At 38.0% G+C, this 72,089-nt stretch overlaps 2 long non-coding RNA genes across 2 annotated transcripts in view; both read left to right on the top strand.

The window, feature by feature from the left end:
• Positions 1–7,562: 7,562 nt before the first annotated feature.
• LOC140639345 (uncharacterized) lies at positions 7,563–25,704 on the top strand. Its single transcript, XR_012036082.1, has 3 exons — positions 7,563–7,672; positions 23,680–23,973; positions 25,515–25,704. It is a non-coding gene; the product is annotated as an uncharacterized lncRNA (long non-coding RNA).
• Positions 25,705–64,778: 39,074 nt separating this feature from the next.
• The window catches only part of LOC140639346 (uncharacterized), an 18,511-nt gene continuing 11,200 nt past the window's right edge, over positions 64,779–72,089 (top strand). Inside the window, exon 1 of the long non-coding RNA XR_012036083.1 lies at positions 64,779–64,908. This is a non-coding gene — a long non-coding RNA (uncharacterized lncRNA). The remainder of the gene's footprint in view (positions 64,909–72,089) is intronic.

The following is a 72,089-nucleotide window of genomic DNA, read 5'->3' on the forward strand; positions in this document are numbered from 1 at the left end:
CATAATACCTGAAGCCATCTACAGATTCAATGCAATTCCTAGAAAAATATCACTAACATTTTCCACAGAACTATAAAATATAATCCCAAATTTAGGCAGAATCACAAAAGATCATGAATAGCCAAAGCAATCTTGAGAAATAATAAAGGTGTAGGTATCACAATTCCAGATTTCAAGATATATACTATATGCTATATTAATCAAACAGTATGGCTCTGGTACAACAACAGACACACAGGTTATGAAACAAGATAGAGAGCCCAGAAGTAAATCCTCACCTATATTGTCAATTAATCTATGACACAAGAAACAAGAATACATAATAAGGAAATGACAGTTTTTCAATGAATGATGTTGGGAAAATGAGACTACTTTCTTATAGCAATTACAAAAATAAACTAAAAACTGATTAAAGACCTAAATGAAAGCATAAAATTCCTAAAAGAAAACATAATGGTAATCTCTTGGACAATGTTCAAGTAACATATTTATGGTTATGCCTTCTCAGGGAAGGGAAACAAAAGCAAATATAAACTATTAGGACTACATTAAAATAAAAAGCTTTTGAACAGCAAAGGAAACCATCAACAAAACAAAAAATCAACCTACTGAATGAAAGTAGATATTTGCAAATGATATATCCAATAAGTGGTTAATATCCAAAATAATTGAAGAACTTACCTATGTCAATGGCAAAAAAAGTAAATCCAAAATAATCTGATTAAAATGGGCTTAGGGGACACCTGGGTGGCTCAGCAGTTGAGTGTCTGTCTTTGGCTCAGGGTATGATCCTGGGGTCCAGGATCGAGTCCTGCACCCACTTCTCCCTCTGCCTATGTCTCTGCCTCTCCTCTCTCTCTGTGTGTGTCTCTCATGGATAAGTAAATAAAATCTTTAAAAAAAATGGGCTTAGGAATTTAATAGACATTTTTCCAAAGAAGACCTACAGATGGCCAACAGATACATAAAAAGATCTTCAATACCACAATCATCAGGGAGAAATAAATCAAAATCACAATGATATATCACCTAATACTAAATAGGATGTTTAGAATAAAAAAGACAAGAAATAACAAATGTTGACAAGGGTGTGGAGGAAAAGGAACCCTCAATGAGCTGTTGAGGGTGATAAATAGGTACAACTACTGTGGAAAACAGTATGGGGATTTCTCAAAAAATTATAAGTAGAAATGCCATGTGATCCAACAATTCCATTATTGGGTATTTACCCAAAGGAAATGAAAACACTAATTTTAAATGCGTCCTTATGCTTATTGCAACATGTACAATGGCAAAGATATGGAAACAATCCAAGGGCTCATTAATAAAGAAATCAATAAAGAAGATACATACATACACCCACAGTAGAATATTACTCAGCCATAAAAAAATAATGAAATCTTGCCATTTGTGACAACAGGATGGACCTAGAGAGTGTTATGCTAAGTGAAATAAGTAAGAAAAAGACAAATACCATATGATTTAACTTGAAACAGATTCTAAATTAGAACAAACTGGTGACTGTCAAATGGGAGGTGGTAGGGGAATGGGCAAAATAGATAAAGGAGATTAAGAGGCATAAACTTCCAGTTGTTTTTTTTTTTTAAGATTTTATTTATTTATTCATGAGAGACAGAAAGAGAGAGAGGCAGAGACAGAGACACAGGCAGAGGGAGAAGCAGGCTCCATGCAGGGAGCCCGACATGGGACTTGATCCCGGGTGGGTCTCCAGGATCAGGCCCTGGGCTGAAGGTGGTGCTAAACTGCTGAGCCACCCGGGCTGCCCAATAAACTTCCAGTTTTAAAATAAAGCAGTCACAAAAATAAAAAGTATAGCATAAGGAATATAGTCAGTAATAAGATTGTATGGTGGCAGATGGTAACTATACTTAACTCTGGTGAACATTGAATAATGTATAGAATTGTTAAATCAATATACATGTGAAACTAATATAACATTGTATGCCAATTATGTTCAATTAAAAAAAAGGTACAATTCAAAAATAAATAAATAAACCAGCAACTAGAGTGTAAGTGAAAGAAATCAATTTTCTAACTCTAGAGCATCCACCAAACTGGTAGGAAATTGCTGCAAATTTTCTTGAATCACCAGTGCTGGCAAGCTCAATAGTTTTTTACATTCCTACTCTGCATTGATTACAAGGATTAGAATATGGTTCAGGAGGTCTAGCTGATATACTAGAACCTCGCCAGTGAGCCCCAGGACCATATCCCACACCAACCCCAGCTGTTGCCCCCAAGACAGCTCTTAAAACGTGCTCTGGGTTCTAGACCCATAACTGCTCTAGCAACATCCATCCCACCAGAATGGCCCCAGCATTGAATGCCCTGGGACGCTGATCTGTGTAGCAGGGACACTCTCCCTACCCCAGTCACACCTGCTCTAGCTTCATCTATCCCATCAAGGTTGCCCTGTAACTGAGCTCTCTGGATTACCCAGCCTGCAGCCACTCCTGTGGCAGTCATCCCAGCAAATCTGTCAGGGACATGCAATCTACAGAGGGGATGTTTCTACAGAAGACCAACCTTCAAGGCTAGGAGAAGTAGGTATTCCGCCTAATTCATAGAAACAAACACAAAGTCAAACAAAATGAGGAGACAGAGGAATATGTTCCAAGCAAAAGACAAGGTAAAACTTCAGAAAAAAATAGAATCCTAATGACATAGAGATAAGTAATTTACTTGATAAAAAGTTTAAAGTCATGGATAAAAAGATGTCTACTGAACTCAGGAGAAAAATGGAGAAAGATAGAACTTCAATAAACAGTTAAAATATATATGAGAGAACAAATTACAGCTGAAAAATACAATAACTGAAGTGAAAAAAATATGCTAAAGGGAATCAAGGGAAGATTATATGATACAGAAGAATGGATCAGTGATCTAGAATACACAATAGTGGAAAGCACCCAATTAGAAGAGCACAAAGAAAAAGGAATTAAAAAAAAAATGATACTTTAAGTAATTTCCAAGACAACATCAAACATACTAACATTTGCATTATAATGCTTCTAAAAGGAAGAGAGAGAGAGAGAAAGGATAGAAAACTTATTTGAAGATGTGGTGGCTGAAAACTCTCTTCACCTAGGGAAGAAAACAGACATCCAGGTCCAGGAAGCACAGTGTCTCAAACATGACAAACCCAAAGATATATTCACTGGGACATATTACAATTAACATGGCAAAAGGTAAAGATATAGAGAGAATCTTAAAGGTAGCAAGAGAAAACAAATAATTACACACAAGGGAACCCCCATAAGACTATGAGCTGATTTTTCATCAGAAACTTTGCAAGCTAGAAGAAAGTGGCAGGATAGATTTCAAGTGCTGAAAGAGAAAAACTTACAACCACGAATAATCTGCCCAGCAATGTTATTATTCAGAATTAAAGGAAAAATAGAGTTTCCAGACAAGCAAAACCTAAAAGAATTCATTACCACTAAACTGGTCTTTCAAGAAGTGCTAAAGGACCTTCTTTCAGTGGAAAAGAAAAGGCCAGGGCAGCCCGGGTGGCTCAGCGATTTAGTGCTGCCTTCAGCCCAGGGCATAGTCCTGGAGACTGGGGATCGAGTCCCACATCAGATTCCCTGCCTGGAGCCTGCTTCTCCCACTGTCTCTGCCTGCCTCTCTCTCTCTCTCTCTCTCTTAAATAAATAAAACAATTTTAAAAAAGGGCCATAACTACAAATTAGAAAATACATGAAAGAAAGAAATATCACTGGTAAAGACAAATATATATGGTAAACTCAGTGGGTCAGCCACTTAAAAATCTAGTATGAATGTTAAAAGGCAAAAACTGTAAAATCAGCTATCATTGCAGTCAGTGGTTAAGGGAGTCACAAAGTTTAAAAATGTAAAATAAGACATAAAACATAAAAAATGTGTGGGAATAACAGTGTACATGTTTTTGAACCTGTCATTATCAGCTTCAAATGGATTGTCCTCCCAGGGCACCTTCTGCATGGAGAGCAGTAAGACTATGCCAGCCTGTGCCCACTTTAGCTACAGCTACATTACCAGGTTCCCCCTATCCAGAGCAATCCAAGACTTGCTGGCCTATACTCCACCTCATTTTCAACCATCCCACCAGGGTGCTCTCTGCATTCAGAGTCCCAGAACCCCCTGGCTTGTGCCCACTTTGACTTCAGCTGTCCTGCCAGAGTACCCTCTGCACAGGGAGACCTGGGGCTGTCCCAGCCCACACCCACTTCAGCTCTGGTCATTCCTTTAGGAAAGCCCCAGCACAGAGTGTGACAAGATCCCCAGTCCATGCCAGACACAGCTCCAGCCAGCCAGCCAGCCGAAGTCACCAGATAGAGAGCCTACACAGGGAATGACCATATCCAAGCACTCCTTCAAGTTTAGCTGTCCTACCTAATTCATAGAAACAAACACAGTAACTCAAGCAAAATGAAGAGACAGAATAATATGATACAAATAAAAAAAAATATGAAAACCCAGGAAAAGAAATAAATGAAACAGAGATAAGTAATATGCCTAATAAAGGATTTAAAGTAATGGTCATAAAGATGCTCACCATACTTGAGGGGAAAGTAGAAGAATTAAGTGAAAACTTTAATAAAGAGATAGAAAATATAAAAAAAAAACAACCAATCAGAGTGGGAAAATATAATCAGAAATGAAAAGTACACTAGAAGGAATCAATAGCAGATTAGCAGATGTAGAAAAATAGATCAGTGATCTGGAAGACAAGGTAATGGAAAGAACCCAAGCTGACAGCAAAAGGAAAAAAAGAATTTAAAAACATGAAGAAAGGCTAAGGAATCTTGTGGACAACATCAAGCCAATAAATATTTGAGTTTCCAGTAGGAAAAGCGAAAGGGGTAGAAAATCTATTTGAAGAAATAATAGATTAAAATTTCCCTAACCTGGGGACAGAAACAGACATTCAGATTCAGGAAGTGCAGAGAGTTTTAAACAAGCTGAACCCAAGGAAGCCTACAACAAGACACATGATAATTAAAATGTCAAAGGTTAAAGATGAAGAGAGAATTTTAAAAACATCAAGAAAGAAGCAAAAATTTACATAAGGGGAAAACCCCATAAGTCTATCAGCTCATTTATTAGAAGAGAGTAGCAAGAAATATTCAAAGATCTGAAAAGAAAAGAAAAATCCCAAAACTAGGAATACTCGACCCAGCAAGGTTATCATTCAGAATACGGGAGGTAAAGAATTCCTTTAACTTTTGGAAGTTTAGTTTATCGCTAAATTACCCTTAGAAGAAATGTTAAATGTTAAAGGGATTTCTTTAAGTGGAAAAGAAAAAAGCCATAATTAGGAGAAAGTTAACAGGCTATGAAATAGCTAATTGGTGAATGAAGAAGTCAAAGGAGAAGTAAAAAAAAAAAAAAATACAAGTAGTCAAATGAAACTGAAAATACAATGGTCCAAAATCTTTGGGATGCAGCGAAAGCAGTTCAAAAAGGGAAATTTACACAGCAATATAGCCCTACCTCAAGAAATAAGAACAACCTCAAATAAATAATCTAAACTTGCACCTTAAGTAAATAGAAAAAGAATAAACAAAGTCCAGGGATAATAGAAGAAAGGAAATAATCAAAGAGCAGAAATAAACACAGACAGAAACCAAACCAAACCAAACCAAAAACAATAGAAAAGATCAATGAAACCAAGAGCTGGTTCTTTGAAAATGTAAGCAAAATTGATAACCTTCAGCCAGACTCATAGAGAAAAAAAGAGACAGGACACAAATCAGAAATGAAAGAGAAGTAACAAACAATCCCACAGATATACAAGGAATTAGAGTACTATGAAAAATGCCAAAACATTGGACAACCTAGAACAAAAGGAACATACAGTCTTTCAAAACATCAAAAAGAAATAGAAAATTTGATCAGGCCAATTACTGGTAACAAAATAGAATTTGTAATTAAAAAAACCTCACAACAAACAAAAATCTAAGACCAGATGGATTCAGAGGTAAATTCTACCAAAATTTAAAGAAGAGTTAATATATTTTTTTCAAACTATTCAAAAAAATAAAAGAGGAAGTAGAACTTCCAAATGAATTCTATGAGGCCAGCATTACCTTGATACCAAAACCACACAAAAAAGAAACTACAGGGGGCAGCCCTGGTGGTTGAGTGGTTTAGCGCCGCCTTTGGCCCAGGATGTGATCCTGGAGATCTTGGGATTGAGTCCCATGTTGGGCTCCTTGCATGGAGCCTGCTTCTCCCTCTGCCTGTGTCCCTGCCTCTCTCTCTGTCTCTCTTTCATGAATAAATAAATTAAAAAATCTTAAAAAAAAGAAACTACATACATAGATGCAAAACTCGAACAAAATTTTAGCAAAGCACATTCAGCAATACATTAAAAAGATCATTCATGAAAGTGGGGTTATTTTGGGGATTCAAGGATGGGTCAATATTTGCAAATCAATCAAGGTGATATATTAACAAAGTAAAGGATAAAATCATATAGTCATCTCAGTAGGTGCAGAAAAAAGCATTTGACAAAATTCAACAACCGTTCATAAGAACTCTCAAAAAACTGGAGTTAGACGGAACATACTTCAATATAATAAAGGTGAAAGGGCGAAAGATTTATACGATCTGAAGAGAAACCAGAGTATATGCTGAGTGAAGTAAGTCAGTCGGAGAAGGACAAACATTATATGTTCTCATTCATTTGGGGAATATAAATAATAGTGAAAGGGAATATAAGGGAAGGGAGAAGAAATGTGTGGGAAATATCAGAAAGGGAGACAGAACGTAAAGACTGCTAACTCTGGGAAACGAACTAGGGGTGGTAGAAGGGGAGGAGGGCGGGGGGTGGGAGTGAATGGGTGACGGGCACTGGGGGTTATTCTGTATGTTAGTAAATTGAACACCAATAAAAAATAAATTAAAAAATAAATAAAAAAAAATATATAATAAAGGTGATATACTGAAAAACTCACATCTACTATCATAACCAATGGTGAAAAACTAAGAGCTTTTCCCTCTAAGACCAAGAAGAAAACAAGGATTTTCACTCTTAGCACTTCTATTCAACATAGTACTAGAAATCCCAGCAACAGCAATCAAGAAATAAAAGGCATCCAAATTGATATATTTGCAGATAACATACTATCTATAGGAAACCTTAAAGACTCTACTAAGTTTATTTATTCTAAAAGTTTTTGGTGAAGTTCAGGATAGAAAATAGAAATGGTTGTGTTTCCATATGCTAATTACAAAGTATCAGGAAGTTGATTCAGAAAACAATTCCATTTTCAGTTGTACCCAGAATAAGGTAAGTATAAAATACCCATGAATAATCATAACCAAGGAGGTGAAAGACCTGTACTCTGAAAACTTTAAAATAATGGTGAAAGAAATTGAAGACAAAATAAGTGGAAATATATTCTATGCTCATGGATTGGGAGAATTAATATTGTTAAACTGTCCACATTACTGAAAGTATTCTGTAGATTGACTGTAATCCCTATCAAAACACCAATAGCATTTTTCACAGAACTGGAACAAATAATTCCAAAGTTTCTATGGAAACACACACACACAAAAGAAACCCTGATAGATAAAACACTGTTGAGAAAGAAGAACAAAGCTGGAGGTATTACAATCCCAGATTTCAAGATATACAAGAAAGTTACAGTAATCAAAACAGGTACTGTTATAAAAATAGACACATAGATCAATGGAACTGGATAGAGAGCTCAGAAAGAAACTCACACTTACATGGTCAATCTACAACATGTAGACAAGAATATACAATGGGGAAAAGACTTCCTGTTCAATAAATGGTGCTAGGAAAGTGTGACAGCTGTGTGCAAAAGAATGGAACTGGACTACTTTCTCACACTGTACATGAAAATAAATTCAAAGTGGTTTATAGACTTAAATTGAGACATGAAACCATAAAGTTTCTAGAAGAAAACATAGCCAGTAATTTGTTTGGCATAGGCTATAGCAATGTTTCTCTAGATGTATCTCCTCAGACAAGGGGAACAGAAGCAAAAATAAACTATTGGAACTACACCAAAATGAAAAGTTTTGTGTAGCAGAGAAACTATCAACAAAGCAAAAAGGCAACAAAAGACTGGGAGAAGTTATTCGCAAAAGATATATCCCATAAGGAGTTAATACCCGAAGTATGTAAAGAATTTATGCAACTTGATACCTAAATCAAATAATCCAATTAAAAACTGGGCAGAGGATAGACACTTTTCCGAAGAAGACACACAGATGGCCAACAAACATATGAAAAGATGCTCAACACCACTAATCATCAAGGAAATGCAAATCAAAACCATGAGGCATTATATAACACCAATCAGAATGTCTAGAGTCAAAAAGACAAGAAATAGCCAGTGTTACAAGGATGCAGAGAAAAAGGAACCTTTGTGTACTGTTGATGACATGTAAATCAGTATAGACACTGTGGAAAACAGTATGGAGCTCCTCCAAAAATTAAAAATATAAATACCATACAATTCAGTAATTTCCTACCGAGTATTTACCCAAAGAAAATGAAAGCATTAATTTGAACAGATAAAGGCACCCCTATGTTTATTACAGTGTTATTTACAATAACTCAGATATGAAAGCAACTGAAGTATCCATCAATAGATGAATAAAGAAGTGGAATACACACACACACACACACACATACACACGAATATCACAACTATAAAAAAGGTTAAGATCTTGCCCTTTGAACAGCAAAGGTATTATGCCAAGCAAAGTAAGTCAGAAAAAGACAAATACCGTATGATTTCACTTATATGTGGAATCTAAGAAGCAAACAAAACAGCAATAGACTTTTAGACAAAGAGAACAAACTGGCAGTTGCCAGAGGGGACAGAAGTAGGGAGATGGGCAAAATGGGTGAAGGAGAGTAGAAGATACAGGCTCTAGTTATGAAATGAGTAAATCATGGGGTAAAAGGTACAGCATAGGGAATATAGTCAATTGTAATAGCATTGTGTGGTGACTGATGGTAGCTTCAGTGTGGTGAGCATTAACAGTTGCCAAGTAACTATGCTATACACCTGAAACTAATGTAACAATTGTGTGTCAATTATACTTCAGTTTAAAAAATCATTAAAGGATCAGAGAAGGGACCAAGAAAGGAAAGGAACAGAGAAGTATAAAAAGACAACCAGAAAACCACAAAATGGCAATAAGTATACATCCATCAATAATTATTTTAAATGTAAATAGTATAAACACTCTAACTAAAAGATATAAGTTGAGAGTATGGATAAAAATCATACCTGTCTGTATGATTTCTACAAGAGACTCACTTCAGACCTAAAGACATGCAGAGTAAAAGTGAACGAATGGGAAAAATGTTAAAGTGGAAATGAAAAGAAAGCTGGAGCAGCAATACTCCTTTCAGAAAAAACAGACTTTACAACAAAGACAGTAACAAAAAGTAGGGCATTATATAATGATAAAGGGATCCATCCAGAAGGAGAATATAACATTTGTAGATATTTATGCACCCAAAATAGGAGCACCTACATATATAACATAAATATTAATTGATGTAAGGGGAGAAATTGACAATAATACAATAATAGCAGAGGATTATAATGCCCCACCTACATCAATGGATAGATCATCTGGATAGAAAACCAATAAGAAAATATTGGACCACACATTAGACCAGATTGACTTAATAGATACAGATGATTTCATCCAAAAACTGCAGAATACACATTCTTTTCAAGTACACATGCAACATTTTCCAGGATTTACCACAAGTTAGGCAACAACAGAGTTCATATATATGTAACATAAGTCAGTAAATTTAAGAAGATTGAAATCATATCAAGCATGTCTTTTCTGACCACAATGATATGAAACTAGAAATCAGTTAGAAGAATTGAATAAAACACAGGTATATGGAGACTAAACAATGTGCTACTAAACTACCAATGGTTCGAGAAATCAAAGAGGAAATAGAAAATACCTGAAACAAATGAAAAGGAAAACTCACTTTCAAAAATGTATGGAATGCAGCAAAAGCAGGTCTAGGAGGGAATTTCATAGTGATATTGGCTAACCTCAAGAAACAAGAAAAATTCCAGATAAACAATTGAACTTTATACTTTAAGGAACTAGAAAAAAAAATTAGTAAAAGAAGGAAATAATATGGATGCGAATGGAAATAAATAAAATAGAGACTAAAAGAACAATGGAAAAGATCAATGAAGCTAAAATCTTGTTCTTTGAAAAGATAAAATCAATAAACATCTAGTCGGATACATCAAGAAAAAAAAGAGGGCCCAAATAAAATAAATTAAAAAGAAATTGCAACTGACAATAAGGAATACAAAGCTTCTTAAGAGACTATAGTGCACAATTCTACATCAACAAATTGGAAAAGCTAGACAAAAATGAATAAATTCCTAGTAACACACAACCTTCCAGGACTGTCTCTCAATAGATGGATTACAAGTAATGGAATTGAATCTGTAATTAAATAACTCCCAAAAAACAATAGTACAGAATAAGACAGTTTCATAGGTGAATTCTACCAAACATTTAAAGAAGAGTTAGCATCTATCCCTTTAAAGTTATTCCAAAAGATTGAAGAGGAAGAAACACTTCCAAACTCGTTTTGCAAAGTCAGCATTATCCTGATGCCAAAACCAGACAAAAATATGACAGAGAAGAAAAATTATGGACCAATATGTTTGATGAACATATATACAAAATTCCTTAGCAAATATTAGTAAACTGAATTCAACAATACATTAGAGGTATCATATACCACAATCAAGTGGGATTTATTTGAGGGATGCAAGAATGGTTCAACAAATCAACAATAATTTGCAAATCATTCAACCTGATGCACCATGTGACAGAATAAAAATCATATGATCGTATCAATAGATGTAGAAAAAGCATATGACAGTATTCAGCATGTATTTATGATAAAAACATTCCATAAAGTAGGTATAGAAAAAAATGTACCTCAATATAAGAAAGGCCATTTATGACAAACTTACAGCTAACATCATATTCAACAATGAAAGGCTTAAAGCTTTTTCTCTCATAACAGGAATAAGACAAGGCTGTCCCTCCTTTCTACTTTTATTCAGCATAGTACTAGAAGTCCCATCCATAGCAGTTAGGAAAGAAAAAGAAATAAAAGGCCATTCAAACTGGAAAGAAAAAATAAAATTGTCATTATTTGCAGATGATATGATACTATATATAGAAAATTCTGAAGACTCTACCAAGAAATCTGTTAGAACTAATAAGTCAGTGAAGTTGCAGGATACAAAATATACAGAAATTACTCGTGTTTCTTTACAGTAATAAGTATATACCAGAGAAACTAAGAAAACATTCATTAAAAGAATGAAAAAGAATGGAATACCCAGGAATAAGTTCAAAGACCTATGCCCTATAAAACAATGATGAAAGAAGTTGAAGACAATACACATAAATGGAAGGATATTCTGTGCTCCCGGATTAGAAAAATTAATATTGTTGAAATGTCCATACTACTCAAACCAATCTAGAGATTTGATATAATCTCCATCAAGACACCAACAGCTTTTCTTTTCACAGAACTAGAACAAATAACTCTAAAATTTGCATGAAACCACAAAAGAATAGCCAAATCAATCTTAAGAAGAAAACTGAAGATATTATGATTCCTGATTCTAAACTATACTTATAAAGCTACTATAATCAAAACAGAATGGTACTGACACAAAAAGAATGAAATAGAATAGAGAGCCCAAAAGTAAACCCACACTTACATGGTCAATTATTCTATGGCAAAGAAGACAAGAATATATAATTGGGGAAAGACCTTCAATAAATGGTGCTGGGAAAACTGGACAGCTATATACTAAACAGCAACAAAAATCACAAACCAAAAAACAGGACCACTATCTTATGCCACATACAAAAAAAAAATTCAAAATGGATTAAATAATTGAGTTTAGGATGTGAAACCAAAAAACTCCTAGAAGAAAATATAGGCAGTAATCTCTTTGACATCCATCGTAGCATTATTATTTTTTTTTTTGACCAGTCTCCCCAGACAAGGGCAACAGAAGCTTAAAATAAACAAATGGAATTTCATCAAACTAAAAAGCTTTTAGAATTTATAGCATACAGTTTTAACTCATTACAGATTACCTTCCAGTGGTGTTACACAACATTACATAGGGTAAGATTCTTACGTAGTGTATTTTTCCCCTTAAGCCTCTATGCTGTCATCATGTTTTATTTTATGTTATTCATATCACATTGCATTATATGTCTAGTCGATTATCTTTTAACGATATTTAAATAGAAGGAAATCTTATATATTTGCCCCTGTCCTATTATTTCCAGTCTCTTCATTATTTGTGTAGGTCCGTATCTCCCTCTGGTATCATTTTACTTCTGCTCAAAGACTTTTTTTTTTTTTTAAATTGAGGTAGTTGACATACAATGATACAGCGTTATATTAGTTTCAGGGCTTTAAGATTTTTTTTTGTACTCCAAGTCTGCTGGTGATAAATTGTCTCAGTTTTAATATTTCCGAAAAACGATTTCACTTTCAGTTTGAAAGATATTTGTGCTGAGTATAGGATTATCAATTATTATTTCTTAATTTTAGTTCTTTAGAGATATTGCTCTATTTTCTCTTTACTTGTATTGTTTTCAGTTAGAAATTTGCTGTTAGCTATTTCTAGATTTCTTTTCATATAATGTGTCTTTCCCCCCCTGCTGGATTTAAAGTTTGCTATTAAGTGCTGGTTTTGGCCTATTTGACTGTGATGTGTCTTGGTGTAGTTTGTGTTTCTTGTGCTTGAGAGTCATTGAGCTTCTTGGATTGGTGGGTTTACAGTTTCCCTTAAAATCAGGGAAAAAATCAGCTATGATTTTTTCTAATATTTCTCTGTCTCTATTTGGAAATTTTAATCACATGTATATTAGGGCCTTGAACTTCTCCCATAGTTTATTGTTCATTTTGAACTTGTTATCTGTATTTCATTGAATCATTTCTGTTGCTATGTGTTCTAGGTCATTAATCTTTCAATCTTCACTTTTTCAATATCTAATCTTCCATAATCCCAGTGTAATTTTTATCTCTAATAGTATAGTTTTCATCTATAGAAGTTTTGTTTATTTTTCATAGGTTTTATATTTCTATTTAACTTTTGAACATATGAAATAGTTATAATAACCATTTTAATGTCCTCTTAATTCTCACATACATATTACTTCTGTGTCCATTTCTTTTGACCGAGTAATCTCTTCATTATAATGATTGTTTTTTGTTTCTGTTTTGCTACTTTTAATTCTTTGCAAAAGTGCCCTGCATTGTTTCTTCTAATACTTTTGGGTGGTCCTTTGCCTAGCTCGGTAGCTAACTCCTATATATGTACCAACCAGAACTCTACTAAATAGCTAAGCATAGTAGTTTAGGTCAATTTTAAACTTCCTTGGTCTTCTACAGGGAAATCAGAAGACTTTTAAACTAGTCTCTGATAGGCAGTGATTATAGATGTTTTGGATGGTCAGGATAAAGGGCTCAAATGCCACTCCCCATCCCCAACATCACTTACATTCACTAATTTATATTGGGATGGGAGATCTCATGGGATAAAATAAATGACTCAGACCTTGACACCAATGAAATTCCAGGATGTACTCACATATCAAATAGACTATTTTAACTGTAATGGAGGCCTTTTCAGGAAAGGAAATAGGGCCCCTGAGAGAAATTTAATGATAAAAGAAGACTGAAATAGTGAGCCTACAAAGTAGGCCAAAGGGAGAAATGAAGTATTGATTTTAGTTTAGCTGGGTGGCTGATACTAGAACTCATCTCAACAGAACCACAGATAGGATAGGGTGGGGGCCAGGCAGAGAAAATGTGGGAGAATGTAGCTATGTGCATATACAAAATACAAGAACTGAATGGAGCTTGGACAACTATGCTGGGACACATTCTAAGAGAATATAAAAGAATTATAAGATTTCTCACCATACTGTCTTTGCCCATGTGAATGAGTGAAGAGCTACATTGCAATGGTATAGTAGTCAGCTTGGTCAAGTAGCACTTTTTAAAAAATTTAAATTCAATTTGCCAACATATAGTACCTCATTAGTTTCAGATGTAGTTTTCAATAATTCATCAGTCGTAATGCCCACTGCTCATCATATCATGTGCCCTCCTTAATGCCCATCACCAAATTATCCCTTCCCTCTCTCATGGTTTGTCTCCCTCTAATTTTTTTCCCATTCAGTTTCCCCTTCTTCCTTTACAGTTCTCTGCACTATTTCTTATATTCCACATATGAATGAAACCATATGATAATTGTCTTTCTCCAACTGACTTATTTCACTCAGCATAATACACTCTAGTTCCAACCATGTTGATGTAAATAGTAAATATTCATCCTTTCTGATGGCGGAGTAATATTTCATCGTATAGATATACCACATCTTCTTTACCTCTTCATCTGTTGATTAAATTCGACATCCAAAAAACAAATAATCCAGTCAAGTAGCACTCTTTAATGTCAATGGACCCAGAGACTAGACGTTCCAGCAAGGCTGGTAACAACGCTGGTGGTGTCATTGGCTTGCCAGCTCCAATCACTATTGTGGTGGCAATAGTGGGCAACAGCACTGGAGGGAGCAGTGGAGACAGCAGCAACGGTACTAAGGTGTAAGTCAATCAGGCATCTAAATGCAGCAGCAAGACCAGGTGGCTAGATGTGAGTGACGTATCTATGGCATTAGCAAAGCCTGAAATGAAGTCATGGTTTACTAGCTGTGATAGTGAAAGTTATTGACAGCTCCTATAAAATTTTATAGTTCTGATGAAAAGGCTCACTCCCACCCCGACCCCGACACCTCTACTCTCATCAGTCAAGCATAATGCAGAAAAAGGTTTTTCTTTCTCATTTCAAAAAAATAATATTGTGGACTTCCGATCTCCAGTTACAATAGTGGCAGGATAGAGTTAGGAGGGGAATTCAAGCCTTTAATACCTCCTGAGTAGACTGTGGTGTCTGGGCTGCATGATCCTTACTGGGATGCAGTTGTATTCAGTGATCATCAAAAATCATGGACACATATTGGCACTGTTTGAGATTCTCAGAAATGCTGGTGTGTAATGGAACTCTGTAAGAGATCCATACCTCTCTTCAACTTGTAGGGGCTTGGGGCATTGATATCTGAATGAAGACCTTAATGGTGATATATCTATATTCACCATCTAGGGAAAGCTCAGTACTTGAGCTATATAATTTAATGTATACAGTTGACCCTCAGGGTTAGGGACACTGACCTACCACAAAGTCAAAAATCTGTGTATAACTTTTGACTCCCCCCAAACTTAACCACTAATAGCCTACTATTGACCAACAGCCTGAGTGATGGGCAACCCTGGGTGGCTCAGCGGTTTAGTGCTGCCTTCAGCCCAGGGCCTGATCCTGGAGACCCGAGATTGAATCCTGCATTGGGCTCCCTGCATGGAGCCTGCTTCTTCCTCTGCCTGTGTCTCTGCCCACCACTCCCTCTGTGTGTCTCTCATGAATAAATACATTTTAAAAATCTTAAAAAAAAAAAAAGAAAAAGCCTGAGTGATAACATAAACAGTTGATTGACACATATTTATACATCATATGTATTGTACACTGTATTTTTATAATAAAGTAAGCTAGAGAAAATAAAATGCTAAGAAATTATAAAGAGAAAATACATATATAGTGCTTTACTATGTTTATCAATACTATAAGTTTACATCATCTGTTTATAAGAGGAATAATTTGTCAGTTCCTTCATCAATATTATATGACATAAAACACTGTAAATATTATATGTGTTACTAATGTTAGACATCAAAAAAATGAAAAGATAATGTGAAAGAAATTCTTAGTTACAAATATAATGATTCATGCATTAATAATGAAGTAGCAACATGATTGCTTTATGGTAGTCTAGTGTAATTGATATGATTGCTTCACAGTAGCCTAGGTTATACTAATGAGTGAATCATTATAAAATTTTATGCCATACAGTATTATAGTCATATTCATAATACAGTATTAAAAACATTGTTATACTTTTTAAGGCCCATTTACCTGTGATGATAGGCTGATATCTAGTTTCTTCAGTTACAAGGAAGGGATATACTATACGGTAACATAATTATTTGAAAACAAAGTTATAAGACATAAGAAAAACACATTATTAATTTTATATTAAATATTATACCTATGTAAGGGTAGGATACCCACTTCCATACAAATATTGCAGGTGTTGTATATAATGACTGTGTAGGCAATGATTATGATTACCTGAAACTGTCTCACAGTTCTTACTGTACAGTTATTAGATATTCACATGAAGGCACGCACACACAACAAATGTTTATTAACTGTACAGCATGATGATTATTTCCTATTCATTCAGTGGAAGTGGATCATCAGAAAAGTCTTCATCCTTGTCTTCACAGTGAATAGACCGAGGGCAAGGAGGAGATAGAGGAGGGCTTGGTCTTGGTGTCTCAGGGATCTTGCTGTCTCAGGGGACACAGGAGAGGCAAGAACTTTCAGTGTAACTACAGAAATACATCATCATTGTTGACTGTTTTGCTTTTTTATTTCTCCAAAAATGTTCCTGTATGGTATCAATCTTTTTTTCCACTGTCTGCTTTAGTTTCAGTCCTTGTATCATAGAAGGATCCACATCATAAAAGAAGTCAAAAACAGTCTTGGATAATCAGAACCTCTCTGCCAGATGGCCTAAAATGTTTATTTGTTTTCTGTCACTGCTTCTTCTATGTCTTCATCCTCATCATCTGGCACTGGTTGAGAAGCACTCATCTCCATCCAGTTGTCAGTTAATTCCTCTGGTGTGATGTCTCTTAGTTCATCAATTTCTCCAACATCTGAAACTTTGAGGCCCTTCGCCTCCCACATTTTTACCATATCCACAACCTCTTTTGTGATTTCCATGACTAGCTCTGTTTTAAGTCCTGCAAAATCATATACAACATCTGGGCACAGTTTTCTCCAGCAAGAATTTTTTATTCCAGGCTTGACGGTCTTCACAGATTTTCCTATAATAATAATGGCATCTTCAATGATGTAATCCTTCCAGACTACCATGATGTTGCCTCTGTTGGGGTTCTCTTCCATAGCATTAACAATCCTTTCCATAGAACACCATGTGTTATAAGCCTTAAAGGTTCGTATGACCCCCTGATCTGGAGGCTGAATCAGAAACTCTCTGTTTAGGGGCAAGTAGACCCTTTTTAGCTTTTAGTGTTGAACTCTTGGGTTTCTGGGTGGCCAGGGACATTGTCCAAAATCAAAAGAACTTTACAAGATGGTCCCTTACTGGCAAGGTACTTAGATTTTAAGGACAAAGCATTGATGGAATCAATCCAAAGAAAGGGTTCTTGTTCTCTAGACCTCATTGTACAACCAAAAAACTGAACAACTGGTGTTTAACTGTTCCCTTCAAGGCTTGGGTAGCAGCTTTGTAGATAATGGTAGTTGTGACCATAAATCTGACTGCATTTTCACAGAGCAGTAGAGTTAGACTAGGCCTTCCTGCCTTAAATTCAGGTGTTTACCACTCTTCCTTACTAATAAATATCCTTTGTGGCAACTTTTTTTTCAAGATAAGTCTCTTTCATCTCTATTAAAAATCATTTCAGGCAGATGTCCTTTCTCCTCAATGATTTTCTTAATGGTGTCTAGGAACTTATCTGCTGCCTTTTTGTTGGCAGAAGATGCTTCTCCTGTTATCTTATGTATTAAGCCAAATCTCTTTCTAAAATCATCAAACCATTCTTTGCTGATATTAAATTCTCCAGTTTTAGATTCTTCACTTCCCTTTGGCTTTGTCATATGACTTCACTTTTTCTTAAATCTTGTGAATCGATAGGTATGTCTTTCTTATAACTATCTTGCTGCCATAAAAGCTGCATTTTCAATATTTTAAAAAGGTATTTTGTAAAAAAAAGTGCAATGTTTCTGTACTTGCTGGCAGAGCTGCAATGATGACTTCACAAATTTCCTTTCTTTTTTTTTACAGTCCTTAGGATAGCTTCATTTGTCTTGAAATGGTGGGCAATCACAGTTGTAGACCTTAATTTATGGTACTTGTCAAGCTATTCAACTTTTCTGCAATGTCTTGACTTTCCTTTGCTTCTTGGGAGAACTTCCAACATTAGCAGTAGTATTCCCTAGATGAGGTCTCAGGGTGTTATCCAAAGTTTATGGCATTTCACTAAACAGAATGAAAAATAACAAGAACTACAAGAGAAGTTTTTACTGTGATAGGCAATTTATTGGCAATATGAACCAATGGGGGACATGATTGGTGTTACATGGCATTTTAAGCTGATATTCACAACACTTGAGCTCATCTGATTAGCAACAGAGGGTGGCTACAAATTATAGTAATACAGTATGTACTACAGTTTTATGCAACTATGATTTAATACTGCATACAAGTTTTACATTTCTTTCATCTTTTACATTTGTTTACATTTATTTACATGTCTTCCAACTACAAATGGCACCACATATGGTCTGTAAGATTTGATCAGTTTCAGCATTTTATTTATTTTTTAATTTTTTAAAAGATTTTATTTATTTATTCATGAAAGACAGAGAGACAGAGAGAGAGAGAGAGAGAGAGAGAAGCAGAGACACAGGCAGAAGGAGAAGCAGACTCCATGCAGAGAGCCTGATGTGGGTCTTGATCCCTGGTCTCCAGGATCACACCCCGGTCTGAAGGCGGCACTAAACCTCTGAGCCACCCAGGCTGCCCCAAGTTTCAGCATTTTATAATAATAGGTCTGTGCGTATCTATAGTAGTAAATGATAAAATAGACTAGTATCTGCATGCATTTATACATTTATGACATATCTTTATTAATTTTTTATATTTCTATGCTACATTATTTTGAGTTTTTTCAAATTGAAAATCTCACAAATATTTTCCAATATATTTATTAGAAAAAAAATCCATGTACAAGCAGACCTATGTAGTTCAAACCCATGTCATCAAGGGTTAACTGCAATTAGACAATTTAATAAATTAATCTTGATTGAGGCCTATTTTGAATGAGGCATTATGATAGATCCCATGAAGGACTAATTAGTTGATGTCTGGCCTCTGTCTGGAAAAAATGCATACAATTTCATAGAAGAGATCAGATGAGTACAAAATGTCCATTAGATAATATCAAGTACAGAAGGACATCAGTATATTTTTCCCAGATACTATGTGGCAGCATTTAGTTATGCCCTTAGAATTTGGTTTCAATGTGGCATGCAATGTGAGAAGCGGAAAGTGCTGAGAAAGAAGCAATTCCATGTATCTGTCTGATTCAAGGATACTTTTGGAAAGAGGTGGGATCTGAGCAAGAAACTGAATGGCAGATCATATCCTGCATAGCATTGATGAGGAAATAAGAGCAGATTAGGGAGAAGGAACCAGTAAGACATGAAGTGGGAAAGTCTAGGCATTTCGAAGGTTGGATGGGTTACATGGAGTATGTAGGGGAGTTGCTGAAAGCAAGCTAGGAAGGAGGGTTGAGATACTTAGTGAAGATTTCATTGACAATTAAAAGCAATAAAGAGAGCAGCCCAGGTGGCTCAGTGGTTTAGCTCCGTCTTTAGCCCAGGGCCTGATCCTGGAGACCCGGGATCGAGTCCCATGTTGGGCTCCCTGCATGGAGCCTGCTTCTCGCTCTACCTGTGTCTCTGCCTCTGTCTCTCTCTGTGTGACTCTCATGAATAGATAGATAAAATCTTAATAAACAAATAAATAAAAGCAATAAAGAAAGAGCCAGTGAGTGTTTTTGAACAGAGAAATAATAGGATTATCAGTCTCTGCATTTTCCCCTAGTTCCACAAGGCTGGACCTACTTAACTTCCTCCCTCAAAACAGCACTGCCAAACTCACATACTAGACTAAGGAAAAAGCATAAAATATTTCAACAAACTCAGCTTCTTCACCCCTAAATCTGGTGGAGCTTAGTATTGGCTACCTCTCCATGACCTCTGGAGTTAGCTGTCATTTTCATTTTCATTTCTAATGCATCAGATTGAAAACATGATTGTTCCTTTTGGAAATTCTTGTGCTGTCTCTGCCTGAATTCTGGCTGGGCCTGCTATTCCCTTGGAATACTATGGACATTGTGATTTAGCTAATAACGGTAGCATTCTGTCTTGCTTTGGTGACCGGCCTCGTACCAGTTTTTATTTTCCTTCCCCTTTTTTTCCATTTTATTTGGTAAATGATCATTCATCTTTGGGTCAGTTTCATAAAATGTAAAAATGATTAAAAAACATTAATTTGGCAGAAGTTGAGGGAGGGTTTGATGTGAACAGTTGGAGAGTACTAGAGTGAATTATGCTAAGTGAAATAAGTCAGAGAAAGACAAATACCATATGATTTCACTCTTATGTGGAGTTTAAGAAACAAAACTGATGAATACAGGGGAAGGGAAGGAAAAAATAAGATAAACAATTGAGAAGGCAGTACGGAAAACCAAGACAATAAGGGTCTGAAGTGCAGCAGCATTCAAGGGAAGAAAGGATGGAAAGGAATAGCCAGTGATGAGAGTGGCACATAAAAAGCACTTACTACTCCTGAATTAATTGAAAGACATAAGAGGTTTGTGGACAGAGGGTAATTTAGGACTAGGTACAGAGGATGGTGGGGAGAAATCACAAGTGACTTGAAGTTTCACACGTGGGTGACTAAGAGGAGTGATGCAAGCAATCAGGTCACAGCTACATTCAATCAACAATACCTCGAGCTCAGGAAAAATACATTTGAGAGCCATGTAATGGGGCTTGGATTGAACTACTCTCTGCTCAAAGTGAGAAACTAGAGAGTTTGAAATGGGACATGTTAAGGTTAAAGATGAAATTACAAAAAAACAAAACAAAATAAAATACCTGAAAGAATGTGGGTGTGTTTGAGGAAGAGAGGAAACATAGATGTTGACCTGGGAATCTCAGATCCTGATATGATAGTTAAAGCCATTGTGATACAAGAGGAACTGTATTGAAAGAAAATAAAGTGCCTGAAGACAAAGTCTTTATTTTTTTTCTTTTTTTTTTAAGTTTTTATTTATTTTTTTAATAAATTTATTTTTATTGGTGTTCAATTTGTCAACATATAAAATAACACCCAGTGCTCATCCTGTCAAGTGCCCACCTCAGTGCCCGCCACCCAGTCACCCCCACCCCCCGCCTACCTCCCCTTCCACCACCCCTAGTTCGTTTCCCAGAGTAAGGAGTCTTTCATGTTCAAGACAAAGTCTTTAAAAAAAAGTACACAAGTATGTTTTTAGTCATGCAAGAAAGAGCTAGAATAGTAGTTCAGATCATTGTCAATGGCAAGGATAGTGAGGTGAAAACAGGAGAAAGGGGATCTAAGCAAAAGCCATGTGTTTGCTAAGCAGATGAAGTGTCCTTGTAAGTTCCTTTTGTGTCTCTTCCCTCCTCCATCAGAATAATGTTTAGTTCTTCTTGCATAGAAATGTAACCATCACTGGCTGGCTTCTCAAGTCCCCACATATTCTGTGATTATGTTAGATAATACAAAATTTCCATTTTAATAGACCCAAAACGGTTGAACGTTTGACAATCTGACTTCTTTAATGGTTCAACCTAATATGTCAGTGGGTTTTCCATGGAGATATGCACAGCAGACTCTTCAAGCAAGTGAATATTTTTGGTTCTCAAACCCCAACTGGTTCTTCTACCCTGACAACTGGGCTGTACTACCCATGAATTCTAAGAATTCCATTTCCTTCAGAAGTGAAAGTACTACCTTAGCTCAAGTAGATTTCTATCTATTTTTTTTTCACTGCTGCCTTTAAGTCATGATGACAGGTTTCTTGTTTTTGAGCCATTATGTGGTCAGGGTACTAGTGATGTAAAAACGGTGGGATTTGTGAAGGATAAGTCTAATGGATAGCCAGCATATTTGAGAACTAAACAAGGATCACCTGGGCTGGGCCATCACTAGGCCAGTGGTTGTTTGAAAGTAAAGGGAAATCCTCTCCAGAAATAATAGAAAGGACACCAGTTTGATACCTGGTACACGTGATGGTTGTATGATCTGCTGTGTTGAGCAAGTTCCCAGATAGCTTCCGGATGCTCAAATAGTGTCTGTTAGGAAGATGCAATGCTTCCTGAGATCATGTTGTCATACTTGTGAAATTGGCATTGACCAAGGATGCCTATTTTCCTAAATACGCCCCTGCCACCCTTCCCTTCTCTCTGGTAAGAGAGGAGGAAGAATTTCTTTCTGGATTGACAGAAAAGGTCCAAAGTCCTTTCCTCTATGCTTTTGTCTAAGATATTTAGTAAGTACCTGGATCCTTTCTCTTTTGCTTCTCCATAATACCTCACTATTCTTTAGGTTCTTTTGTAACACACTGTGTTGGGCTTTTATAACCAAAATTAATTAACCAAAAAATGGAATTTCTTCTCTTTGGAGGCAAGGGATGCTTAATTTTAAACTTCTGCAACACAGGAAAGTAAGAAAAGTTTAATTTCTGTATCAAAACAGCCTTGTATATTCATATCCTTCCATGATTGATTATCATAAAAATGGTTAATGGCAGTGAGCTGTCTTTCTACTCCATGGAAGAAGGTACATTTTGAGGGGTTCTCTTGCCTACATGAAGACCTCATAGCTAGAAAAGTTTTCTGTAGAAGTTTACTAAATTGAACAAGGAACACAATGAAAGTGAAATCTTCCTTGAGGTAAGCTGTGTTTATCATGTAAAGTCTGGAAAGATTCTGATCAGCTTATTGAAAGGCTTTGTCATTCTGCTTGCTTCTTTTGCCTGGCCACTAGATGATGTGTTCTGGAATAAATGGAAATTTTCAAAATTACAGTACTTAAAAAAATTGCTGGATATTTTTATAGCAAAAATGACAAAACACAAGGCCATCGTGGATTGATTCTCTGAGGAAATGTATGGGCTTGGGACTTTGGGCTTTAAAGACTAAGAGGCAAATTGATTCTATCCATTGCCCTAAATTTAAACACACCTACCATGATGTATTTCCTTAGAGGAGAGAAAGCAGGACATTTCATTTCCAGCCAATTATGGGAAAGAAAAGGCAGGGTTCCCATGAAGGGAGGCAATGTATGCTCTGTGCATTATGAAGAATGAAGATTTAAGCCTTTTAGCTACTCTGCTGATTGTCTTGGGGCAAAGAAGAGTAGAGCCGAAGTCTTGTTGGAAGGAAAGGTGGTCCCTATCTCTAGCCATTCCCCCTCTGACTTTCTAGATCCTTTAAAACACATACATAATGTGCCTCCAGGACATTTGTGTGGTTCTCTTAGCCATACATTGGGTTTTAGCTCCTTGTGTAGGAAGTCATATATACAGTGTTCATTATTACTAGCAAAAAAAAAAAAGAAGATTCAAATCCACACAAAGCATCCTGTGGGTAACTGACTGACTTCAGAGCAGCTGGTCACCAGGCTCAGACACTAAGGTGGCACTGTATTTTCCTCTCCACCTTGCTGTTACTGTCAGTGTGGCCCCATCCAGAGGCCTTTCCAAATATTTTCTGTGCAAATGAAAGTTAGTCTTTTATCCTCTGTGTTTTTGGTTTCTTTTTGATCCTTAACTATTTTGTCTTCTAGGAGGAAGAGAGGGAAAGAAGGAGCTGGAGATGTCGAAGTTTTAGTTAGGGAAGACAGAAGTGAGGAAGAGATTTTACATATCTGGAACTGAAAAAGTCTCCACCGAGCCTAGTAGTTATCGAAACACTGATCAAGTTTTGTTGTTGAAACAGGTTACAGAAATCTGATCAACTGTACTAAGATCATGAAGGGGACAGATTTTGGAAATAGGTTTTTTTTTTTTTTTTTTTGGAAAGAGGAAGATCTACAATCAAAGAACTCTCCATCTCTCAAGCAAAGCATCATTTCTGTTTTGTAAGTTTTTATTTATTTATTCATGAGAGACACACAGAGAGAGGCAGAGGCATAGATAGAGGGAAAAGCAGGCTCCCTGCAGGAAACCTGATGTGGAACTCCATTCCAAAACCCCTGGGACCACAACCTAAGCCGAAGGAAGATGCTCAACCACCGAGCCACCCAGATACCCCAAAGCATTGTTTCTTTTAAAGGAAGAATGTACCTTTTTCTCCCTAACATTTCCATACTCTCATAGGTGCCTGAACTCCTAACATCCCACTATTTTCCTGGAGTATACAAATGGACCTTTCCAAAGATCAACTAATCTGAAGAAATTGGCAAATTGTAGAATCTTTTGCTGTAAAAGGTAGCTTCTGCCAAATTAAATGAAGCTGCATGATGAGGGGATGACCCCATATGAAGGGAGATATATTAGATCCATTCAGCTTGTGCCAGACCATCAAGCAATAGCTATCTGGTAACATCTTCAGATGATGCTCTACTTTGGCATCTAGAACCTATGTCTGTCTAGAACCTTGGGTTGTGCCTTTGCCTCTTTATGGAATTTAGCAACTATTTTTTCAGAGCTAAATGTTAATCTGAAAATTCAGGGTGCCATAAACTTTAATTAAATTTTATATTTAGAAGGCCCATATATTCCTAAGAATTGCCGGCTTCTCTCTTAAAATTTTCTCTTTCAAACAGAATGGTTGTGTGTGTGGTAGGAGGCACACACATGTATATGCAGGTGTTGAGATTTAGAGATGGAAGATGGGAGGGGAGTTCCTTTCCGTTTCCAACATGTTGATCATGACTGTTATTCATCTCTGAATAATGGTGTGGTTCATGAGCAAGATTTTGAGAGGAAAAAAAAGTTCTAGAAGGTACTATAGAAACTTTCTAATCCATATAAAACTGAGCAAACCAAAGAAACCAAAGTAGGAGCCTCACCTAGTGTCTTGCCTCTTGATCACAGCAGAGTCACTATGGGAACGGCAGTCTGTTTTCTCCCAGGACAATGATTTAAAAACAATAATAGACTAGATAAAGATAAAGAAAATGAGGACTGGCTCCACTACCTTGAATAAAATGATCCCAGGGAAAACACCTCGTTTCTCTGAGCTTGCATCTCCATCTGTAACAAAAGCATACTGAAAATCTTAGCAAGCTCTTGGCACTGTAGTGATGATCAAATGACATGATGTCAGGGAAAGTTTTTGGAAGAATTTTAAGTGCTGTATGGATACTAAAATCCCTTGTCTCATTTAAATCTTTTTGTAGTTTGTATTTGGGGGATAGGGTACCCATTATGTTTGAGCTTTTGAAACAGAATCCTTGGCAACATGTATAAGAAGTAGAAGTTTGAATATTTGTTTCAATTAATATTCCAGGATGGGTGTGTGTGTGTGTGTGTGTGTGTGTGTGTTGCATGTGTAGGGGTGAAAATCTCAATTTTGCCTTGCCATAATCTAAAGGTGGGCATTTACAGTGGAATGTGTCATTGAAAAATTTACTTAAAACTACAGGGTAAGAGAAATACAGGTCTCCATTCTTTCTAGCTGGATTGGCTCAGTGTTCTCTGGCCGGTGGGTTTCCTTGAAGCCGTGTCTCTTAATGGCCATCACCGCAGCAGAAGCCAGCTGTGAGAGCAGACACCAGCTCGTTCCAGATGTGGAATGCTACACAGAAGCACCAGAGGGCAAGTTTTAAGAGCTGAGGATAGGGATGCAGTAAAGAGATTTTAAAATCTTTAGTCTATTCGGTCTCATCTGAAGCATTCTAAAACGCAGGGTTCTCTACTTTGCACAAAGAAACTCCTGGCACAGAGTCTAATTCCCACCTCTAAGTCAATATGGAGGTACCCAATACAAGCAAATGCTCAACTGGAGTTCATAATGACTACAAAGGCAAAGAAAAAAAAAAAAAAAGGAGAGAAGGGCATATTTCAAGCAAACAGCTTTCATACATTTTGCAGCAATGATCTCATAGGAAAATCTTGGGATATATGGTATTTGTTTACACTTAAACAAGCAGCAGGGCTTCCCATCTATGAAATGCTTTGGTGACAAATTCTAAACAGGGCAGGAATGGCAAGGCTGGTGGAACGCTTTTGTGGTGATCAGATATAATGCATAAAATATTTCCAGCTCTCACTTCTTTTGGAAGGTCTCAGATTTGGAAGATTATTTATTTGGGGGGGACGGGAAGCAACCAGTCAGGAGCCCAGGAGAGCGGGAATGCATGCGAGTAGAAACCAATGGAGTCAGGGGAACAAGTACTGCAATGTTTTTCCCCTTCGATTTAAACACTTCTATCTGAATATGAGCAGAAAACAGAAAAGAAGGCGTGCAGCGAGCAGGCGTTCGTCCTACCATCCTGATCTATTCGCTATAAGAAAGCATCAGCTACATGCCATAAGATCTAATTACCAAGAATTGCCTCTCCTGCCCCACAGCAATCATTTTGATGCCAGGCTTCTCTGCACTGTAAAACAAAATGGGGAACCTGTGCTGTATAAACCGCCTCAGCGCTCCCCTTCCTTCCTGTGCTATCAGCCTCCCCATCTCATTTATTTTCCACACATTAATGGTAGCAGTCACCTTGAGCCGGTGATGCAGAGTAATTTTCACAGAAACCTTGATCAGAAACCATAAATCAGCCTGATGTGCTTTTATGGTCTAATAACATTCCGGTTGCTCCTACAGGCCTGTATGTAAAACTGCATTGCAGTGGGTCCTTTGGATTTTCCCCCCTTGCAGTCGGTGCTGCGCCTGCGCGCCCTGCTCCCCCGCTCCCCCCACCCCTGCCCCTGCCCCTCCTCGCTCTCTGCCCCTCTAGGTACAGGATTTGCAGACACGCACCTGGGCCTGTGCACTGAAGCCGCGTGGATACGGGTCGCTCGTAAGGAAATCACACTTCAACGGCATCATGTACACACCCAGTCGTGGTGGCAGCAGAAGCAAAGTCTTTCCGGAGGACAAAATGATAGGGATTCACTAGATCCTCACACTAGGTGTGCCTCAACCGGCTCTGACCACAAACCAAAATGACTTAGCTGTTTTAGGAGCCGCTGGGTCTGTCAAGTGATTCCCATATATTAATAGCCTTGTCAGGTCACCCGGGGACCGCCCCCACGGCGACTCTTGCCCCCTGCTCGGGGCTACCCGGGGGCTTGGTTGACTGCAGGCCCCGCTGGCGCCGGACCTTGTACCCGTGGTCGCTGGGGGGCCTGCACTGCCACGGCCTGCCTGAGGGCCTCAGGCTCCCACCACTCCCCCGGGGGCCGGCAGCAGAGAGGACTGTGCTCAGAGATGGGGTGCTGGGGTGCTGGGGTGCTGGGCCTGTCCCGAGGGGCTGACGGCGACCCGGGGGCTGGCAAAGAAGCTCTGACGTCTACTTGGACTGACGTGAGACGGGAAGGAGAACCAGCTCCGAACCAGCTCCTGCCCCTGAGATCCGTGCCGCAGCGAAAGCAAAGCAGCTCACGCCCAGCCCACGCCCGGGAGCGCGCCAGCCCCACGTCCCCTGGGTGTGCGCCCAGCCGCAGCACGCAGCACCGCCTAGTTTAGAATGAGGAGCCTCTGAGTCCTGTTTTCCTCTGAATGGCAGCATCTGCACCAGAAAAGCCCAGTGTCACACTTGTATCCACACTTGGTGAGTTAGTGCAAGAAATTCACCAAAACCAGTTAACTCAGTCTGGGAGAAATGTTTAGCTTCGCTTTGCAGGCGAGGAAAGCTGGCAACCAGCTCTGGTTTTCCACTGCTAACACTCGGAGTGATAATTACTCCCCAGCAGACCTACATAAATTCCAACATTCGTAACTGGTGCTTCATGAATATACACCAAAGGGGAAAAAAGTACCCTGGGGCATTAATCAAATTGGCCAAGATACTATTCCTTGCTTGGTTAAAATATACCTCTCCAATTATTTATACATATATCTATTTTTATACTTTTACTAACATTGCTCATTCACGCCTGCAAGCGCACATTTGGCATAATAACACGGCAAGCCTTTGTAAGGACACTAAATGTCAATGTAGGGGTAATTGCAGAACATGGATCTCACCTTCATCTGCAGGGCTCTTGTTTTCGACTGTAAATCATGATGTCTAATTCCCTCACTTCGCATGTAATGGTGTTCAGGTTAGGCAGTAGCCACAGGACTTGTTAAAATTCATTTCCTGTGGAGTTAAAAGGATTTTTTCCCCTTTTTTTTTTTTTTGCCACCAGTATCTCAGGAAGCTGCAACCAGTCCTGCACCCTGAATCTTTAGGAAAAGCTCAGTGTTGAATTTTCAGAAACTGACAGGCAATTTCTCCTTTTTGCAGTAGCCCGAGCTTTTCAGGTCGGCAGTAGCAAAGGCTAAATGTGAAACGGAAATGGGGGTGAGCAAAAGCCCTTTCTCTGCACAGTGTCCACTGCCCTTCGATTCACAGACTAGCATTTGTTGTCTGTTTAGGAGCTATTTCTAAACCCTCCTAGCTGGAGGCAATGTACACCAGACCAGTGGGGTGGGAGCAATAAAGGAGAAATGCAGTAAAGAACAAATTCTTTTCAGATTAGCTGATTGGCAGTTGTGAATAATGCAGTTCTAGCACTAAAGCAAAGAAAGAGCAGCTTCAACCTTGGCACTCATTATTTTGCTGTAAGCCTTTTTTTGCTAGGAACATTTTTCTCTTTCAAGTCTTAAACTATGTTAACTCCTTAGGATCCAGCCATTTGTCCAAAAGGGCGAACCGGAAAGTCCCCTTGTTGAAACTTCTAAGTTGTGGATGTATGATGAGCGCAAGAAACAGTCTCATTCTCGAACCTTCTTCTCATGCACAATGAAATTAGGATGGGAGAAATTTACCCTGTGGATCAACAGTATTTATTCTGCATCAGATCTGACAGGCCTTTTGAAAAACAATATTTCAGAAACACGGGTAGCTTATATGGATGGGTTACGTAAAGAACTCGAACCATTAAAAGGGAGGAGAGACTGTATGAAATGATTATGCAGTGATTCTAAAGACATCTGTGTTCTTGGCAGTCATGAGGATATAGTCAACCAGTGATCTTCCTTAAATCTCCTGATCTAGATCTGAAAGTAAATTATGGGCTGCATTTATTTCAAATTGCTGTAAAATAAATACAACATAAATGAGCCTTTTTTTTTCATAATGATTCCCATTAACAATAATACATTATGTTCAATCATAACATTTATTGAGAGACAAGGCATTGGATTTTTAAATTATTTGTCTCTCCACATATTTCCAATGACTGTCTTATTAAAATATTTCTTTGGATAGTTTTAACTAAATTACTTATTTTTATCCTTTAGAGCCAGTGATTACATTATAATTTTTAAATATTGCTGCTCTTTTTCTTATCACAAAACCAATAGATGTCTTAATAAAATGCTAAACGGCTAACTATATAATTTATCTAAAAGAAAATTTGATCTGTCAGGCCCAATGATTGTTAAAAATAAGTGATTAGCTAGTCTCCATGCTATTCGTGGCAGTATTGGGGGGGAAGCAATTGAGATCTCCTTAGTGACAAAACCTTTTCCACTGTTCTTTATCCATTTTGCATTCTAAATTGTGAACCCTTATGAGCAGAAATCCTACCTCAGTTATCTTCACAATCACCTCAACCTTATTTAGAGCCTCATATTTGGCAATTGATATGCATGTCTTGAATAAATGCACACATAAATAAGAGTACATGTAATTAATAGCTGAGATAATATGTGATGTATTTTTAAAGTATGCTAGTTCTCTTACTTGCACAGTAACACATTTCTAGATCTCTTTACACCAACAGCAATTTGGAAAAAAAATTAATCTTTTCCAAAACCATTTGCATACACTTTGATCAGGCTCCCACCTGATATGGTTGCTAGGAGTTAAAAAGCTCAGTTTCTGTGGACTAATGTGCAAATATCAGAAAAAGCTATGTACTTGTTATTTTTAGTTCATAGCTTAAGTCTTGGGTATTTTATAAGGCTCAATAGTCTGTCAATGTATAATTATTGAGCATTCAGTGACAACCTAAATGTCCTAATTAATGAAGAGTACAGGAGACATGAGACAATGGACTCAAACTCTGTCTTTGTAAAGAGACCCATCTGGGTCTTCAAGCATTCTAGTTGGTGTCAAATAGGTGCTTCCACAGAAATCTAGGTAGAAATGTTTGTTTCTTGGGGTTGAGGGGTGGCTCAGGCTCTGAGACTAGCTTTAAGAGAGTGCTGTCAATTTTCAAGCGCAATCTCCTGGCCAAACCAACAATTCAAAGCACTAAGTCTTTCTACCACATTCTTCTCAATGCTTCCGAGGTACTAACTGTTCTTCTCTTCCACATGTAATATTATGCTCCTATCTTTTCTTGATGACATTCTACCATCACTATAGGCCCATTTTAGATAATCTCTAAGAATGCCATTCCTTCCCCCTCAGCCAAATGTGTCCCATCCCTCACTTTGCACTCTAAAAAAGATTCACATTACACACTTACAGCTCATGTGTGTGGGCCTATGGTACAGTTATGGGAGGTGTTTATTCTTTTCGATGATGATTGTCAATGTTGCCTTTTACATATTTGTCTCTAATTATACAGACAGGGAAGAGAAGACTGGATCGTGGTATTTTTATGCCTATTGATGGACGTGTTCTAACTCTGCATGTTTACAGATACCCCAGGAATTAAATTTTAGCCTTTATTAGGGTTAGTCTACATTCATTTTATTTTTCCCTTTAGATCTTTCTGAAGACAGATGCTCTGTTTTGCTGGAGCATGTGGCACAGAGTCATATATATGGTCAAGGTGCTAAAAATTTAAAGTTAAATGAATTGAATATAGTCTATGTAGAGGATTAAAGTGACACAGAGAATACATCAGTTCTTCATTTAAAAATTACTTGCCAGGTACCCATGGTGGTGATTAGATGGTGAAGGTTCAGAAACACATATAACATAGCTTGTTCCCTCCAGTAATTTCCTATCTCATGGAAGAAGGCAGGCTGACAATTCTAGGCAATGACAATTCCATGTCAATATTAAGATGCTGGGAATAGACACAGTCTTTCATGGAAGCTGTTAGAGCCACGTCTATTGGAAGGGTTTTTAATATATTCTCCTCCTCTTTCCAGACCCTCTAAAGGTGCCTTGGTCATGTGAGAAAGTGGAAAGGAACTACAAAAAAGTCAAAGTAAATACAGGAAGCAACAAAAGGATCTTGAATGAGCTAAAATGACCCTGGAGAGACTTGTACTCATTGAGGGTATAGATGGGTAGGCAAGCCCCAAGTGTTGAGGAGTGAATGGCTAAGCCACATTCTGTAGGAAGTGGCCTAGGAGGAGGTTCTTGTCTCTGAACTCTGCAAGGACAGGTGAGCAGAGCAGCTACTGCACTGTGATTTCCCACCCCTGACGTCAATACTTCATCCGCTGCGAAGAAGACTGGGTTGTCCAGTCTGCACACTGTGAAGAGCTGACATGAAATTAAAACACTCTGTTACTTTCCAATGCTTTCGAATCCTCTCTAAAAAGAATTCTCTTCATTTCTTTGATGAGTATCATCTTTTATGCGTAGTGTTTTGTTTAGCTTAATTTCCACAGCAACCACAGCAAATTCAGCGCCTTGCCCCAGTGCCTGTCCACAGAGTCACAGTATAATACGTACTTGTTGAAAAAAATAAATAAATGCATGTGAAAATGAGACATGCCAGCCAATTAAAACTGGTGATCAATACATTTTCCATCTTGGACAGTTCAGGTTGAAGGATAAAGGAATTCAGTGTTCTATAAAGAAAAATTTACCTAACAGTCATTATTATACCAGGCAAGTGGGCATGTGGCCATTTCTCAGGATGAATCAGGCCACATTTTAATAGTTAGTTCCGGCAGTTCAAAGTGGAATGGATTTATTTCAAGAGGCTCAAGAAAACCTCATTTTGAAGGTTCTAATAAAAAGTGAGGATGATAAAGAACACTGTTTTTCATGATAAGGAAAATTCTGCCTTTCAAGAGAGACATCATAATTTCTTCTAATTATAAGAAAAATGTTGCTGCCTTGAGTGCTCTTATTCATGTGTACAGCCAAAGGGATTTTCTGCATAAAAGAATAATTAGGTTCTATCCCTTCATACTGAAAAAAAAAATCAGCTATCTTTCTTTTCTTTTATACATTTTTTCCCCCTCATATTCTCTGACCTCTAGTCTGCTGAATCTTTTATATGTCATGGAAGGAAGATTTAGAAGGGCTTTGATTTTTCCAGTTCCTTTGGCGGCTGGCAGTGTTTGCTATGCTGAATTTGGAAGAGCCTAATTTGGGAGTTCTGTTCATGTCGGGCTGTAAACTGATCAGATTTCATTTTATGTGTGAAGATCATTTTCAGTCTGTGGATTTAAACATTTTATTTGCCTGAAATACACAGTACATAATGCACTATGGGCTTTTACTTAGGAAAGCTCTCAAAACAACTTCGTTTTAGAGACACAGGCTACCCTGGGAAGGTTCCCCCTCAAACCATTCGAAGAGTGAAAGGGAAGCCAGAGTCACCCAGCAGTTCTGACATGGTGACCACAGTCACATCTGGAGTGACTGCAGCATAAAGAAAGGTGTGTGAGGAAGATAGCTGGGCACAATTAGAACTTTCCATTGACCTGAATTCTATGGTCCATAATTCTCAATTGTGTAGATAACCGCCATGAGAGGAGAGATGTGCAGCTGTAATGAAATTAATTCAAACTCAAATGTCAGCAAAGTAGAAAGAAGGACTGCTCAAATTCATAGTGAATGATAATATTGTTTGAACCTTTCTGAGAGATTAGAATTTGTTAGACTTCAAAATAGAATACGATCGTTGGCTTTAAAATAGAAAGATCAATGATAAATATGGACAGGAAAAGAAGTCTTAGGGATTAGATTTTTCTAAGAAAGTTTAGTGGCTTTTTGAAATAACAATGGCAACTGCCACCATTTACTGCCTGCTAATTCTGGGACAGATCTGGTTTGGGGGATTTAAGAACATGATCTCCATTCTGTACAGCAGTCCCGGGAAGTGCATAAACTGAGAGGTAAACTGACTGGTTGGTCAAGATCAGGGAGTCAGAAAGAAGTGGTCAGGCCTCATTCCTAAGTGGTTTTACATCAGTAGGCTATCCAACTGGGCACCTAAAGAAAATCAAGCTTGACCTCTTTTCCTATACGGAGTTTTATTACATGAGCTAGATACTAACATATTGATAGGAAGAAACAGAATTATTTTGGATTAATGGCTTTTTGAAATAATAAGTGCCTAAGATCAGTGGATTGGGTCACCGCCTCTAGTTTAATCAGGAAGACAGTCTGTTTTCACTCAAGAGGGATGGCTTTCAGTTAATTGTTGAGGAGGAGGAGACCCTTCCTTTCATAGCTTCCCTTTAACATCCGTTATTCTTTCATTACACAGATTTTTTTTTCTTATTAAGCTGTTATCTGTAGAGTTTCAGAGGCTATTCCTCTCCTCTCAGAAGAGGAAAATGAAATCACTTTGCACACAAAAAGCACAACACCCACTTAGGCAGGAAGATAAATAGTCTTGGTATACCTGTGTGCTGTGCTCAGCGTGGTGGCATACATGGCACTTGAGAGCAGGGGCTCTGAGTCAGACCAGCTTAAGCTGCCATTTACTGCATGCGTGCCTTTGGACAGGTTATTTAATGTCCTTGTGCCTCAGTTTCCTTACCTGTAAAATGGGGATGATAATAATAAAAAAAAAAAAAAACCCAACACCTATCTCCTGAGCTCGTTGGGAGGATGAAATGAGTCCATATACGTAAAATGCTGAGAACAGTGATGACGCATAGTAAGCATGGTGCAAATGTGTGCTAAATACTTCAGGTACCTGCTCTCATGGAATCCTTACCATACCCCCACAGGGTGCTCTTGCTTCTTCCTCCCCCTCTCCCCAACCAATCATTCTCTATTCCCCAAATGAATGCAAACTACCCTGTTAGAATCCTGGTGATTATTCAAATGCATCAATACCTTTGCCTTTGCTGTTGTTGCTCCTCCTGCCTGAAATTTCTTCGAGTGACTCCACTCCACTCATAAGTGTCACCTGGCTAACTCTTTCTGATCATCTTTCAGAACCCAACATGGTAGTCACCTCCTCTAAGATTTCCCTGATCTCCTCAGCCTCTACTAGGCACCTATCCACTAAATCTAAAAAACTTCTCAGTCTGATAGTAATTATTTATTTGACTATCTTCATTTTAGGACACACAAACTTCTTAAAGTCAGGTGTTAGGTATTTCTTTCCTGTATTCCTAGGGCTAAACACCTTACCTTTCACCGAGTGTCCCAACAAATGTCTGTAGACTGATTTAGACCCAAAGCAATAAAAATCTTCTTGAGTCTGTTTGCAGTGGAGACTTCTTCTGGATGACTCAAATGATCAAAGAGTAATAAATTAATATTTTCTGCCCAAGTTTGAAGTGCCTAATATGCCCACATTCGAATATCAGAAATAGAGGTTTTTCATATCTCCTATGAGAAAAGCAGTGTGCTTGAGATAATATTTTATATTTTTAAAGAACTTTCTGGTTTTCAAAGTGCTGTCACATGCATTATCTTTGAGGCTTATGACAACTGTGAAGTAAATAACACAGGTATTATTATCCTCATTTTACAAATGAGAAAACCGAAGCTCAAAAAGAACTGGCATACATAAAATCACTTACACAGAAGTAAGGTAATTTGAAACCCATTTTAGGACTCTAAAAATATAAACATTTAAGCATTTACTACACGCAGTTGTTATTTCCACTGTATCATACTGCTCTCACATTACTTACAATCAAGCTGAGGAAAAATATAGAAAGAAGTAAAATGTATTAATTTACAGAGAAGTGCCAGGAACTTTAAGTGTATGTTCTTCAAGGTATTCAATCCTCAAAATAGTTCTGGCAGGTAGGAATTAGTAATCCATTTTGTAAATATAGAAAATCAAGTTCAGAAAGGATAACTTGCCAAAGGTAGCAAAGTTATTAAGCAGTAGAGTCAGATTTTAAACTGAGATTTGTCTAACTCTGAAGTTCAAATATACTTAATCCAAAAAGAGGGTGCCCAGCTGGCCAAGGAAGCATGGCAATGTTGAGTCTAATCTGGAATGGTGCGAATATCTGATGAGTCTGGTCTGGTATGTGGAAGGGACTATAAATACTATGGGTTTTTGGAAAGAGCTCGAAGGTAGCTTCATTCCAAGGGAAAATGACTGGATAATAGCTGGATTTCAGTCACTAGCTGGTGGTAAAGGAACTGTGCCTCATCTACTCTAAAAAGGGGCTTGTAGACTCTCTGGGTGCCAACAAGGTGATCTTAGGGTTTAGAGCAGGGATACCAACACAGTAGGGAGCTGGAATGGGAAGCAGAAACCAGGGTAGTAAACAAATCCCACAGCAAGGCCACATCAGGCAGGGGAGTGGAGGGAGATGCTGCTCATCTTCCTGAGACAGGCTCCTTCTTTCTCCGCACATCCTGTTAAGTTTTCTTCTCTTTATTCTCAATCCTAGTGACTTCACTCATCATTTCTAGGATTTCAACCCCCAAATGTCTGTAGTTCAGACCTGTTTCCTGAGTCCTAGACTCCTGTAACAGTGCACTGCATGATGCACAATTCCATTTGGATGCCTGCATCCGCCCCATACTAAATATGTATGGAGTTGAACTTATCATATACTGCCTTCTGGAAAATCCACTTTGTGCAGTCCCTATTTCAGTCAACTAGAGCACCATTTACCCATCTGCCCAGGTAAGAAACTCGAGTGGTATCCTTTACTTCTACATCATTAACTATCCACCGCCTTTACTCAGTCAATCCCCAAATCTTATGATCCTATCTTCTTAACAGCTCCTGAAACTGCCTCATCTTCTCTGTGACTTTCAGAGCTCAGGCTTTTGCTACGCCTAGACTACATGATTGCCTCCACCTTTGCTCATCTCCACATTGTACTCCATAGTGAACTCAGGGTTATTTCTAATATGCCCATTGGGTCAAATCATCCCTGTGCTCAAAAACCTTCCATTTATATCCTGTTGTCCAAAGGATGAAGTCTGATTTCTTTTGTGTGAAATACAGGAAACTTTTTGATGTGGCCTCTTCCAACTTTTCTAACTTCATAGCTTACTTACCCACCACAAAACTATCCATTATGCTCCAGTGAGGTGTATTAAAGTCCCTTGAAGTCATGCCTGACCCCTGCCTCCCAAGTAGATCTGATAAGCATTTTCTATATTCCTGTTGTATCCTTTGTTATATTTACCTCTAACATATCACCTGCCATTTTTATTAAAATGTTTGAATTTTTGTCTGCTCAGTGAACTGTATACATAAAAACCATGTATGGTGACAGATGGTAACGAGACTTATCGTAGTGATCATAAATACCAGCTCACTATGCCGTATGCCTGACACTAATACTGTAAATTATACTTCAATTTAAAAAAAAAAAGGGAATTGCTGTGCTTTTCACTGTTGTTTCCCCAGCACCCCTCAAGGCAGTTGGCAGAAAAAGGTGCTCAACCAACATTAGTTGAGTACATGAAATGAATCCCAGGGTGATCACACCAGCTTGAAGGTCATAGGCCAATTCCAAACTCACTGCTGGTAGTGGGAGGGGATGATGAGTCTAATGATAGATATGGTTCTCACTGGCTCAGGACCTTAGAGACTGAACTTATAAGATGTTCAGTACTAGTGGCTGGCCAAAGCTGCACAGGAAGGTAAGCTGAGGTTAGAGCACATGCTGGTATCTTTTACCTAACTTCAGACTTTTTATTCCTTTGTGCTTATCCCTAAAAAGACTAACATAGATACTTGCTCCTTTGGGCCCTAGTCTGTGCTAAATCTTATGAGCTTGCTTGGACTACCTTCCTTTGGCAGTCTCATCCTTTATAAGCCCCATTTATAATGAATGATTTCATAGGCTGAAATAAAGGCAGAGATGGTGGTATTGGATAAAAGTAAGTTTACAGATCCAGGATTTATTTTATTTCTATACTTTTAATATTTTTCTTTAGGATGATTCTCAAATAATGAATGAGTAGGCCCACTTAAACAGAACGGATCCATATTTCTTGTTTATTAGTGGGCCATGTTTCCAAAAATTTACTTTAGTATGTATAAAAGCATCACAGAGAAAATCCATCCATTGGCACTGGGCAAATTCTGTGTTGCCTTTTTTTGCCACATAATCCCTTGGCTGTTCCTTTGATCAGCAGTGCAAATCCTAATTAAGGTTTCATCTGATAATTTGATTTCACGATAAAGATCTATTCTCAGTCAGGAGTTCTGCCTCCTTAAATTCCCGAGGTTAATGAAAATCACTAATCCAATGGATAAACAGGCAATGGGAAAGTCAAATCATAACTTTCATGTTTTCAGAAATGCTGTGATTTAAGGGTTTTTGGAGACTCTTACAACGAAGAAAGATTGAGATGCAAATTTCACTGAGAGGAAAGAGAAAGCTTCATAAGTGTGAAGGAACATTATGTAAATGGTATGTCTGTATTAAAAGTACAGTACTTTCGAGTGCCATAAAGCACACAGGTGTTGAGGTAGTTCCCCAGCCAATGACAGGAGAGGACGAGAAGGTGAAGTTGAACTTTAGGGTAAGAACAGGATGATGGCTTCTGAGAAGAAAAGCCAGATTCTTGATGCACATCTACTTGTCCTGCGGCCCCTGAGTTTCTGGGCAAGCCCCTCAACTCCCAAGTCTGATCAATGCCAAGTTCATCAAGAAAAGGTCACATTCGTTCATTAAGAAACCAACAACGATCAAACTTGGGAAGTAAATTGATGGATTTTTCTTTTCAGAATCCTATTAGTTCTGGGAAAATTCCAAAAGACTTTTACAACATTCCCCAAACGACCAGAACTAATAGCAGAGTTCAACATATTAACATTCAGCAGAATGAATCCATATTTATTTCATGAAATTTAATTATATACCAGAAGAAGAAAAGAACCAAGAGGGACATAGAGTAGATAATACTAATGCTCTGAGAAAATAGAAAAAAAGAGAACAGTTTCATAGATCGCTGAGAGACAGCAAGAAAGAGGAAACAGAAGCTACATTTAAGTATGCCTATGACCACCAATTTGGAATACTGCTATGAAATACAAGAAATCACTTGCTTAATTTAAGGAAAATCTGTTTTATTCATTTTCATTTTATTAGAACACTGAAAAACAGATTTGCCCTATCATCTAGTTCTAACAAACTATCTGTGGGGGGAAAAATATCCACACATATAATACATGTAAGGCACAGACATACCCTCAAAGTCCAGATACTGAGTAAATGAAGTCTATGTTTGCCTGCTTTAACCTGGAAGGTCACTGGTTCTAATTTCACTAATCCTCTCTTATAAGAATACACATAGATAGCTCCAAATCATTTACAGGGAATTTCATTGAGCAGAGAAGCTGGGAAATAAGATATAAAATACAATTTCTGTTGAGAATCATAGAAAGATCAGTCATGATGGCAAAGTCACTTCCTATTGCAAGCCCTCAGGTGAGCTTTCTGAAAGAAGTCCATGGCTTGAGGCTATTTTGAAGTGAATGCAAATCATCAGTCATTGAAAAATCTAATACTAATTGAGTCTCTTGTCAGAATGCATACTAAGAATCACACTGCTTTCTTATTTAAAACGAGTTGCCAGAGGGGAGGGGGGGAGGGATAGGGCAAAATGCTTGATGGGGAGTGGGAGGTACACGTGTTCAATTATCGAATGAAGAAGTCACAGGATGAAAGGTACAGCACAGGGAATATAGTCAATGGTATTGTAATGGCATTGTGTGGGGACAGACAGGAGCTATGCTCGTGGGGATCATAACGTCACATACAGAATTGTCAGATCACTCTGTTGTATACCTGAAACTAAGGCAGCATTGTGTGTCAACTGTACTTCAATAAAAATAAATAAATAAAAAGAGTGGCTCTTTCCTAGCAGAGTGAAGGAGAAAATATGACCTGACCCAAATGAAAAGACATTTATTCTCCTTGGTTATTACTCTACAGGCTGAAAAAAACAGCCTTGCCTATGACTTCAAACCTGAAAACTGGGATCCCTGGGTGGCGCAGCGGTTTGGCGCCTGCCTTTGGCCCAGGGCACGATCCTGGAGACCCGGGATCGAATCCCACGTCGGGCTCCCGGTGCATGGAGCCTGCTTCTCCCTCTGCCTATGTCTCTGCCTCTATCTCTCTCTGTGTGACTATCATAAATAAAATAAACTAAAACTTTAAAAAAAAAAAAAAAAACCTGAAAACAACGTGTGTGTGTGTGTGTGTGTGTGTGTGTGTGTGTTGTGTATTTGCAAGGGAGGAAAGGGGATATACACTTATACTTTTTTGAGTCAAGCACTTAGGGTTCTATCCTTTGTGAGGAAAAAAAAAAAAAACACCACAGGAATTTTCACTCCTGAAACACATCCAGAAGTTTAACTCATTCTTTTTGAAAGAGGAGGTTTTGTCTTGATCAGATGCGGTCCAGGGCTCATCTAAACCTAAGTGGCCTAAATCATGTACAGTGGACTCTAAAGAGAATACATCTAAATGCAAAGTGGTTACAGGAATACAACAATTGGCTTATATAATAGATTCTTCATTTAAATCCAGAAGTAAACAATTCCTGTGTAAATAAGCCTCCATGGGAACCAGACCCTCCACCCCCCCACTAAAAACAGCTTACCTTTTAGATTCAAGAATATTTTCAGATTAAAGAATTTATCCAAAGCCCAAATTACCAATAAAATTACCTGTGTTTGGGCATCAGAATACAGTGAAATAATAAACACTCATTGAGATTTTTCTATGAACGAGGCAATCTGCTAGGGTAGGATGAGAAGGTGCAGTAGAGTGTCAATGGCCATCAGTCCTCTAATGAGACACATATCTGTTCTCAGGCAAACATTATTTCCAGTTACTGTAATAACCACACAAATAAAAGGAAAAAATCTATCTAACAGATAGAGTACACTCTCTCTAGGTTGTCTCTAGAGATAGCATACTCTAAGACAGATAAATAGAAGTACAGATACATATGTACAAGGTACATAGCTGACAGGCAATGTGCTGTAATGGTTCAGAGCACAGACTTGAGCCCAACTGCCTGTGTTTGAATCCCTGTTCAGCAGTTTCATAACTATGGGAACTTGGGCCAGTAACTTAACCTTTGAATGTCTCAGTTTTCTCATCTATAAATCAGACCTAATAATAATTTCTATGACACAAGTGTAATATAATGCATAAATGAATTAATCTGCCTGAAGTGCCTGGCACATGCAAGTGCTCAATGAGTATCTGCCAATACAAGAGTTATAAAACTTACAACCAATACCATACATGTATACAGAAATAACATGCACGCACGCTGCACACAAAAGCATGTATGAAAATATAGCTGTTTTCCAGGAGGTTAAATCTAGTTAGGAAAGGGATGCTGTAGAGAGAAAGGCATTTAAGCAGGGAAAACCTAAATTAAGAAAAGGATAGAACCCACAGTTAAACACAGTGGGCTGAACTCTTGCACCTACTTCTATACCTTCCCTAAATCCATTAAAATGATTAACGAACAAAGACAAAGAATAGAACAAGGAAGAAAGGAACAAGGAAGCAGGAAGAGACGAGGTATCTGTATGAGTAGTAGAGGGGTCAAGGGCAGGCTGCCCTGATGGACTACTTTAGCATGAAGATCATTTTGAGAGAAACAATCAAAAAGCATTCAAATCCCAGCATATTTGGGAAAATATCTTTACCCCGCCCCCACAACTGCCTTCAAAGAATTTAGGTAGAGGACCTGCTTCAAGGAAAGAACTATCTCTGTAGATAACTACATCATATCCGAACTAGGTGCAGTAGACGGGAGGAACCTAGCAAGGCCTGTGCGAGCAGTCCTCCATGTCCCATTGTTTCTAAGGCGGCCCAGCAAACATTTGCTTATGAAACACTTACTTGTTCATTTTCCCATGAATCACATGTCTTCCCTTTCAAGTCCCAGACCCCTGTCCCCTTCTCCTTAGTTCAGAATGACCTATATGCCTCATTTTGTCATCTTTGGAACTTCTGTGTTTGTGTGGATTCCCCATGTGTATGAAATAAAATTGGATTTTCTCCTGTTCATATGTCTCATGTCAATTTGATGCTTAGTCTAGCCAGAAGGACCTTGAAGGAGACAGGAAATTCCTCCTCCTCAACAGTGGAAACCAACAAGAGCAGGCCGGCTTATGCTGGAAAATTCCAAAAGAGGGAATACCAGGGAAGGGAGAGCTGACTAAAAGTATGTGTAACAGTATATTAGGAGCTCCCCATCCCTCCCTCCCCAATTCTTGCAAACAGGTAGCTAGCCCTTCCCCTATTTTTCCCCCAGAACACACACAAACACTGAAAAGGCAAAATGGAGCCAGGGAGGCTGTGGACCTCACAGCATGAAATTTATTGTAAAGCAGGTGAAATGAAAACTGAAAACATGGCTTGATCAGTCTTTATATTGAATCACTATCTTCCGAGCTCCCTCTTACTTTTGGCACCTGCTGTCCTGCCCCTGTGCTTCTACCCACAGGCAGGAAGCTGCAGGATTCCTGCCTGATAAAATGGAATGAAAGATAATGCTGTTCAGAAGTCCTCCAAGGGAATTGGCAAGTCCAGTTGGTGGGAAGGGACACAGACAGATCTTCCTTTAGCTTTATAGTACTCTATGTTTAAATATGAGAGGGGACCAGGTTTCACCAGTTAGTGGAAGAAAACTTCTACAACATTTAGGACGACCAGAATATAAAAACTTGGATAACAGGGGGATCCCTGGGTGGCACAGCGGTTTGGTGCCTGCCTTTGACCCAAGGCGCGGTCCTGGAGACCCGGGATCGAATCCCACGTCGGGCTCCCGGTGCATGGAGCCTGCTTCTCCCTCTGCCTATGTCTCTGCCTCTCTCTCTCTCTCTGTGACTATCAAAGATTTAAAAAAAAAAAAAAAACTTGGATAACAGAGCCGATGCAAGTAGAGAAAACTTCAGAGAAAGTATAAATATTCTCAGGATAACGAGAAAAAGAAAAAGATATCTGTGAAAAAGTAGCAGTAGAACCCGGGTGCTTGGAAGACAAAACAAAAAAATCAAAGGTGAAACATAACAATTATGAAGTTGGAATCTGAGGAATAGTAGTAAATATATTCAGCTAGCACCTCCTCCTGGGATTAAAAAAGCCACTTTTACACAAGAAAAAGCATACCCTTTGCTTCTCCTTAACCCCCATGCAGAGAGCCAGAAAAGTGAGGATGAAAAAATCTAAGTCATGCTGTCTGCCCTAAAAGTTTCTGGAGAACCAAAACCACTCTCACATGTACCTCCAAACAAAGGGCTCTGATACAAAGGCAGTGGTGGAAATACATCTTAATTGATGAGAACATTAACAGAACTCCTTTCTTTTGCCAAAGACAGAAACCCAACTCCTTAAACAAAGAGAGGGATGTTTTAAGGAGTAAGCAAGGAGAGATTGCATGGTACTAACCTGACAGCTCCCATTGGCTACTGTTCATAGCCATTCCTAGAAATGGGTAGCAGACAGTCATAAGTGTTTGTTTCAATGACAAAATAGGAAAGTATAACAAGACCATGGCTATGTCGATTTCAGAGCTTTTAAATAGTATGTGATTCAGGAGTTATTGAAAAATGACTAAAACTGCTATAATTGTCATTGTTTATACTTGTTGGAGGAAACATAGCTTTTATATATTAAGATCATTTTTTTCACATAAACCTATAAAAGAAATATGCCAGACAAGAAGACTATTGAAGACTTGAAGTAGGGGAATGAGATTGGATTTACCTCCAGTGAAACAGAAGGCAGGCAGAGCATGTATGTGCTGGAGTGAGTTAGTGACAAAGTACTGAAGGATACTAGCAAGGGAGCTTGGTCCGTGTGTTTGCTAATTGGCACTTAGGAAGTTGGGCACCTACCTTCCCACAGAGGCCCAGAGATTGGAGCATTCTTTCCTGAAGATGACATTTCAAAGGGATGGTTTCCTGAGTCCTTGAGAAAGACATATATCTGAATTGTAAAACTAGCAAGAGGCTGAGACAAGATTTACATCTCAAAGGATCAGAAAAAGAATTCTCAACTGCAAGCTTTCTAAAATAAATACTCAAGAAAAGAGAGGTCAGGGACTACATTTGGGAAGTAGCCATCTGAAGTTTGATCAAGCTGATGGGCATATGAAGGCTGTTTTGGTCAGTCTCAAATATGAGAACTTAATGACACTATTATAAATAAAGTGGAAAGAGCACAGCATTTGGAGTAAAAAGACAAAGGGGTTAAAGTCTGGATCTTTATAGAACCAGTGGTGTGGACTCCCATTCAGGTGTAGGGAAAACAAATATGGTCAGTTAAATGAGGTAATATACGTAGGAATGTTTAGCATAGATCCAGACAAAGAGTGAGCATTCAGTACATGTTGAGCCTTGCTGTTAGTAAGACCAGAATTCAGATCCGGCAAGGGTTTCTGATGTCTCCTGACATGATACACTGAAAAGAAGACAAGTTCACCTCTGAGATATCTCTGCCCAAGATGTATACCTTGAATCTAATCCCAAGAAAACACCAAAACCAAACTGAGGGACATTTTCCAAAATAACTGACCTGTCCTCTCAAAAATTATACATGTCGTTAAAGAAAGAATGAGAAACAGCTTCAGATTAAAAGAGCCTAAAGAGACATGATAGCTAGCAAATGCAGCATATGTTCTGGGATTTTCTTCTGCTATAAAGGACATTTCGGTGCAACTGGCAAAATCTGAAATAGGCCTGTAGATTTGCTAATAATATTTTACCAATGTTAATTTTCTGATTTGGTAATTATGTAAGAGAATGAGCTTGTTTTAAGGAAATATACGCTGAGTATTTATGGGATAAAAGATCATCATGTCTGCAACATACTCTCAAAAGGCTAAGAAAGAAATAATGTGTTTAAGTAGAGAGAGAGAAAGGAAGAGGAATACATAGGGCAAATGTGGTAAAATGCTAACATTTGAGACTATAGATGAGGAATACACATAAATTCTTTCTACTCTTTGTGGTAGTAGAATAGTGGCCCCTCCTCCCAAAAGATATCTGCGTCTTAGTACTAACCTATGAATATGTTAACTAACATGGCAAAAGGGACTTTGCAAATGTGAATAAATTAAGGATCTTGAGATGGGAAGATTATCCTGAATTATTCAGGTAGGCGCAATATAATCACAAACATCCTTGAAAATGACAAGAGAAGGAAGGAGAGTCAGAGAGATTTGAAGATGCTGCACTGCTGGTTTTGAAGATGTAAGCCGGGAGCCATGAGCCAAGTAATGCAGGTGACTTCTTGAAGCTGGGAAAGGCAAGGAAACAGACTCTTCTTTCAGAGCCTCCAGAAGAAACAGTCCTGCTGATGCCTTGATTTTAGCCCAGTCAGACTAAATTTGTGGTTCTTTTTCACAATAGCAGTAGGAAACTACCATGCTATTTTTTTTAAGATAGATCAATTGATTGATTGATTGATTGATTGATTGATTTATGACAGAGAGCACAAAGGGGAGGGGAAAAAAGAGAGGGGGAAAGTGAACCTCAAGCAGACTCCACACTGAGCACCCAGAGGGGTTGGGCTTGATCTTACAACCCTGAGACCCAACCTGAGCCGAAATCAAGAGATGGACACCTAACTGACTATGCCACCCAGGCACCCCTACTATGCTATTCTTAGAACTTTTCTGTAAGTCTGGAATTACTTCAAAATAAGTTTTTTAAAAAAAAGTTTCTGGTAGCTACTTCTTCAAAAGGGAGACTCATCTTTTAGGAGTTGTAGTTTAAATGTTCAGAGGTGGGGCTTTAGCTAAAATAATGAAATAGCCATAAAAAAAAAAAAAAAATTTTCACCAGAATCTAAGTGTGCTGCTCAAGAGAAGTCTACATTGCCATGTGGCACTGAGCATATTCCATAACTATTTGTAACTAATTTTAATAAAAGTTAGCATGCCAAGGATTATGGACCACAAATATTATCATTCTAATTAGTACAGCAGAGGCATTTATAACTATCTCATTATACGATTTCTATTTCTTTCCAACAGAAGTCAATTGGCATGAAGTTCCATTTTCTTCTTATCAAATTTCTCCTCCCCTCCTAACCAAAACTCATATTTTTGGACAATTATTTAAAGCTGTCCTCTTCCGAACCAGTTAAAACAAAGAGTAATCTCTTACCCTCTACCTTCAACAAAACAAGGGAGAGGAGATAGTCAAAGCAGCACAAATACTGAAAAGATAAACAGACCCAAGGGTAAAATAATTGTGACAATGTGTGAACAATGTATAATGACTGAAGTTGAGGGTAAATTTTTGGTATGAACTGGGCAGGGTTTCTTTAAAATGTTGGCCTTGACCTGTGGCTTGAAATAGATGAAAAGTGTGCCCTAGCATCTAATAAGATGGTAAATTGGGGATATTCAGTCTGAAAAAAAAAAAAAACAAAACTGAGTTTAAAAAACAAGGTTTGCTGATTCTAGGGCTTTATAGGCATACATCCAAAGATGAAATCAAATATGGAGAGAGGTTAATGCCAAATGAGACTTCAAAGTGAGAAGTTAGGGTTTAGAGGTTAAGGGGAATTTAAATCCTGGAGATTATTTCAGTTTCTGAAACTATGTTGAAGTATTGACTGCATCAGACAATTTCATTTGTGGTAGAAGTCTAAATAGTTCGTGATTTTGCCGTTACCTCCCAGAGCCACAGCTAACTGTTAATTACAGAGGACTGAAATCGAAGTATTAACCAAATCGGTCTGTGCTGAACACCAGGCAAGAGAATCAGGCTACTTCTTCCTTCACGGGCACTTGAATTCTATTGTGTTGAAACCTGGACAGCCTCTCAACAGTGCCAGAGGCTTCTGAAAATAACCTTGGCCCTGAAGAGGAAATGTGAGCCGGAACATTTCAGCTTTCTATGGGGGTGTTTGAGTCTTTGTTGGTTTAGGCTAGACCCTTGATATTATTTAACATGGTTTATTGTACATAATTAGATTCTAATTTCTGGAGAGAGAGACATTTATTTTCAGCACTGAATTGGTAATTCGAGCGAGGGTAGTTTTAAATCCAGCGTGAGTGTTATTCATGCTGTATACTAACATACTTTAGAGGTAATTGTTTCTACTGCTTTTTAGGACACAGCTTGATGAATAAAATAAATTTGGAAAAGGAGAGACACAAAATGCAGAAATATAGACCATTAAAAAGCTTATAAACCCACAACAAATACTTTAATTACATTGGATGAATGTAAATCACGAATGCCGAGCAGCTGGATGCTATGAAAATGTAAATGCAAACTAATCAGTGGAAGTAGAATAAAGCTGGAAGCAGTATAAATCAAAATATCCATTGGGGAAAGCAGAGGGGTTGCCATCAGGCATTTTTATATAACCGCATACTGGACATCCCAGCACACATAGACATACACATGTAAGATAATGGCAAGATTTTGGATTGGGCATCAACCTTAAAATGGCTCTGTGGATTCTTATTTCCATAATGAGCTTACTCAGAATGTGTGCCTGATTTAATTTTTATGAAGCCACTAAGCCACCCTAGTATTTTAATGATTTGGCTGGACCCAAAATTTAAAAATTGAGTTTTCCTGATGGTACTCTGAACTGTCTGGAGCGAACAAAGGGGAAAAAAAAGGGAGAGTTTCAAAATAATCTTTATCTCATTAGCACACCTACAGTAATGCTAGTCATAAGGCTAAGCTAAATAGATAGGGAGGTTACCGTAATTCTCGTTAGCCTCTCCTGTGTAATTTTAACCTTCAGAACTACTTCCAGTTCTTTAAAACCCAAATGAGACCTACTCCCTCTTCTCCAAAACCTTGCCTTTCCTTGGCTTTTTAAATTTAAACCTTCACCTCTCCATCAGCACAAAAATGCTTTTCCTCTACCTCTTTTCCAAAGCAGACATTTCCTCAACCCTGGCTGAAATATATGAGGGAGAATAAAAAACAAATAGCAAAACCGGTTACATTTCTACCTTACAATGTTCAGTGCAACAAAAAATCTTTCTTTGCACATTTCTGTAGTACTTACTTACCCTGCCTACTCATTCCCAAACCTGGCTATACGTATATTAGAGTCACCTGGGGAGCTTTTAAAACTGCAGATGCTTAGACCCCTTCCATTGGAGATTTTGTTATTAACTGGTTTGTTGTAAGGCTTAGGAATCTGACATTTATTTTTCTAAAACTCCCTATGCGATTCTAATGTGCACCAAAGTTGAGAAAACTGCTTTAGGTCTTGTCTTATACCAACGTTGATGAAAACATCTGTTTGCAGAGTATTCCAGAGAAGAGAAACTTCACCTTTATTCTGATTTCCTGTTTCTAGGAAAGAAGACTATCTTTGCCCCGAGCCCCCCTGCCCTTGATCTTTGCTTGTGATTCTGGCAAACAAACTTGGACTCCTAACTCCTAAAATAATCTTTTGTGTTTGGGTCAAGTTCATCTGTAGCCCAGTACTTTGACACACAGTCACAGATCCTTGAAAATAAGCTATGTCACAAGTCACAACTACCAAATCCATTTCAGTACCTATTGACACCTACTACCATCATGGTCCTAGGGGCTTTGCTTCCCCTGAATCACTTGGTTCATAAATGCTAAGGAGGTCATATTTGAAGATACCTTTCATCTCTTCTTCCTTCCAGAGTCCTGACAATTAGGGTATCAAAGTTTTTATTAATAAGCAGGTGAATACCTCATAACTCCCTAAATGCTAGGCTTGTGTTAAATTATTTTGCACCAAGAAGCTTAGACCAAAGGTTATTATGGGGTCTTGTCTTTATTATTTTGAATCTAAGTGTCTACTTAACATTGCAATATGCAATAGTATAGACCATGGACCTCTAGAAAGCAAACACTAGGTACTATCTGGGCATGCAAACTCAGGGGCACAAGAAGTGGCTGTATATATCTAGGCACAGGAGATGAAAGAGCAGTAAAGTACTCCCATTGGCCTTTAAAGTGGGGAACATTAGCTCTAGTGAAAAATAATCTTTGAGACTATCCTGCACTGTGACCAGTCAGACCAGTCGCTTTTCCTATGGGAAGCCTGTAGACACTGATATGTTAGCAGGGCTCCTCCTTTATGGGCTAGAATGAAAAAGTAGAAGAAAGAAGACTTTTCTGGCTCACTATTGTGGAAAGCCAGGGCATCCATTTTAAAATGTAGTGAAACTGCTGGCACGCTTAAACATGTAATAAGTATCTCTATCAAAGAACACGGAGGAGTTGATAAAGCAGAGAAAAGAATCCATTGAACCCAAGATATGAGACTTAAAAATCATAAGAAATCAATCTTGAAAGAGACCTTAATATTATCTCTTCAGTGATTTTTCAATTTGATCCACTGAGCTCAAGGGATTCCAAGAAATTTATTCCACAGCCACTGTGAGAGGGACCACAGGGAAGGAACAGGTGGGGTTCTAGGCTCCTCACACTCTGTTTCAATAGACATCTTCGAACTTAAATTATACTGTCTATTTGAAACATTGAGGTATTTTTCAAAAGAAATTTGGAAAACCTTCATTGAAGAAGGACCAGCTTAATTACCAAGAAATTAGAGAATGAATCACTACATAAGGAGCTGCAGAAGACCTTAAGGGACTCTGAGCAACATGCCAAACATTAGTCAATATTAAAATATTGCAATATCACTCTGCTTCAGTAAGGAGAGAACCATTTGTCCACTTAAGTCAGTGAACAATAAAAAGGCAAGAGAGAAGGATCCTGATTTGCCAGATCTCCATTACTTTCTGACTGAGGGATCAATGAGGGCGTTTACCTAGATTAAATCATAAAAAGGATTTAATTTACACCTCTGTTATACAAAGAAACTTTAGAGAACAAAGGTCCCTCCATCTGGAAAACATTTATTCCTTTGGTTTATGGGAATTACACCATGTTGGCTTTTGTCCCTTCTTGCTATGTTAGGATGAGCCATGGCACAGGTTTAAGATGGGTGTTTTCTAACTGATGCTTGTGGAACATCATCTATAGCAGGAATCAGCAATATTTTCCTGTAAAAGTTTGGATAGGAAGTAATTTTAGCTTTGCAGGCTATATGGTCTCTGTAGCCAGCACTCAATTCTACAGCATTAGAGTGAAATCAGCCATATACAATATGTAAGGGAATGGGCATGGCAGTATTTGGCCCACAGCCTATAGTTTGCTGATCTCTGATATACACAAAAGGACTGTCTTGTTCATTAACGTTTTCCATTTTATGTTCCAAAAATTACGTAGCTGGCACCAACACTTTATAGAGGGACATGCCTAATAAATCCCTAAATTTCTCATTAGCAAAAGTAGACATGCCAGGTACATGCTACTTACAGCATACCATGGATAAGGATTCTCCATTAGTAAATATAAATTAGGAGATTTGATTAGAATATTTTCAAAAATATTCTATGTTAATCCGTCTCCATTCTCCACCCCTTCCTCCTCTGCCACCTCCTACTTTTCTTAATTTTCTTCCTCTCCATGTTCTCCCCATGGTACGGATCAGCTACTAACCTTCCCACCCTGTTAGAATGTGAGCTTTGTGAATCCCGAGATCTTTATTTACTTTTTCTTACTGGTGTAGTATTAGTTTAGGCCTGTGGGCAGGATAGGCATACTCATAGCTGGAATTTGTGCCAATTCAAGATGTACCATAGAAGAGGTATAATATAATCAACTTTCTAATACGTGGCTGGTCTCCAAGAAGAATGGTGCCATATTGGGAGATCAGTGTCAGATTCTGTACTTGGCATTTTGGACATTTGGCAGTTGCAATAGCTAAACCATCCTCGATGAGTGGGAGCCCGTGCTTCTGGCCCATAAATATTTATCATGTATCCAGTTTGTCAGTGCTGGAGTTGTTGATGGCAGAGGCTAGCTCACATCAATTGGTTAAGCCATTTTTCTGACAACTTGGCTGTTTCATACCTCTTCCATGGTGGTATTAAACCCTACATGATGGAAAAGTACTTTACTGTTAATGAACTTCGTCATATCAAACTTTATAGTGTGCTCTTTTTGACCTGGCACCCTCAGGATTCAGTAACATTTTATACTTCTTTAGCTGTTGTTGATACTGGTTGCTTAGGTCCTGCAGTTTATTCAGATTACAATCCCTTTCTTACCTCAGCCAGTTTAGTGGGTTCTCTGGCTAAGATTGTGACTTAATCCTAGTTATTGGTTTGGTGATAATGAAAGGGGATGGAAATGGATCCTGGGTGGAGTGGGTGTGTGTGTGTGTGTGTGTTCATGTTTTCATTAGAAACAGAGGTCTCTACATCATTTTCAAGGCAGAGAAGGAGAATACTAGTTTTCAGGAGGAAGAGTAAACCACTTTGCAAATTCAGAGGGTTAAGGGGTTCTGAAGATTCAAGATTCATGAGTGCACTGATTAGAGATTCCTATCCCAAGTCTCATGACTCTACTACTTCTCAACCACTGTTTTGTTATTGGCATAGTAGATTTGTCATGGCTTGGAATTTAGTTTTCCCTGGAGCACCACTGTCTTTTTAATTGATTCTAACCTGATCCAAAGATTATAAATTATAATCTGCCCTTAAATTATAAAGGTAAGAGTCCCTTTATTGGCTGCCAATGAGACCCTCTGATTTTAACATTTGTCTTAGTGATTAATCATGCCCAAGCTTTTTCCCCCATGAACAAATGGCACCAGAAATAGCCATATAGTTCCATTATCCTTTTTATTATTATTTACTCTCAATCTTTCAAGTACCTGAGACATTACACCTTCTAGTGCATTCCCTTCCACCTCTATACATTTTGAATTAACCACTGGGACAAGTTTTAGTAATTGAATCAGTACAGCATGTCAGAGATGATCAGAGTCCCATTAATAATAAGACCTCTTGCCAGACTTGCCAGTTGACTGGTAGGTGATTCAGTTTCAAAGTTCTGTTTTCTTGGTCTATACTCTTAGAATCAATTGTTTTCACATCCTTAGTCTGGTTTCTCAGAAAACAAATCATGAGACGGAGAGTTTCACACAGGAAGTTTATTTGAGTGTGCTTTTGGAAACACCTGTGAGGGAAATCAGGATTGAAAGAAGTTGAACTGCAATGGGATTGTAACAGATCTTTGGCTTGTCCCATGGGAGATCTCAGGCACTGGGATGGCTGTTCATAGTTGTCTCAGTGGAAAGAGGGCCAGTACTTCGCATCCCTGCACCAACCAGTAGTCATTGGATATGAATTGCTCCTGGAAAGGGGATGTAACCTCAGATAAGGCATCTTCCTTTGATTGAAGAAAGTTCCTGGTTGGAGGGAATTCCACTGTGAGCCACAAGCAGGCAGCATTCTAGCACCTACAGGGAATGGTTTCCTTGATCCTTAGTGACCTGAGTTGTGAACCACAGCATTCAACTGAGGCAGTAATAGTGGAAATGAAAAGGTGAAGATGTATTTTAGATTTATTCAGGAAGTAGAAGTGACAGAGCTTAGATATGTGATTTGAGAAATTAAGGAAAACAAAGGGTCAGTAATGGCACTAGATTTTTAACTTGGGTGACCAGTAGAATAGAGATACCATTCATGAAAAAAACAAAGAAAGCAGGATTAGTCAGGGTTTTTTTTTTTTGGAGGGGGGCAGATAACAGCTAAATTTTGAACGTTCTTAGTCATATGTGGAGAATTTAATGGAGGTTACCAGATATTTAGTAATAGGGATCTGGCAATTATGAAATATGGTAACCAGGGAATTGACAGTAAAATTGTTCTAACCAAGATCATTGACACCCTCCTGTAGACAGATCTAATGAACGTTTTAAAGTTCTTGGCTGGCCAAACTGGTTTATTGCACTTGCCACATCTGGATGAATCCAGAGCTCCCTATAAAAGAGAAGCAGGTGCTGCATATTGGAGTGTAAGGCCAACAGATTCATATCATAGACACATTTAAATTATACAAACTAGTTCTTCCTCTTCATTTTTCTTTCCCTACATGGATAATTCATTGCTACAGATATTGAGTGGGGCAAAGCATGTGGTTCGCCTTGCTGGGGTAGGGAGGAGTTGAGGTAGACTAAAGTGCCATACTGGCATCTGATCAAAGTGAGGAGGAGGTTGTCATAGGAAGGCAGCACAATGTGGGGTGTCAGAACCCAAGCAGCCTGACACACGGTCAGGGCTGGAGGGATGATGAGCTATCATGGGAAGTTAGAACCCAAACAAGATAAGGAGAGTACTCAAGCATGGGGGTGGGTCCCATATGGAATACTAAAGACAAAATTGGGTGAAGAGTGTACCCCCTCTGTGAAAAATGGTTTTATTACTTACAAATATACAAAGTGTCTGTATGTGAATGCATTAATCATATTTCACTTTCATGTCACATTTGATACTATTGATAATTGTCATATTTGCAATGTTCTCTTTTTCTTGGCTTTTAGGACAACTTTCCTCCTTGATTCTTTTTTATTTCCTTTATATCCTCTTCAGAGTTCCACTTTTTCTACCCTTAAATAATTATTTCATTCTCAACCTTCTATTTTTCTCATTTTACCTAGTCTTCCCTGAGTGATCTTATCAACTACTGCCTTTATACCAATGACTTATGAGTTCTACATAGACACCAATGAACAGTATCCTAGCACCAGTTTGGAACAAGGTGAAAATTAAGTTAATATAAAAACTTATAAAACCTTTCTCCCCTGACTTCCGGACCTAGATAGCTCAACTATTTTAAGCATAGTGTTGGGAGGATGCTTCCAAAATGCTCCAATTCATCATTGTCATCTCCAAACTACTTCTTGATTTTTCCCCTTTTTCTTTTCTGTCAGATGACAGCAATTCCTGTCCATTCCAAAGCCAGAGGCCATGAGAATCATAACTATGCCCTCTCCTTTCCCCTAATACCAAGTCGCTCACCAAATCCTCTTTATTGTACTTGTATATCTCTTTTGAACCTATCCCCATCTCTTGGTCTCCAATCTTGTTTCCTTCAAATCATTCTTTATATTGCCTAGTGATCTTTGGACTGCAGATATTATCATGCCATTGCCTTGCTTAAGGTTCTCTAATGGATTCCCATTGCCTAAACAAAATATGCGAACTTCCTGGCATTGCTTGCACAATGCTTTATCAACTCATCCCTGATGATCTCAAACTCAGCTCCAATAATACTCCACCTACTTGGATTTGAATGGGATGACTTAAAAGAGGTTGCTACTGAGGCCTGAGTTCTTCTGGGAGTTTTTAAAGATAATTAATTGTCTTCATTTGTGTACAAGAAAACTTGCCCTTGAAACAAACGTGAAAAGTACACAGACCATTTATATCCTATAGAAAATGAGTTTCTGAAATAATCAAAATTGTATTCTAGGAACAGGAGATGAAACATAGCACAATGACTGCAAACTTACCAATCTCTTGGAATTTAATTTTGTGAACTTGATTCTATAGATAAGAAAGTAAAAACCCTTCAAATCATTTTTATAAAAGAAAATAGACAGCTACTTACTTCTGTAGTAAAAACCAGACAGTGGGGAGGAGTGAGAAGATATGATTAAGGAATCTCCCCAGTCCTCTTTATGGCCTAGATGAATTTTGAAACACCCAAATATCTTCTTTTGAATATTACTTCCTTCTCTAGGATGTGTTCTGACTCTTAAATTCATGAAAAGGCTTCAAGTAAAAATATAAGTGAGCCAGTCACATGTCCTAAGCAAGTTAGGCAGACAGCATATTGGAAGTTCATATCATTTTAGATTATTAAAATTACACTAAAATGTTTGGCCATTAGAGAACATTAGCAATATTTCAATAAAAGATGTAAGAAAAAATGCATTTCTAAATCTCTATTTTTATGAGCCCGGACCTAATACTTCTTAATGGACTGTTACCTAACCACTTCTGCTTATCCAAATATAGTAAGGCCACAGGGAGTTAGAGTTTGAGGAACTGAGTGCCCTCCCCAGTTTCTGGACACATTTTTACAATCATTGAATCCATTTAATAAAATTATATTTATTTTCTTAAGTGACAGGACATTAACATACTCATACTTGCTGCTCAGGACTGTAGGTTCATTTCAGTATGTCCTTTACAGAACATAAGACAATGTCTTCAGCAAAGATGTTCAATAAATAATAAATACTTGTGGATTCAAGTTTAATTGTATCTCACATTCTGTAGGAGAGGTTTGATATTTGGAGTTTTAGCTATGTGAAGCTAATTCTTCTATCAGTACCCTTCTATTATTCCCATCTCTGTGGATACACAGAAAATATAACTGCATATTTGGTTATCTTTATAATTTCTCTTTCAACTTAACATTAAAATTCACTGACTGTATCGCCAAAAAAGTTCTGACTCTCAAAAAAAAAAAGTATTCCTACTTTATTGATAACTTGACAAGATGCATGAAATCAAAGAAATAGAACTAGGCAATGGGGTTTGAAGAAACCCACTCAAAGAAAATTTCTATTCAAACAAGCACCCAGATTACCTAAGCAAGGACACGGAAATGGTGCATACACTTACATAACAAGCCACAGATGATGATAATTGAGGATCAGTGGTTCAGTAGCATGTGTCTGACCATTCTGTGCCCAGAGATACATCCAAGGTGCTGATTAGGTTTCATGAAAGACAGCCATTCTCCTTGTATCATTTTTTTAAACCTTAATTATGCTCCTTCAACTTGCATTTTCACTGTATTTGACTAGACAATGACAATCTAAGCACATTTCCACAAAATGTGCAATTTCCATGGGAATTGAAAGTGCACTTGTAAATTTAAAGTTCAGCTTCTTGCTGATCATTTGATACTTTATTTCCCACATGGACTTAAAGTGCCCCACTTGCTTATGGAGCTGGGAACCAGCATACAGAAACCAAAATTCTCCTCTTAGTGTATGAAAGTGTCCAGTTACGGGGGAAAATACCATTACAATTTTAACACTTTTTTGCTTTCTTATTTAACTGACCTCTAGGAAAGAGTTTTTCTTAAGTTTTATGATCTGTACTTTGAAGGGCTGTAATTATTGAAGACTAAATTAAAACAGGACCGGATTTTTAAAAGAACATAGCTGAGTAAGGTCATTTATTTTAGAAATTATATTTCAGAGAACTTCTATACACTGAATATCTAGAATGGGTGTCCAAGACAAACTGAAATCTAAACCTTCTAGGTTTTCTTATAAATTATTTTGTCTATGGACACAGCTATTCTTTTCCTCCATGGCATCACCACCTTCATCTTTCCCATCCTCTCCTTATTTGAATATATCTAGTTTAAGAAATACTTATTAACACAAGAAATGTGACTCTATCCAAATAAATCAGTCCAAGGTAGTAGCCCATAACATGAAATCTGAAATACAGTTATCTTAGACAGGAAATATACTGAAACTTTCCATGTAAGATCAGTTACTGCATCAAGGTGTCCAAAAGTCCTTAGTTGCATCTATGGGGCAACTCCCTAACATAGTTCTAAGAAGAGCACTCAGTTACTCAATAAATATTTACTAAGCACGTATTCTATGTCAGGTTCCATTCATTGAAATAGATAAGACAGACATGGAGCTCACATTTCATTGAGGGTGGTGACTTGGAGGAGAGAGATGATAAACATCTTGCAGGTCTTCGAAGATGTATAAAGCAAGATAAACAGAATATGTTTCAGTTTTCTATTGGTGCACAACAAACGAACCCACACTTACTGAGTTAAAACAATGATAATAATTTATTTTGCTAATTGCAATTGGGTCCCAGGGCTTCGCTGGGACAGCTTGTACCTATTCTAAGTGAGGTCAGCTAAGGTGACTTTACTTGCGTGGATGGCAATTTGGTAATAACTTTTGACTACTTTTCTCCATCTGGGTCTCTTGATAGCATTGTTTTGGCTTCCTCACAGCATGGCATCTGGGATCTTTGAGCATATGTCCCAAGAGGCAGGAAGAGGAAGCTGCAAGTCACTGATGGCCTGAGACCTAGAAAAGCATCATTTGTGCTGTGTTCCTTTGGTTATGTAGTTACTAGTCTGCTCAGACCCAAGGGCAAAGTTTTGGAACCACTTCTTCATGGGAGTAATGGAATGTGATCTAATCATTAACTGCTTCAGAAGGTAACTGGAGGGAATGGTCAGAAAAGAACTTTTTTTTTTTTTTTTAAGATTTTATTCATTTATTTGAGAGAGACAGAGAGAGGGGGAGAGAGAGAGCAGGAGGAGGGGTAGAGGGAGAAGCAGACTCCCCCACTGAGCAGGGAGCCTGAAACAGGGCTCATCCCAGGCAGGACCCTGAGATCATGACCTGAGCCGAAGGTAGGCACTTAATCACTGAGCCACTCAGGCGCCCCAGAAAAGAACTTTTTGAGGACTTGAGATCTAAGTTGAGACCTGAAGGATTAAAAGGAATCTAAGGATAAGGCTCATTTAACATTCATTCATACATGATTATTGTATACCTCTTATTCACAAAGCACTTTTATTTATTTTTTTTTAATTTTTATTTATTTATGATAGTCACAGAGAGAGAGAGAGAGAGAGAGGCAGAGACACAGGCAGAGGGAGAAGCAGGCTCCATGCACTGGGAGCCCGATGTGGGATTCGATCCCGGGTCTCCAGGATCGCGCCCTAGGCCGAAGGCAGGCGCCAAACCGCTGCGCCACCTAGGGATCCCCACAAAGCACTTTTAAAGACAATAGATACATAAGCATGAAAAAGGTGTTGTATTTATCTTGGAATGTTTATATTCAAATAAGAGTAAAATATGTAAAAGAATAACGAGAAGGCAATGTAGTAAGTTCTCCAAAGCATGAGTATATAGATGTTGTGGGATTACATAGAAAGAAATTATTAAACATGCTTGGAGAGTTCAGAAAGGTCTTCTTAGGGCGGGCAAAATCTGAGCTGAGTTGTGGAAAGCAAGTCTATCAGATGGATAGGGAAGAGAGACAGTGAGGAGATGTGGGAATTATAAGAAAGGAACAAATACTGGCAGAAGATGAGGAGCTATAAGGCAAAAGGACAACCACAAGAAGATTAAAACGGCTTAGGGATCCCTGGGTGGCGCAGCGGTTTGGCGCCTGCCTTTGGCCCAGGGCGCGATCCTGGAGACCCGGGATCGAATCCCACGTCGGGCTCCCGGTGCATGGAGCCTGCTTCTCCCTCTGCCTGTGTCTCTGCCTCTCTCTCTCTCTGTGACTATCATAAATAAATAAAAATTAAAAAAAAAATTAAAAAAAAAAAAACGGCTTAGTTAGAGGCTCGATTGTGAAGAGGAGCTGAAGCTAAGGTGAAAAATGGAAGGTGTGTGACCAGACCACGAAGGACCTTCAACATGCAATGTACCTGCTAAAGAGAAGAATTTATCTTGCAGATTGATGAAAAGCCGCATGAGGTTCTAGTTCCAGTTACGTCACTAGCATCAGTATAACTAATAGAATTACATCTAAGTATGTTAAATGTCTGATCTTCCTTTTTTAAACACTGAGTGCTCAGTTGAGACCACAGCTTCTGGCGCCAAAATAAAGGAGTTAAAATTCTGATACCATGACTTTCTCAGTGTGACCTTGGGTAAATTACTTAATCTCTCTGTGTCTTAATTTCCTTCCCCATAAAATAGGAATAATAGTCCCTCTTCTCATTATTTGTTGTGAGAATTTAAGGAAATCATTTTATGGGAAAATAGCACTTGGCATGCAGTAAATATTCAGGGCTTTAATTTTTATTAGACAGTCTTTCGCTTTGTGAGACTGTGCCATGCCCACCTTCTGAGCCCTCCTCTGAGTTAAGGCAAAGACAGCTACAGTACCCACACTACTAAAATGGTCACCCCACGCTTCTGGAATTAAAATATGCCATTGTGAAGAGTCCATTATAAATATAAATTAGGACATTTATCTATCTCCACCACATTTAACATAAACAAAGCTATTGTTTTGCCCTTTAGAGAACCTTCTGGGATGAATTCTATTCTTCCAAACATGAAGTCAGTTTAAGCACGGCTGGTAAAATAGACAAAGAAGTAGTCAGAAAAAGTCTTGGTTTTCTTTCTTTGACCCTGCCTTTGTATACCTCTCCCTGAACTCAGGTCACATCCCATTCTTCCCTTCCTTCCTCTTCTGCCCTGTCCCCAGACTCCTTCATTTTCTTTCTTTTTCTTTCTTTCTTTCTTTCTTTCTTTCTTTCTTTCTTTCTTTCTTTCTTTCTTTCTTTCTTTCTTTCTTTCTTCTTCTTCTTCTTCTTCTTCTTCTTCTTCTTCTTCTTCTTCTTTCTTCTTTCTTTCTTTCTTTCTTTCTTTCTTTCTTTCTTTCTTTTCTTCTTTCCTTTCTTTCTTTCCTTCTTTCTAGATTTATTTATTTGGGAGAGAGAGAGAGAATGCATGTACCAGCAGGAGTAGTGGCAGGCAGAGGGAGATGGAGAAGCAAGCTCCCCTCAGAGCAGGGAGCACAATGGAGTGCTCAATCCCAGGACCCTGAGATCATGACCTGAGCTGAAGGCAGACACTTAACTGACTGAGCCACCCAGGAGCCCCCTCTTTTCTCTATCTTATACCTAAAGAAAATCTATTAATATCTTCAATTAAATAAATGCTCACTGGACCTGCAGTCAGTTTATTCTAATTGACAACAACTACTTTAATTTGAAGCTAAAATGTTCTCTCTCAGTTGCCAAGTGGCACTTGGAATAAAAAGAAATCCCTTATGAAAGAAAGTTACCCACTTCAAGGGAAAAAAGGGGCATTAAAAATCCATTTCAAGCAAATGCTGATCACAATGCTGAACTAGTAGCTAGCTCACTGGTCACTGTTAGTGACCAGAAAGGGCTATAAAAGAAACCATCATCTTTCCTTTTTAACACCCTCTGGGTATACTTTTGTGCTCAAGTGGGTGGCACACATGCCAGAGGCGATAGTGTGCATCAGGCTGTTGGATAAGAGCTTGTCTTTTGAGGGCCGTGGCTTTCTGTTGTTACCCTTTGTGTTGGCATACTAGCGTGCGTGCATGCAGTTTCTCTTCCAGAGCTGGATGTCTCCTGACCCTTGTGGCAACTGATTGGGATGGGTAGCCAGTAGCAGCTGCTTTGTGGAGTGTACAATGCATAACAGCCAGCAGGAGACAGACAGTGTTGGGAAGGGAAAAAGAAATCCAGAGCCGGTGCCATTCGTATGGAGATTCAAAACACCAATTTCTACCTCACTTTTTGAAATTAGAGGCTCTATATGGTGTTATTATTGTTATCTAACATTTATTGAATACCAACTGTGAAGTAGTCTCTGAATGGAATATTAAGAAGCTACAATCTCTACCCAGTGGGCTGGCAATTTAAATAAGACAAACAATACAATAAGCACTGGGAGAAGGAGATTTGCTCCCACCTCTGGAAGGTAGTAGTAACTGATTGCTCTACTCCACAAGTCCTTGGATTCTTCAAACCATTCTTTCCCCCATTCTCCATTAGTCACCTCTGTGGTGTGTGCATGCACTTTAACATCATGCCTTGTACATCAGCCATAATGAGCAAGTGCTTCACAGGAAAGTGGAACTATTCAGTGCTGCTGGATCTTGAATTGCTGACATTGGCTTTCTAAGGAACACATTCCGTATTGATAAATGTCAGGACCCAAAGAACAAATTTAATTCCAGTCAAGTCCAAATTTGACTTCCTCAGATAATGGCACAACATCCAACTTCACTGAGGAGTGTGTGGATAGAGTCTAATCATAAGAATGAGGGTGCTTAATAGTCTTGAAAAGATTCAAAGACAGTATACTCATTGCTCATCATTAGCCACTTTGGACATTTTTACTACTGTTTGTCTTTAGTTGAATCTCCCTTCATTTTTGACTTGTTTGCTGGAATTTGAGACAGATGTTAAGCAGAAATGGCACATCTACTTAATACAAAGAAAATGACTTTTCATATTTATTATTTAGATCAATAAAAGGACCCCTTATACACTCTTTGCTGAAGAGCACAAGTACAAATTTTAAAACATTGGAGTCAGCAGTATCACAAAAATTCTATTTTGAAAGCAATTCCCTCAAAATAGCCCCCTCTCAAAGATCACTGGTTTGGAAAGTTATACCCTGGGTTTTGCAGGTCACTTAAGTCTCCATCAGCTAAAAGGGAAAGGGAATTCCATAGGCGAATGAATATGTAAGGTGTAAAATAAGGATAGTTGTTTGAACATGAATATTTAGTTTCCAGAAATGTGGGAACTAGATGATGTCTTGATACACAGCTTTCTACACTGTTACATGTAGAACTAAGTGACTTCCTAAGGGTGGTCCTTAGATTCCAGAATTGGTAATAATTTGTAAAAAGGAAGAAGAATGTGGTAGCTACTCTCTCTATATACAAAATTCCTACAGGAAAATTAACTTAGCATAGGCTTTTCCCTTTACAATATTTCAGACACATAAGTCACACTTAGGAGTTACAATCAATGGCCTTGTGGGTAACCCACTCCTCTCCTTTATATTATTTTTAGTTCCATGCCCCTCTTCAGTCATTCACTTCGTTGGCCATACCATGGCTCCTTTCTTCTCACTTGAAATCGAATTCCACGGAACCGGTGCATCTGTTCACAAAAGTGTGAACTTTTATCCCACCACATTTAAACCTGTTTAGATTTCTCTCATCTCAACAAACAAATAACAACAATAACAAAAAATTCCTCTGTCAATATTATGCCTCTCCACAAGTATTGTCTACAATACTCTTTCTGACTTGGTGTCTTAAAAGGCTAATCTACATGCAAGGTCTCTACATTATAGTCTCTTAAACTCACTGCCATCCTCCACTGGAACTGTTCTGGTCAAAGTCACAGATATATTTTTAGGAACTTTACCTTGATGCCTCTGCTGGTACATTATCAGCCTCTTCATTACCCCTGGAGGTCAGCAGCCCCTACCAAAAGGAGACCTGGCTAGATACACTGGGGTCTCTGGACATATGGCCTTCTCTAAACAGCTCATTGTGTTCATCAGCCATGGTTTTAGACCAGCTCTGCCCTAATACTATGCTGACTCTATATAGGTCAGTCTTCATTTTAACCACCTGAACATTTAGTATACATTTGTTCTTCTCAAAACTCTCTCCTTCCTTAGCCTTTGTTGACCTCTTTTAGTTTTCTTCATTCTTCCCACTTGTTTCTTATTATGGGGATGACTTCTTAAAATAACATATAAAGAAAACTTGCATATAGTAAAAAGTTATTGTTGATAATTACTGAATTTGTCAATGAAACATAAATGTGTCAAGATGTTCACACTCTAAGAGACATGTAGGAATTGAAACCTATTGAGAGAATAACCACATCTTTTGGCTCACGCTCAGTTAAGGCTATTTTCAATAGCTTTATTGAATTTCAAACACGTACATTATTTATGTTATTGTTCTTCATCTTTTTTTGCCTTTGTATAGAGTGGAATTTTTATATTTTTGCAATATTTGAAACAATTTCAGGTGCCTCTGGGTGGCTTTGTCAGTTAAGCATCTGTCACTTGACATTGTTCAGCTCTGTGCTAAACATGGAGCCTACTTAAGATTCTCTCTCCCTCTGCCTCTCCCCACCCAGCTCACAAAAGTGCATGTGTGATCCCTCTCTAAGAAACAAAAAAACACACAAACAAACAAAATTGAGTTTTGGTATTTTGGGTCATTTTCTCAGACTTAAAAAAATTAAGATTCTCATTCATCTTTCAATCAGTTATGCCTAATCTGCTTGGTTGGCTAATGGATCCTGCATTTACAAATTTTTTTTTTAAATCACGTTCTTTAAATTCTCAATTGAAGGCAATTTTCCCCTCAAGGGTTTGCAGACATTTGCCAATCTCTGAAGACATGTTGGTTGTCATAACTTGGGAGAGGGCCACTTGCTTCTAGGGGATAGAGATCAGGGATGCTGCTAGACATCCTTCATGCTCAGGAAAGTCCTCTACAGAGTTATCCAGCCATTATTGCCCACTGCTGAGGCTGAGAAACTTTGCTCTAAGGCAAAGTGGTTCAAATTTAACAATATATTTAAAAAAATCATTCAACACAATCAGGTGGATATTATTTCAGAGATACGAGAGTGGTTTAATATTTGCAAATCTATTAATGTGATAATCACAGAAACAAAGAAAGGATAAAAACATATAGATCATTTCAATAGATTCAGAAAAAGAATTTGACAAAGTACAACATCCATTCATGATAAAAACCCTTAACCAAGTAGGTTTAGAGGTAACATACCTTAACATAATAAAGGCCACATGTGAAAAATCCATAGCTAACATCACACTCAACAGCAAAAAGTAGAGCTTTTCCCCTAAGATCAGGAACAAGACAAGGATGTCCACTCTCACCACTTTTATTCAACATAGTACTGGAAGTCCTGGCTACAGGAATCAGACAATAGAAAGAAATAAAAGGCATCCAAATTGGAAAAGAAGTAAAACATTCACTATGTGCAGATGTCATGATACTATATATAGAAAACCATTAACAAAAAAATTACTAGGAGTGGTCAATGAATTCAGTAATGTTGCAGGGTTCAAAATCAATATACAGAACTCTGTTGCATTTCTATACACTAATAACAAAGTAGAGAAATTAAGAAAACAATTATATTTACAATTGCACCCCCTATATAATAAAATACCTAGGAATAAACTTAACCAAGGAGGTGAAAAACCTGTACTCTGAAAGCTTATAGTTTTATAAGTTTTTATAAGTTTATAGCACTGATCAAAGTAACTGAAGATGAAGTCTGAGACTAGGGCCATAAGGTGGCCCTAACAGAATCCTCCCTGAGTTTTGGAGAGGTGAATTTCCAGAAAATGGGGCTTCACAGAAAGGCAGACTGGGCAGATATCATGGACACCACCCTTGCAGAGTGGCCTGGTGGATGCCTCCTTAGCCAGAGCTTGGAACAGGCTCACGGCCAGTGAGTGAAGTGAATTTAAAGGCTGAGGCGAAGTACCCTGCGCGGGAGCCTCACAACTCAATTCAGACTACTCTCCCTTGTCCTCTAAAAAAAAATAAAATAAAATAAAGAAATTGAAGGTAACACAAACAAATGGAAAGATATTCCATGCTCATGAATTAGAAGAACCAGTATTGTTAAAATCTCAGTACTTCTCAAATCAATCTACAGATTTAATGCAATCTCTATCAAGATATCAACAGCACTTTTCACAGAATTTGAACAAATCATCTTAAAATTTGTATGGAACCACAAAAGACCAAGAATAGCCAGAGGAATCTTGAAAAAGAAGGAAACTGGAGGTATCACATTTCCAGATTTCAAGATATACTACAAAGCTGTAGTAATTAAAACAGTGTGGTACTGGCACAAAAAATAGACACATAGATCATGGAACAGAATAGAGAGCCCAGAAGTAAACTCATAATTATATGGCCAATTAATCTATGACAAAAGAGGCAAGACTATGCAATGGGAAAAAGATAGTCTCTTCAATAAAGGTATTGGCAAAACTGGACAGCTATATGCAAAAGAATGAAACTGGACCACTTTCTCACATCATACACAAAAAGATATTCCAAATGGATTAAAGACCTAAATGTGAGACCAGAAACTATAAAAAAAAAACCTAGAAGAGAGCACAGGCAGTAATTTCTCTGACATCAGCTATAGCGACATTTCTACATAGGTCTCCTGAGGCAAGGGAAACAAAAGCAAAAATAAACTATTGGGACGACATCAAAACAAAAAGCCTGCACACAGCAAAGGTAACAATAAAACAACAAGACAACTTACTGAATGGAAGAAGAGATTTGCAAACGGCATGTCTGATAAAGGGTTAATAGACGAATAGATAAAGATGTGGCATAAATATGCAGTGGAATACTACTCGGCCATAAAAAGAGAATGGAATCTTGTCATTTACAAAAACATGGATGGATCTAGAGGGTATAATGCTATGTGAAATAAGTCCATCAGAGAAAGACCGATACCATGTAATATTAGCCCCAAGTGGAACCTAAAAACCAAAACAAATGAACAACAACAACAAAAGAGACAAGCCAAAAATAAGACTCTTAACTAGAGCGAACAAACTGATGGTTACCAGAGGGGAGGTGGGTGGAAGGTTGAGTAAAATAGGTGAAGGGGACAAAGAGCCCACTCAACTGCATTAAGCACCAGGTGATGCATGCAAGCATTGAATCACTGCATTTACACCTGAAACTAATATAATGCTATATGTTAACTGCACTGGAATTAAAATTTAAAATAAAATAAAGCAACTTGTTCAAGCTGAAGATCTTTCACCCTCACTTCAACATAGTGATAAGTTAAATACCTACACAGCACCTTTTCAAATGTATCTTCCTACTTCTGAAATTATTATTTAAAAACATGTTTAGAATTCAGGTTCCATATAACATAAGCTGCCCACACCTGAGAGGTCACAGGTGGGGCCCATGTGGGAAAGTAGGAATCTATAGCCAGTCTCAATAACATGCAGCAGAACTCATATCTATTTTCAGCTTAGGTTAAAAAAAAGTGTAGGTATTTGAATCAAGAGTGAGGCCAATCCTCAAAAGTAAACTGTGTTCCTACTGAGGAAATTTCTATATTTGTAAATGCACAGGAGGCAAAAGAATGGGATGGGTTGAAACCTTGCTGCTCACACTTATAGAGCCTATCAAACTATTATGTTTTTCTAAAGACAAAGACCCCAAACACCCAGAAGAAATATTTCCCCATGGAATGGTTACCATTAGCAACAACATCCTGTTGCTAGGCAAGTTCAGGTCAGCTCTGGGAGTGAATGAGCAGCCCCCAGTCACAAGAGCCATGGCAATGAATGATGTACAGCTCCCCATGACCTGTGGAGCATATTCTAGCAGCTAGTGTTTGCTGCTGCAGAGGTAAGGGGAACAGGTTTGTTAGAGGTCCCCATTTGATTACTCTCGCCCACACTTTCAACTATGAGCTGGCTTTGAGGACATCAAAGGTTGCTTTTACACAAAGTCCTTTGTTGAGTGAAACTAAATTTGAGGGCTGAATTTAAACTAATAACAAGAAATGATTTTTCATTTATCAAATAGTAAGATGTGTTTTTAAAAATAGAGAAAAATGTGAGAAGTCAGCATGAAAAAGAGTAAGCAACTCCATCCACAGCACTCCTGAGGCAAACTCAGAGTTGGATGATCAGTAATAGCTTAATTGGCAGAAAATATTTTAATAGCAAGGGCCAAGATGAGAGTAAGCCTGTATATACTACTATATATATTTTTAAAGATTTTATTTATTTATTCATGATAGACACACACACACACACAGAGGGAGAGGCAGAGACACAGGCAAAGGGAGAAACAGGATCAATGAAAGTAGCCCAATGTGGGACTCGATCCCGTAATTTGGGGATCACGCCCTGAGCCAAAGGCAGATGCTCAAGCACTGAGCCACCAGGTGTCCCTAATACTATCTTAATGTTACTAAGAGTAAAGCAATTTTGAAATAATATGATAGGCTGGGCCAGACTGTCAAGGGCCAACATAACTAACTTACTTGTACTGCTCACCTTTCCCACAATACCTAGGCTTTAGCAGAGTATTAAAATTCTCAGGATACACCACGTGATATGACACATCCTTGAGTTTATATATATTGTCTCTTCTCTCATTTGATTGACCAACCCTATTTATTCTTTAGAATGTATCTTACTACACCCAATGTAATGAACTAAAATATGAACTAAAATGTAATTCCCCTAGGATTTTGATGGAATCTTGTCTCACATTTAGATCTTTCCTCCATTTTGAGTTTATCTTTGTGTATGGTGCAAGAGAGTGGTCTAGTTTCATTCTTCTGCATGTGGACATCCAATTTTCCCAGCACCATTCCCACTGTCTTTTTTCCAGTGGATAGTCTTTCCTCCTTTGTCGAATATTAGATGACCATAAAGTTGAGGGTCCACTTCTGGATCCTCTATTCTGTTCCATTGATCTATGTGTCTGTTTTTGTGCCAGGACCACACTGTCTTGATGACCACAGCTTTGTAGTACAACCTGAAATCTGGCATTGTGATGCCCCCAGCTATGGTTTTCTTTTTTAATATTCCCCTGGCTATTCGGGGTCTTTTCTGATTCCACACAAATCTTAAAATAATTTGTTCCAACTCTCTGAAGAAAGTCCATGGTATTTTGATAGGGATTGCATTAAACGTGTGAATTGCCCTGGGTAGCATTGACATTTTCACAATATTAATTCTGCCAATCCATGAGCATGGAATATTTTTCCATCTCTTTGCGTCTTCCTCAATTTCTTTCAGAAGTGTTCTGTAGTTTTTAGGGTATAGATCACTTGCCATCAGGGAAATACAAATCAAAACCACAATGAGATACCACCTCACACCAGTGAGAATGGGGAACATTAATAAGGCAGGAAACCACAAATGTTGGAGAGGATGTGGAGAAAGGGGAACCGTCCTGCACTATTGGTGGGAATGTGAACTGGTGCAGCCACTCTGGAAAACTGTGTGGAGGTTCCTCAAAGAGTTAAAAATAGATCTGCCCTATGACCCAGCAATTGCACTGCTGGGGATTTACCCCAAAGATACAGATGCAATGAAACACCTGCACCCCGATGTTTATAGCAGCAATGTCCACAATAGCCAAACTGTGGAAGGAGCCTCAGTGTCCATCAGAAGATGAATGGATAAAGAAGATGTGGTCTATGTATACAATGGAATATTCCTCAGCCATTAGAAACAACAAATACCCACCATTTGCTTCGACATGGATGGAACTGGAGGGTATTATGCTGAGTGAAATAAGTCAATCAGAGAAGGACAAACATTTTATGGTCTCATTCATTTGGGGAATATAAAAAATAGTGAAAGGGAATAAAGGGGAAAGGAGAAAAAATGAGTGGGAAATATCAGAAAGGGAGAGAGAACATGAGAGACTCCTAACTCTGGGAAACGAACTAGGGGTGGTGGAAGGGGAGGCGGGTGGGGGGTGGAGGTGACTGGGTGACGGGCACTGAGGGGGGCCCTTGATGGGATGAGCATTGGGTGTTATTCTATATGTTGGCAAATTGAACACCAATAAAAAATAAATTTATTAAATAAATAAATAAATAAATAAATAAATAAATAAATAAATAAAATGTAATTCCCAAGAACCATGGCCACTTCATCAAGTAGTTCCTGATTATCCCAGGTAGTCATTCCTTCTTTTATGATCCAACACGATTTACCTCTGGTGTAATTACAATGATGATTTATGTATCTGGATTTTCTGGAAATTCTAAGTTTAGACATTTTAACCTAGGGGTCATTGTTTTAGGTTCCACAACTATGGTCATCATTTTGTCTCCTTTGAGTAATGAAGCTTCTAGACAACATGGACTATTATCCCTCCATCCTTTTATTACCAGTGCCTCAAATATATCAGTATACAGAGATCTAGTTTAATATGTTTGCTGGATATATCAGCGAATAGATGAGTATATGATTATTTATTGTACCTTTTAAGTCTCTGATATTTATTCTTCCAAAATGTTTCACATATCGTATTTCTTTAGATACCACTTGAACTGAGGACTAAGGGTTGGAGAGATTGACCTAGTTTTCTTGTCACATTGATAGCCAGCATTACATATTATGCTTGCTGTGTTCATTAATGTTCTGGGTGCTCTACATAGGATAAATACTAGGCAAACACGTGAAAAGATAAAAGTTTGTTTCCAGTACACTTTTTCTACCTTACCATTTTCCGGCTCTCAAGTAGCTAAAAATCTTCCATTTCTCTCCTTGGATTTCAAGTATGTAGAATTGGGCTAATCACAAGTTTATGACATACTCTCATCATTGACCCATGTATGTTTTCAGTTATTTAGATACAATATTTTTGACAATGTATCAAACATCCATGAACCCACCACATAAAACAAAGGTAGGACCTAACAATAACCAACATGTTATCCTGTTAGTTCCCACCAGTCCTTTTCCCCTAACACCTCACCACCACCTGAAGGAATGGTTATTTTAAATCCTGGCCTTATAATTTCCCGGATTTCCTTTTTACATAATGTTTTATTTCATGGCATTTATTTTTTTTTATTTTTATTTTATTTTTTTTTAATTTTTTATTCATTTATGATAGTTGCAGAGAGAGAGGCAGAGTGAGAAGCAGGCTCCATGCACCGGGAGCCTGATGTGGGATTCGATCCCGGATCTCCAGGATCGCGCCCTGGGCCAAAGGCAGGCGCCAAACCGCTGCGCCACCCAGGGATCCCTATTTCATGGCATTTAGATGTAGCTCTAAAAGCAGATTATTTTAGTTGTTTTAACTTTATATAAAAGGTATTGTGTTTTGTTACAGTAGCTCATTCTTTGGCTGCTTCTACTGATAGACATTTGTTTTGTTCCCAGGTTCTTGCTGGGAACAGTGCTTATGAACATTCTTGTGAATATCTCCGGTGGCACATGGGCAAGGCATTAGCTGTATACCTTGGGGTACAGTTGTTAAGTTCTAAGGTATACAAGGTAAATAACATAGAAGGTATGTAATATAACACATACCTTTAGGATATAGCATTATTCTATTTTCCGAAGTGGTTTCACCAATTTACAGGTCAACGAACAATGTATAAGAGGTTGTATGGATCCAGTCTCTTCAACGTAGAATTACCAAACAGAAATGTTTGCTAATTAGATAGGCTTACGTGGAATTTTATTGTGGGCTTGAATGGAAATGAGTCTCTTTGCCTCATTCCTGATTATAAGGGCAACACTTCTAACATTTTATCACTTAAGGTGATGAAGAGGTTTGTCTTTAGATAATCAGGTTTAAGGGATTTCCTTTCTCTTTTTAATTTACTAAGAGATCTTTTTATCTTGAATAACTGTTTAGTTATATAAAATGTCTTTCCAGCATCTTTTGAGATGATCTTGTTTATTTCTAATATTAAACCAGCCTTGCATATCCTGGATACACCCAACTTGGTTGAGGAATAGTAAATTCATTGCTTGATTTTTTTTGTCTAAATTTTTTAAGGATTTTGATACTTAAATTTATGAATAAAAGTGATCTATAATTTTCTTGTCTGGTACTGTATCTGGTTTTTTTAAGATTTTTAAAAAATTTATTTATTCATGATAGAGAGAGAGAGAGAGGCAGAGACATAGGCAGAGGGAGAAGCAGGCTCCATGTTGGGAACCTGAGGCAGGACTCGATCCTGGGACTTCAGGATCGTGCCCTGGGCCAAAGGCAGGTGCTAAACTGCTAAGCCACCCAGGGATCCCTCTGTTTGGTTTTAATACCAAAGTTATATACTGTCCTTATAGAATTAATTAGGAAGCCTTTCTCTGTTATCGGCAAGATTGTGAAAAATTGGATATTCTTTTTACAGAAAGTTTGGAAACTCTTCTCCAACATTATCTAGGCCTGATATTTTTTTTTTCTGCTTGTAAAGAGGTTAAACCCTTGCTTCAAATGTCTGATAGTTATGAGATCCTTGTGAGGATGTTATTTCTTCTTTAGTCAGTTTTGGTACGTTGCATTTTTCTGGAAATCTATTTCTTAATTTCTGTAAGAACTATATTTCAGTAGAAACAGCCCTGCATGATGAGAGAACATTTTTTTTTTTTACCCCAGATTTCCATTTAATATATATGAAAGGAATAATAGAGTAGTTAAAAGATACAACATACTGGTTGTCCCTAATGACATAATTGTCTTCAGAGAAATCTTCTTCACTGATTAATGAAACCATTAAAGTTTGAGACAAAAATTTAAAATGTAGGGATTAGGCTGTCACAACATGAACCTGCCATCATATGTCTAGTTATGAGAGCCAAGATAAAACAAATATACTACTTATTTTTATTCTTGCCAAAAATTTTTAACTTTAATCTAAGCAAGCCACTAGAGCTAACTTCCACTCAAGGAAAGGAAGAGATGGAGTAACAAGTTAAATGAAACCATAAGAAGAAGCAATCAAATTAATTCAGAATGTGAGAAATTCTACAGGGCACTGACTCAATTTCTGCAAAAACTGGTATAATAAACAAAACTGAGGTGGCCATGGATCTAGATTGAAAGAGATTTAAGAGCTCCCTAAATGTAAAGTATGGGTATAATTTAGAACACAATTTGAAAACAAACAAACAAACAACAGTTTTAAGAAGATTGAAAAAAACTGGATAAATTGATTGCAGGATGGGGAGCCTGATGGACCTGGACAGATATCATGGCCTGAGCTGAAGGCAGATGATTAATCAACTGAGCCACCTAGGTGTCCCAAAATACCTCTTTTACTGCATTCTGTAGATTAACCTATGGGATATATAACAGTATGTTTTTGGGAGGTTTCTATTATTTTCATACTAAGTTACAAGCTAATTGTTGACCATGCATATAATCATTAAATTATCCTCCTCTCTCCACACTCTGCCAGAACTCTCTATACATCATTTATATCAATTTTTAAATGTGCTGCTCCATTCCTCTATATTCTCAGTAATTTTCAGTCAGCTTGGTCTATGAACAATCAAGAGAAGTATGTTGCTATCATTAAGATGGTGCAAATTTATCCATTACTTATGTATTTAAGGCTATTTTTGGCTATAAACACATTTATAATTATATCTTCTTGGCAAACTGAAATTTTATCATGATGCCATAACCATGTGAGCATATTTTTTATTCTAAACCTATTTAACCTGATAATATAAATAAATTGGAACAATTTAGGTTAGCATTTATCTGATATTATTTTTTTAAAGATTTTATTTATTCATGAGAGACACACAGAGACAGGCAGAGACACAGGTAGAGGGAGAATCAGGTTCGCTGTGGGGAGCCTGATGTGGGACTCGATCCCACGACCCCGGTATCATGACCTGAGCCAAGGGCAGACACTCAACCACTGAGCCACTCAGGTGCCCTTTATCTGATATTATATGTTATTTTTGATTCTTCATTTTTTATATCCTTAGACTTTAAATATGCTCATGTAAACAGCTATATCAGGTAAGTTTATTGATATTTATTGTAATTTATATAACAGTTAATCAGCCTTTTAAATTTGGATGCTTTAGTTGGTTAATCCCTACTTATTTTCTTATGCCTTCACACTCTACCCTGATTTTATTCTTCAGGGACCTAGACTAGAGGTCGGAATTTACACAAGTGTATCATCAAGCAGGTTTTTATTTTAAGGATAAAAAAGAAGCACTAGATGAACCTCAACAATTCTTATTATTCCCCCACAGCTTTGCCTTGCTGCCTCTTGCCTCAGGTCAAAGCTGCATCCCTCCCACATCAGTTTATAACAGCCCGTTCTCCAGTCTATGGATTTCCCACAGTAGTGTGTATTTCATGGTGTGTTCCTCAACTTAATCTTTTTTTCTTTGCGTATTTTTTTTTATCGGAATTTGATTTGCTAACATATAGTGTAACACCCAGTGCTCATCCCATCAAGTGCCACCCTCAGGGCCCATCACCCAGTCACCCTGTCCACCCCCCCTTCCAGAACCCTTTGTTCGTTTCCCAGAGTTAGGAGTCTCTAATGGTTTGTCACCCTCTCTAATTTTTCCCACTCATATTCCCTCCTTTCCCCTATAATCCCTTTCATTATTTTTTATATTCCCCGTATGAGTGAAACCATATGATGATTGTCCTTCTCTGATTGACTTACTTCACTCAGCATAATACCCTCCAGTTCCATCCACATCAAAGCAGATGATGGGTATTCATCCTTTCTAATGGCTGAGTAATATTCCATTGTATATATAGGCCGCATATTCTTTATCCATTCATCTTTCAATGGACACCGAGGCTCCTTCCATAGAATCCAATCATTTTTTTAAAGATTTTATTTATTTATTTGAGAAAGAGACAGAGACAGAGTCCGACACTTGACTAACTGAGCCACCCAGACCCCCCTTAACTTAATCATAAAAGAGAAAGGCAATCATTCTGCTATATCACCATCTTGGCATATTATAAAAATGTGTTTGGCCTCACTGGTAGCCAAAAAAAAAATTTTTAAAGTAACAAAATGCCATTTTCATATACTACCCTGGCAAACAGTATTT

The sequence above is a fragment of the Canis lupus genome, chromosome 9, assembly GCF_048164855.1.
Source record: "Canis lupus baileyi chromosome 9, mCanLup2.hap1, whole genome shotgun sequence".
Lineage (NCBI taxonomy): Eukaryota > Metazoa > Chordata > Mammalia > Carnivora > Canidae > Canis > Canis lupus.